Genomic DNA, 69788 nt, shown 5'->3' on the forward strand with positions numbered 1-69788 from the left:
TGGCATACACGGCCTTCTGGGAGCGCAATAGTTTTGGGCTTTTCGCAACATTCGTTCAAGCCGAAGCTAAACTCCGGACCGGTTTTCGACGGACGGAAAGCGCATCTTCTGTTTGGGCTGTAACGGGGAGCTTTGCCTTGTACGCGCGTGTATGTGTATGGGGAGCGGTGGCGCAGTGGTTAAGGTGCTGCGCTGCAAACCCGGCGAACCCGAGTTAAATTCCCGGCTCGCGGCCAACTACAATGACGACTATCTAAACCGGACCTGGGCCACCCCTAGGTCGACTCAGCCTCAAATGAGTACCTGGTGCGGTGTGTAAACATCGCACCAGGTACTCAGAGACAAAGGCCGTCGGGCGTGGTGTTGGCCATCCACCCCCTCGTGTGCCGTGCCGGCCTTCATAGGTGCTACTCGCTAACAGCACGTGCCCCAAAATGATGTAAAGGCTATACGGGGGGGTCTTTGTCTTGTACGTGAACTGTCTGCCTTCGTGGTATGTGCTTTCTTTAACATGCGGAGGGGTCTCCTGCTCTTCACTACTTTCCTCTCGGGGGGGATGAGCTCAGAGAGTCTCTCTGTTAACCATTGCGGAGTGTTTACCCTCACTGCCAATGCGATCAGTGGTCGGGTCATATAAAATATCTTAAGTGACACTTTCCCTTCACTTCGATTCCGGTGTAAAATCAGTGTGAATGAAGGGGTAATTTTACGCAACTTACCACGTGGCTTAATTTCAGCTGCATTGGTTTGTCCGGGTCAGCGGCCTGAAAAAAAAACTAAACCAGATCCGGCATACAACATCCAGTATACCTGTGGCTATGGCTATGGCTGGTCGTCACGTGCCACCTACACCAAACTAGCAGACAGCAGCAAAGTATTCAGTGACAAATTGAACCCCGCATGGGATCAGACAAGACTCGTTATTCGCTGGCATTGCCCGCATTGCCAAGGATGTCTGTATTAGAATCAGAATCTTCATTTACACTTGGAGGAATCCGATGAGCTTAGTTTCAGATATACCAATACAGGGCGGATCAGAAAGTAACACCAACAAACAATACGAATACACGATAGGAGTGCATAGTGTAGGAAAGGTGAGAAAATCACATTTAAAAAAATAAAATGTTTATTTCACCAGGTAAAGCCCACTGAGATATTAGCTTCTTTATCAGGGACGCATCTCTGGCCGATACTCAAGGCTGGTGCTGTTATGGCAGCCAAATGAGAGAAGATGCTTGAGAGGGTGGCCACCGTGGAGATGGAGCGACGAGATGGGTTCACGTGCAGGAGTGAGATTGTATTGTGGCAATCCTGTGAGGGGTGGTGACGGCACGGAAATGGTTTCATCCAGCAGTGGCTGCTGCTACTGATGATGAAGATGTACGCACGGTTGCGTGTATCCATGTCACTGTGTATGAGTGATGTTGCCGTCACACCGAGCCCGTTCGCTTGGCCCCCGAGGGTCGTGAGAACTTGGCAGCAGTGCAGAGGGACGCGTTAATGATTGCCGCATTCCAGGAGATGTCCAGACTGTGACACTTTGGAGGCTTGCGATTCATTCCGCCTGCATGCGGCTTATTAAAGTCGGCGGAGAGACCGAGAGAGGCACGGGGAGATCTGGAGACACGAGGAGACAGGAGAACGGCAAGCGAGAGACGCAAATGCGCCGTTAGATACAGCCCATTGTGCTGGAAAGCAGGAATACATTGCAATGGGATGGCAGACGTGAGTGCGAAGAGGAAGGGAGGGGCGCAAGGCTTGCGGGAGAACATGTTGCATGGTTTGTTATCGTAGCGTTCTGACCTGCCCCGACTGAACATCTGTGGAACAAAGAGCTCTATAACTCATCGGATTCCTCCCGTGTAAATATTCTGATTCGAATTACTGAAACACAATCGTGTTACGGCACGGGGTGCGAAAGCATTAGGTCCCTTAGTGAGACTTCTGAAAAGCTGAGAGAAGGACACACAGGGGGACGGGCTGTACGTGAAGACAGAGACAAGGCCGTGGAGGGAAGGGCTTGAAAACAGAGACAGGGCAGAGGCGTAGCTATCGAGTGTGCAGGCAGTGGAACTGCACCGGGAAACCCGTGGACCGGAGGAGCTCTCAGGTGGCCGTGCTACGAAGTGAGTGGTGGTGGGGGGGCATATGGACCGGGAGAGGCCTCATTCCCTTGCTTGCTCCAGGGCCGATGCCACCCACCTATGCTGGGCCACTGAGACGAACAGCGCCAGACGGAACAAATAGGTGGGGGGGTTGCTGAGTGTGAGGGGGGGCTGGAGGCAGGAAGGAGGTCGCTGTGGAGAAGATCGGAGAGGGTTTAGGGAAGTTGTTATGGCCTTTGGAGGAAATGTTCCAGCCCGGGCCGCGGCGTCTGATCCACAGGTTCGCATCCTGAGCCGGGTCCACCGTACTGTGCTGAGCAGGGAGTCTTCTTTGCGGGTAAGGGACCTCTCCTTATCACACTTATCATCATCATCGTCGTCGTTCTCATCATCGGCCGTGGTCAATCCACTGCTCATGTTCACTGCTGGCATTCTCATCGTGGCTCACACTCATTGTCTTCTGAAGCCAGCCAGCAGCTGAAATTAGACATCAATTTATCGTTGTTGCTCAAGTCAAAACGTAAGCCAACCGTGCTAATCGGAGGTGCGAGGCTGTGTTTGTATCACCTGATGACGGTTGTTTGTGTCGCGATCGAAACGTCGTGATCTGTTAATTTTTTATCTCCGTGACTTTACTGAAAGAACCAAAGAGTATGAATTCCTGCAGTCACGAAAGCTTCAAATCAAGATTGTACTAATTATTTTTGCTTTAATCAACCTTGTTCATCCCTTCACGTGTGTCCCGCTTTGTTTCTACCGCAGCCTCTCCCGAGCTACATGACCTTCGCGCAGAAGGCCACCCTGTGGGGTCAGGGTCCTTTCGCTACCACGGTGAGTGACGTACAGCGTGGAGCCCTCGCTTTCCAAAGTTTCGCGTCTGTGTTCCATAAAGTGTCTGTGAAACTCTTCGTAATGAAGGTTGTTTTTTGTTTATCTTTTTTTATTGGGGGGGGGGGGGGAGGAGTTATATCACGTAAATATAAATGCGTCGTTAGTCCACAACCACCCTGCAACTTCGGGCTGGCGCAGCCTTGACGCAGCGCTGTGTCACTTCATCATTATCACCACCACCACCACCATCAGCAGCAGCAGCAGCTACTGCTGGATGAAGGCCTCACCTCAAGCCGTCGCCTCCCTTCACGGTCTTGCGATGGCGTAAATTAATCTCTTATCTGTTTATTCGCCGGTCTCATTGCCCCAGCTCCACGGAGAGGGCTTGCCCCTAATTGCACATTTCACAATCTTGAGGCGTTCCAATAGCTCGAGGATCAGAGCGCTGAGATCCCGAGTTCGAATCCAGGTTTTAGCCGCCTGTCAGATAAACTAGAAATGTTTATTGTACCAGGTAAGGCCCACTGAGCTATAGGGAGGGCTCTTTTCCCAGAAGCGACCCTGGCCACACATGATGGCTGAACGAAGTGGCGTTATTCCAGCAGCCAAATATTCTAAAGCTCCAACTCTGAGAATGAGCGTTAGGGTCGCGCGACAGATTTCGCCCTGCAGCTGGGACGGGTGGTGAAGTGCTGCCCCCTCGTGTAGTGTGCATCAGAAGTCACTTGAAATTATCTCAAAGGTAGTTCTGAGATATCCGCTTCTGCGGGCTAATTATTTCACCCGGGGTACGGTGGGCGGGGGGTTAATAGGGCGGGCGTTGGGCTTGACATGGACCGAGATCAATCGGGATGAGAAGAGGTTGATTTAAAAGCCAACTCCACAGCCAAGTCAAGACTGACACGCAGCAGCATGCGTTACTGAAGCGAAGCGCTGCAGGGGGCGCTACGTGACAATAATGTGCTGTAGTTTTATTTACAAAAAATGCAGTCAACTGCAGCGAATGAAACATAAATTAACCGCGAGTGGATGATTGAAGAGGCTTAAGCGACGGTGGCTTGTCAAGTTGGCCACAAGATAGATGAGAGAAAATAAAAAAAATCATTTAGAACCGGTTCGCTAAACAAAATAAAATACAAGTTCTGCAGGAGACACGTCGGGAAGACAGCCGAGAGAGTGAGCGTTTGTTGAAGGTGGAGTGGCAATTAATAAACAAATTAAATAAAGTTTGCCGAGAAAATTGCAGGTGCGGAGTGTTTTTTGGGTAATTGAAGTTGCATACCAATGTGCCCAGAGAGGCAATATTTCAACAATGGGAACATTGTGTGTTATGACACGAATGTGGAACACGTGGTTCAGAGAACAGACACAATCCGGACACGTAACATTGCCAATTAAACTGCAAACTAAATATTGTTTATTTTACCAGGTAAAGCCCACTGAGCTATATAGATATATTTTTAAAAACGGCCTGTTCACAAATGATAGTCCAACGAAATGGCTTATCATATGCACATTTATAGCAGCTAAATAATCTAAACGCGTGTTCATTCTAAATGTGGAGTGGAAAATCGGAGGACCTGGAGAAAAATCCACGCGACCACAGAGAGAGAGAAAGACACGCAGGCTCCAAATATACAGCAGGCGTCAGGGTCGGGCTCGAACCCACGACCTGCTGTATACCTGGCGAAGTAGTTAACATCTCGCCACCGTGGCGCCTCTTACTTAAGCAAAGTAAGTGGGGCATGGGCGCTGGCAGGACACGTCGCTAGAACAAGGGCCTCGTGGCTGATGGCCGAGACTGGCGACTGAATGGCAGCCAATGGAGGGAACGCACCCGAGGGGACGACCGTGACCGAGATGCAGCGATAAGATTGGCGCACGTGTCAGAGCGAGATGTCCCTGTGACATCATCGTAAGAGCGTGAAGGGATGGATGATGACACTTTACGATGATGATGATGATGATAATGATGGATGAAAAGTGTCAATAATTTAAACCTTGGAACCCACTTGCAAAGCGAGATGTTCCTTCCATCTCGAGGGTTTTTTCCAGGTTAACATTTAATGACCCGTACAAAAGTCTAGAAAAATCTCTCCACCGGTGCGACCACCTTACCTACCCGTTCGGATTTCCCGCAATGCAACAGTGCACGTTTGTCAGCCTCGAATGCGAGTGGTGAACAACAACAACAAAACCAGTCACAGGGAATTGCTGCCCCCCGTTGAATGTCTCTGATTGATGTCTCTCTCTCTCTCTCTGTGTCGGGGCCACGCTCTTTGGCTTGATAAAAGCGAGCCATATTTTACGCGGCAATCGAGGCGCTGGCTGGCTGCTGGCTCGCTCGACAGTGACGCGTTGCCCGCGTTTCCGAGCCAGCGCACCTGTGCTTTATGGCCCAGGTGTGTGCTCAGGTGTCACGGACGTGTGCGGGGAGCGCACGTGCGGCGACGCTGCCAAAACCCGGGCCCCGCTCCGAATTCGATTCCGGCCCACGGCCACCAACACCAGTGACGAATATCTAAACCGGCCTCTCCTAGGTAGACTCAGCCTAAAATTTGTATAACTGGTGCGATGTGTGAACATCGTCACTTGGGAGACAAAGGCGGCCGGGCGTAGTGCTGCCCCCCCCCCCTCACTACCCCCCCCCCACCTCATGTGCCGTTCAAGCCTTCATAGATTGCTCGCGAACAGCACTTTCTCCTAAAGTCCGTAAAGGATATACGGGGAATTACGGGGGGGGGGGGGGGGGGTTTCGTCTTTGCGCTTGCGTACGTATTCCGCAAACTTACGGACAGCTACGGCAGCTGACCTTTGCACCCATTGTTGCCGGAGCGATTCCACGAATGCCCGGGAACTTCAGATGCTGCGGACCCATCGGGATGCTTCGCTGACTGGGGCAGCACCGTGCGCGCGGTGCTTGCTGCCTGGCTTTGGGGCCACATTTTGCGTCGTGGAAGCCACATACGTTCGAGGAAAACAAGTAAACCCGTAAAAACAAAGTTTTTCACTATAAATCCTTTATATGCGTGGCATCGGGGCGGCTAGAGTCATCTCGTCCTCTGGCTTGAGATGGCTGCCACCTATGGGTCAGATGATTGTCTGGCAGCATTAAACAATTGGTAATTAAATATGTAAAAAAAAATCCCTAAGCAGTGTAAAATTTTGGGATTTTTTTTTCACGAAAATGCATTGTCACGCACAACGAGTCTGTGTGCAAAATGTCAGCTCGATTGGATAACGGGAAATGGGTTAAAAAACGACCGAAAGATTTGCACGGTCCTAAGCAAGCAAGCGAACTTAATATAAAGGATTTAAAAACATGCACATCTTATGACTTCCACTTGGTGTCTCTCTTTGAGAGTGTTTAATTAGCAGTACGGTAACCCACGGGTAGCATGCGTATCTGCGAATAGGAATATTTTTAGATCTGTTTTTTTTGTCTCTTCGGAAGCGATCGAAAAACAGTGCACAAGCTGAACTAAAACTAAACTATTTTTTACTTTACCAGGTAAGGCCCACTGAGCTATATCGCTCTTTTTCAGAAGCGACCTGGCCACACATAATAACTCAACGAAGTTGGCTTATCATATTGAAATTTATAGCAGCCAAAAATGCTATCAACGCATTTTTATTCTAAATGTGGAGGGAGAACCCGGAGCACGGGGAAAATCATCCACGTGACCACGGGGATAACATGCAAACTCCAAATATACAGGCGTCAAGGATCGAAACCACGACCTATTGTATACCAGGCGAAGTAGTTAACAGCTCGCCACCATGGTGCCAAATTCAAACATGAGACCCTGCTGGATATGATTGTGGTATCATCATCATCATCATCACCAGCCATGATCTATCAACTGCTGTATGAAGGTTCCCCCCGAGCAGTAGTGTACGAGTTACACATGTACCTGCGTGCGTGCGTGTGTGTGTGCCTCTCTGTGTGCTGGGTGTTAGTGGGGAGCGGTCGTGTAGCGGTTAGCGCGCTGCGCTACGAACCTGGCGACCCGGGTTCGATTCCTGTCAACACCAGTGACGATTATTTGAACCGGTCCTGGGCCTCCCCTAAGTCGACTCAGCCTCAAGTGTGCTGTGCTGGCCTTTATAGGTGCTCGCTAACAGCACTTGCCCCTACAGTCTGTTAAGGCTATACGGGGGATCTTTGTCTTTTGTTGTTGCTGCAGCCTGCAGGTCGCTCAGCGGAGAGAGACGAGCCATGTCCACGCTACTTGGCTCACATGCTCCTGACCCCCAAGGCTCCCCCCTGCAGGTCGCACCGAGCACCCCACCGCCCCCGGTGTAGCGCCCCCAATCAGCCCCCGCGCGCTTCGAGGGGACCACCACGGACACGGGACCCCGGGTGCCCGGCTCCCTTCTGCAAGTGGCCCCCGCCCTGCGGTGAGTGACAGTGCAAGCATCTGGGAACCCTCGCCCGGTTACACGGTTGTGGTATCATCATCGTCATCGTCGTCATCAGCCGTGATCTATCTACTGCCGCACGAAGGCTCCCCTCTATCCGTCACAACCTCTCACGGCCTCGCGATGCAGCAACCCATCTCGGTTTTGCACGCAGCATAGGGAAGGCCTTCATCCAGCAGTGGATTGACAAAGGGATCTTCATTTTTGGAAATGATCATTCTCGGGTCGTGGTGTCTCGATGTTGGTGGGGGGAAGGGGGGTTATTCTTTTTTGCTATATATCTGCTTTTTTATCTCTCTCTCAATTCAACTTGCAGCATGGGCATCATGCCGTTCCGCACATTTTCGGCAATGTTTTTAAAATGCAGCGAGCGGTGCACCACCACGTGCCAGAGAGAACATCCCTCGGAAGACGACGTCACAGGGACTGCCTTCTGAGGTCACTTCAGTCGACCTCTTTGTCTAGAAGAGGGCATCCATTGTCAACGCCCTGTTCCTTGCGCGTCGGTCAAAAACTAAATGTTTAATTCTCAGAGCAGGAGTTTACTCAAATGAAGTGATACACCGTACGTAGTATGGTTGGCTACATACGGTGCAAAAGAAGTTCAACATAGATACAAATCAAATTTTATGTGATGGGTTTTTTTTGTGGCCAGTCATTGGTGACTGGCCGGCGACCCCCAATGTAATCACAGGGCGGCTGCCTGGATTCGAACCCAGGATTCTCAGCAGTGCCAGATCAGAGCTCAGACTCCTAACCCATCCGGCGAACTCTACGTTGGTGTTATTAAGGAAATGTTTTTTTTTACGATTTATTTACTGTTTTATGAGTTGACAAAGTGCCTTTATTGTTACAACTTGCAAGCCTACAAGCTTGTGTGGCGTTGCTTTAAAGGCTGTTAATTTTACAGGAGCCAGTGCGGAGAGATTTCTACTGAACATACTTTCCATCGGCAAATGGGAAAGTCATTCATTTGTATGTGTGTATGTGTGTATGTTGAACTTCTTTCGCACCGCACGTCGCTAACCGTACTAAACTAAGGTGCGGGGAAGGACAACAAACTACAGACAAAACAATTATTCACGTGAACAAATGTTCATGATTGTCATTTTTAAAATATGGAATTACCTTGACTTAAAGCTTTCGTGACTGCAGGAATTCATACTCTTTGGGTCTTTCGGTAAAGTCACGTAGATATAAAAATTATAAAATTATAAAAAAGTCACGACGTTTTGATCTGAAGACGATTGCTTGTGTTGTGATCGAAACGTCGTGATTTTGTTATTTTATTACTTTTCTATCTACGTGACTGATATTGCCTGATACGATGTGTAGGTTAGAAACTTCGACGAAGACACTAGAATGAAGGATGCATCGTGCGCAAAGAGCCGTGGAGAAGTGCACGCTTGCAATTACACCGAGGACGCGAAAGGGGAACACGTGGATCACGTAACGTGCATAAATGAGACGTAATTTTGATTGTTAAGAAAAGGAAGTGGACTTGAGCAGGACGTGTCGCGCGAAACGATGGCGGAAACTGGCAGAGATTACGACAAAATATCGGCCAAAGGAGAGAACACATCTCAGAATCTGAATTTTAAATAGTTATTTATACTGGCTGTCCTGTGTGGAGATGGAGCGACGAAATCAGTTCATGCGCTTGTACTCGGTGGTATTTTACATCTCGCGATTTGAAGATGGTGGCAGAATTGTATTAATGAATATCACCTGACCACGTGTAACAATACGAACGTAAATGCAACGTATGATGATTACATATTTTATATTTTAATTTAACGTGTCCTGCTCTCCCCCTTCATGAAGTTCACTGTTGCATCGTACATCCTGCCAAAAGCAATGGTGCAATACAAAACTATTATCATGTTTACGACCTCATGAATAGCATTCCTTCCAACTTTATGTGCAATTTGCCCACTAAAATATCATTTTAATGATTTCGTTGCCTAGAAAACACTGCGAATGTAAAAAAAAACACCTCAAAACTAAACTCTACATCGGATTGGTCGCCCCTATACAGTAGTTGTAGCTGTCGTTTAATAGGACCCCCCCGCCCCACCTCGCACCAAAACACCCCCCCCCCCACCACGATCTACCCAGCATGGCGAATTGATGCCAGTTGCAGTGTGAATTGATGCCATAGCCTCACTGAGTACCAGTTGCAGTGTGAATGGACGCCATGGCCTCACTGAGTACCAGAGGAAGTGTTAATGGATGCCATGGCCTCACTGAGTACCAGTGGCAGTGTTAATGGATGCCATGGCCTCACTAAGTGCCAGTGGCAGTGTTAATGGACGCCATGGCCTCACTGAGTACCAGTGGCAGTGTTAATGGATGCCATGGCCTCACTGAGTACCAGAGGAAGTGTTAATGGATGCCATGGCCTCACTGAGTACCAGTGGCAGTGTTAATGGATGCCATAGCCTCACTGAGTACCAGTGGCAGTGTTAATTGAGAACACCAGGGGTGCGCAACATGTCCAGTCCTCTGGGACCGCAGTGTCTTCTGACTCAATTACCAACCTAGCTCTGAATGACTTACTTTTACAAACAATTTGACATTAATTAGAATCCACTTTCATTGCTTTCAACTGCTAAGCAGATTATGATTTCAAGTTGTCTACCAAACCTCCACGCTCTGTTAATATGAAGAAGGGCCGTTGAATAATGCAGCATCTTTAGGCTAAGTGCAATTGACTAATGTGTTATGAAGCCTTCAAGATTGTAGTTCTCGAAGACTGGAATTCTCCCCCCCCCACCCCCCACCCCACTGGACTTATACAAACTTCTAAATCCAGAAGCATAAACTCTCGTATGTGAATACAGCCTGGCTGGGTGCCTGAGGTGGGTTATGGTGACCCCTGCATCTTGCTGCTAAAACATAACTTTACATAACCCAAGGGTCAAGGCCCAGGCAGGGGCTGTGATACAACGGGCCTCTTAAAAAACAAACGGCCTCTTTCCTCCCCGTGTCGCTCTGTTTGCCTGTGCGCTTTACGCCCTTTATTATGTTTGGAGACGGTGGCAAACCTCAGCCGTGCAGAACTTGTGCACGGTGATGTTATACACAGTAGCGCGATGCCGAGTTCGGATTTTGTTCCCATTCCTCTTCGTGTTATCCATTCGTTTAAACACCAAACCTGTTCTTTTTCTTTTTACATTTAAACAATTTCTCCGCCTATCGGTTGGGGGCTCAGTCGTGCTCACAGTTCACGGTGCCGCGCTAGAGGGATGCCACCTTCCGCGGCACAACAAAAACAAACTGGGGCATCACAGGAATAATAAGAATATCTCACGATACTGGGGGAGAAGGAGGAGCAAGGAGGGAGGGTCTTGCGTGGTGTCTCGCAAACTGACAAAAATCGGGGCTTTTCGTGTTCCAGAAAATCTTCATATTTCCCAGGACAGCCCACCTCGATAAGAGGACGATCCTTGGAAGACAACGAATGGCAGTTGGCAACCCTCGCTGACGTCGTACTTCTGACCCAAAAGACAAAGATGCCCCATATAGCCTCAACAGATTGTTGGGGCAAGTGCTGTTGTTATTGAGCGAGCACTTATGAAGGCCGTCACGGCACACGAGGGGGATGAGATGGGTGGCCAGCACCATGCCAGGTTGCTTTAGTCTTCTTCATGGTGACGATTACGCACCGCATTCAGGTTCTCATTTGAGGCTGAGTCGACCTAGGGGAGGCCCAAAAGCAGTTCAGATAATCGTCATTGTAGTTGGCCGTGTGCGGGAATCGAATTATGGATGCCGGGTTCGCCGGGCAGCGTGCTTACCACTGCGCCACCGCTTCCCAGATCGCATGCACACACCCACACACGACTTGTAGAACATCACTATTATACCATCATCGCCAGCCACCAGTTATCCACCACTGGATGAAGGCCTCTCGAAGCCGTTGCCACCATCCCACAGGGTCTTGCAATGCAGCAATCCATCAAACCCCTGCACACGAGCTGACTGTATCGCTGCATCTCTGCGGCAGACCTATTCTCGGACGCATTCCCTCCTTGTAGAATAATATTACATTCATTATTTCTTTGAGTCAATATATATTTTTTGTAAAAAATTCCAGACTGTGCTGCCTTTAAACGTAAAACATTAGTCCACGATTGCTCTGTATGTTTATAACTAATGACCCTCCTATAGCTAAACCTGAGCAAATTAAACACGGCATGAATTACTTGTATTCATAAGAGAATTTCTTTGCTGTGCATAGGCCATAAAGTACGGGTGCACCAGAGTTGCACTGAGGTTCTGACTTCAATGAGGGTCTGGGGTTTGAACCCAGGATCTCAGCGGTCCCAATTCAGTACCCTGAACACAGACACAGTGTTACCTGGTCGTTTGTTGCGGTTTTTTTGATGTTAGTTGTTTATATATCGCCGACCAGCGCAGGTGTTGAATGAGCCCAGGTGAAAGCTGTATAGTTTTGTGATCGTGTGTGTGTGTGTGCGCGTGCTTCGGAGATTCTCGTTTTGTCACAGCTCGTAGCGGGGTAAAGATAACGCGAAACAGACTTTTCTTGTTGCCCTCAAACGTCACCAAAAGCCACACTCGCACCTCCTCATCATCGACGCAAAACGCCCCTAGTCCCCACTGGCGTCAGCCGAGCCTGAGCCAGCGTGAGGCCCTCCAGGTACGGGTGCTTTTCCACCGGCTGTTTAGGGTGCCGAGCCAGAACCAAACCGTGACACCTCCGTCTGGCCTCACGACAACATCGGAGTCTGGCTCAAGGCTCGGGTTCTGCAGTGAGAATGACAAAAAACAACAACAACCTGGCCCCGGTGTGGCTCAGGTTTGAAGTGGAAAAAAGAGCAAAAGCGCGGAATGCTTTCGTTTGATTTTCATCGTCAAATTTGGTCAACATTTTACTACGACGATCACGGTGGATAGCGCTGGCACAGAAGTTCGCCGCGCTGTGCTTTGAACCCAGCGACCTGAGTTCAAATTCCTGGCCACAGCTCACATCAGTGGTGACTCATATATACGTGTATAGATATATGCATTTCAAAGGAGGAGATCTAGGCAGTAAAGAGAGGGTGAAATATTTCAAGAACAAATGTTATCTCTCATGAGCAATGGTAGATAAAGAGCAGTGGAGGGCTAAAGTAAGAGAGAACGCAGAGCGAAGAGGAGCAAATATTGTTACTGCGGAGAGATAACGGAGACAGATTGTCGCGCACGGAAAGGTAAAGAAAGACCGATAACGAGAGATAAGGAAGCCACTGTTAATGACAGATAAGAAAATAGTCGAGAGAAATTTTCCATTTACCACCCAAAATTGTAACCCGATTGTGTCATCAGCATCACGCCATGAGAGATGCCCATTTGGAGATCTGGCAGAACGGTGCGACCTGACGTTGTTAGAGAGCAGCAACACTAAAACGTGGATAAAGTAGAATGCAGGAGAGACAAAATAGGCGAATGTGTTTCTCGTGAGCAAGGGAGTGAGAGGTTGTAAATGAACGGGGACCTGGCAATGCCCTCCTAAACAAAGGTAACTGTCTCCGCAGCGACCCTGCCGAATGGGAACCTGTGGCCACGGCTCTGGGGCAAGCAGCGCGTCTCCCACCCTCCTGCTCCCTGCCCACCGCAGGCCGAGGGGCCTGGGAGGCGAGCGGAACAAAAGAAAGGGTGCAAGGCGGAGAAGAAGACGCCTGAGGCAACGGGGAGCTGGACATCTCGAGGAGATAGGAAGCGGGCTGAACCTCTCCTGGATGTCCCGGAGGCCACGGGCAGAGCCGGGGTGGGTGCAGGGGACAGCTGCGGTGGGGCACAGCGGGAGGAAGACCATCGGGATGACCCCGTGGGTATATGGGGCATGGTGGCAGAGGAGGAGGAGGAGGAAGAGGGGGAGAAAGAGGTTGGTGCTGGAATGGAGCAGATAATGGAGACGCGTAGCCTTACATCTGAAAGGGAGTCGCTTCTGGAATCTGGTGAGCCATGCCCCGGCACAAGTGTGCACGACCTCACTTCTAATTCACGTGCGCGCACCTCGCACGCACGCGAGTATTATCGATACCGCGTGTCCCATGCAGCACCACGCCCGCATGCACCGAGGTCAACTTTCTACGGAGGTCAATCTTTCTACGGAGGTCAATCTTGCTTCTTTGCTAAGCTCCTCCCTCCCCCAGCTGGCCTGGAATGACCCCCTTCCCCCCCAGCCATCCGTGCAGTCGACTTCCTACCCCCGTTCAAGTCTGTAACCTCAAGAACCTTCCTCTCCTCTTCTCGGTCTCTCCTCATCTTCTTTGTTGCCACGAACGCGCTCGACAATTCCGCAACAGCGTCTCGTTGTGGCAGTTGCAGCTCCATGCTCCAGCAATCCGCACTGTACACTTGAGGTTGGTCCAGATGTCTTGTGATCCCCCCCCCCCCCCGTTTAATTCTCTACAACTTACAAAAATGTGTAAGTAAGCTTTATTTAACACGCAAAAAATAATGTGCAAAGGTGAAAAAAATAATGTGCAAAGGTGAAAAAAATAATGCTAGGGGTCAATTAATTGGGGGTCACAAGACATCTGGAGCATGCTGTATTTTGTATAATATTGTGAGCTGTATACAGGGCCGGTGCTAAGGGGGTGCTGGGGTGGGCCCTGCACCACCAAATATCCCCTTTGGGCCACCCGAGGTCACTCTCCTTAGCGGTTCGTCACTGTTCTTGTGGCCCCCCACGAAACAGATCTACTGAGCCCCCCCCCGCCCCCCTATCTGGCCTGAGTTGGAGCCAGCCCTGGCTGGCTCCAACTTCAATTAAATGTCTTCCCAAAATATTTTCACGCATTTTTATGAAGATAAACAAAAAAGTGCGTCTCTCATCCGTCTCTGACATTTCTTATCAATCGTCCGTTCCTTAATCTTTCTGCATCACTTAATATATACGGTTGGATGTTATCACGGCGTTCATACATACGAGTTAAAGCATATTAGACCGGACTCCAGCTACAAGGTGCAGACATTTGCGTATCCTGTTCACTCCCCACGGACACCAAGGGCCATCGAAGCGTGACAACCGTAATTCGGATGCAGTTTCTTGCACAGCCAAACAACAGCCGCCACGGGTTTTAAGCAAATGTGTTTCGCTCAGGACTCCGAGTTGATGAACAGTCCTCATTGTTGAAGCCAAGCTGTGTTTCGACAATTGTCTCAGTTCCTCGAGGTTATTGTTTGGGGTTGGCAAGGTTTTTGTTTACCCAGAAATGTTCGAATGTCAGAGCCGCCTCGAGAAGGTAAATCGTGTCTCGTGGGAGAGGCGCTGTAGCCCAAGCCTGTGGCGTCGCGGTTAGCGCACCGCGCTACCAACCCCTTCACCCGAGCTCGATTCCCGCTCACGGCCAACACCAAGTGACGATTATCTGAACCGGTTATGGGCCTTCCCCTAAGTCGACTCAGCCTCAAATGAGTTCCTGGTGCGATGCGTAAACGTCGCCACTAGGGAGATAAAGGCGGCCGGGCGTGGTGCTGGCACAGCCACCCCCGCGTGTGCCGTGCCGTTTTTCATGAATTAGGTGTTACTCGCTCAGAGCACTTGCCCCAACAGTCTGTTCATAGACTATACGTGGGAGGGGGATCTTTGTCTTTGTAGCCGAGGCATAGACCACAAGGTGGCAGAGTTTGACACGTGGCCGAGGAACGTTGGTGCCACTCCCTGGCTCAGGTCACACGGTACGCACTGGCGATGCCAGTGGGGGGGTGGGGTGGCACGTGCCCCATAATTTCGATCGGATCATTGGGGTTTATTAGTAATACATCGGCATTTTGCCACCCCCACTGCCACGGCATGGGCCCCGGTTCAAGGAATTTAACGGGGAGTGGTGTCTTGTCCGCCTTCCCTACCTCTCGGAGTAGAAGGCGGATATAGGCACACACCTTGGCATCTAGGCGAGAGGGCCAGCATAGTGTTAGGGGTAGGCCCCGCCCGTGGTCTAATCCAACGTGAACACACGGAGCTTGCTGCATACAGCAAAGTTTAATCATGAGAACGTGAGATGGAAAATAGTTCGAGAGTAATAGCTACGCCGCTGCCCTCACCCCCTCTGCCCAGCATTGCTCCCCCATATTCCCAAACCCCGAATGCCCACGCCATCGTCTGCCACCACTTGCGTCCCCCCCCCCCCCAACTGCGATTCCTCGCCGCCCTCCGCAGATGATGACCTCTCGGGACGCGTGACGCCGCTGAGTGGGCTCTGCTCCTCGCTGGAGTCGAGCCCCGGCGCGGGGAGCTTCTCCGGCCGCTCCTCTCTCTCCTCTGGCGTCCCCAGCGCGCGCGACAAGTGCCGGAGGTTCCTCGACGACTTCCCTGACGAGGTGGTGGTGGTGAACCGGTGTGACGTTCAGGTGCAAGGCGCTCAAGATGTATCGGCGCTGACCAGGTGAGTCGTCGCTGGCGGGGGCGGGGTGGGTGAATGTTCTTTATTGCGCCTACGAGCAACTCCACAGGGACGTCGCGCGCCCGGGCGGACGTGCGGATCGTAGAAGCTGAGCAGAGTCGAGAGCGCGGTTTGGTGTTTTGGATGGGCCACTCGCCGTGCACGGGAGACTGCAGGTGAGCTGTGGGCGTTGAGGCAGAAGGAGAGGGCCCATGCGGCATTGCTTCACATTCAGCATCCCGCACTGACCCGTGCGGTGAGGTATGGTCAAAATAATCCTCTATAATACAGGTTTTTTTGGGTTAGATCGCGTGAATATATAATGTGTCGTAAAACCCGCCACCACCCGACACAGCCAGCTAGTAAGGGTTGACACGTAAACAGAACGTGGCCAATTCCTCATTAGTACAGCACAATTTGAGTACGACGTTTCGCCAGTAATTGCAACTAGCTTCATCAGGCGACAGCCAGATTTGTGGAGAAGTCCTCCTGTTTCGTTCCTTATATAGAGGCGTAGATGTGGTGACCACGCTTGTGCGCTCTTCTTGCGCGAAGTGGGGGGGGGGATTAAAGACCCTCACGGCCACGCAAGGTGTGGGGGAGGCCCTCACTCATCCAGCAGTGGATTGACAATAACGGACTTCATCACGCTTACACATTACACGTTGCATTTGGCTGATTAGGATGGGGCAGTAGCGCGATGGTAAGTGTACAGCAGTACTGTGAAATGAACCCGACGGCCTGAGTTTGGTTCCCAGCGACGGCCAATGCCAGTGGTGAGTCAAATCTGGACGTCTGTGATATTGGGCATCTGTGATATTGGACATCTGCAATACTGACATCTGTGATACTGACATCTGTGATACTGACATCTGTGATACTGACATCTGTGATACTGACATCTGTGATATTGGACATCTGCAATACTGACATCTGTGATACTGACATCTGTGATACTGACATCTGTGATACTGACATCTGTGATACTGACATCTGTGATATTGGACATCTGCAATACTGACATCTGCGATACTGACATCTGTGATACTGACATCTGTGATACTGACATCTGTGATACTGACATCTGTGATACTGACATCTGTGATACTGACATCTGTGATACTGACATCTGTGATACTGACATCTGTGATATTGGACATCTGCAATACTGACATCTGTGATACTGACATCTGTGATACTGACATCTGTGATACTGACATCTGTGATAGTGGACATCTGTGATACTGGGCATCTGTGAAAAAGAGTTTCGTATCTAATCGGATTTATCCAGGATGAATACAGATTCTTATTCTTAAATCTCAACCGGTCCTCCGCCCTTCACCAGCCCACACTGCACGGGCGCCTTATCTGCCATTCTACCACTCATCGCATCCAGTCCACCCATACTGCCAGGCGCTGTCCCATTCACCACTCCACCGACATGATGGAGCAGTCAGCCTGGCACGAGCACCTGTTGGAGCATCACCGTCCCTTGGGAGTGATTAGCGGCTGTTATATGTTGTTGACACTTATGTGTGTGTGTGTGGATGCGCCATGTGTGTGTTTATATCAGCAGGAGCAGCTCAAACGGGATTGAGTGCGGATGTGGCACCTTGAGCCGGCGGAGATCTGGTGAAGCCAATCTGGGTGGTAGGGGAGCAGTGGCGTAGCGGTTAGCGCGCTGCGCTATGCACCCGGTGACCCAAATTTGATTCCCGGTCACGGCCAACACCAGTGACGATTACCTGAACCGGTTCTGGGCCTCCCCTAGGTCGACTCAGCCTCAAATGAGCACCTGGTGCGGTGTGTAAACATCGCCACTAGGGAGACAAAGGCGTGCGGGCGTGGTGCTGGCCACCCACCCCCTCGTGTGCCGTGCCGGCCTTCGTAGGTGCTCGCTAACAGCACTTGCCCCTACATTCTGTTATGGCTACACCGGAGATCATTGCATTTGCCTTTGTGTCTGCATCAGCAGGAGCAGCTCCAACTGGATTGAGTGCGGATCTGGCCCTTTGAGCCGGCGGAGATCTGGTGAAGCCGATGCGGTTGGATGCCCCTACCCTGTCTTACCACCCATCTCCCCGCGTGTCGGTGGGTCGACGGCCGCGCGCTTTCGAGACTGGTCGTCCAGTGCTCGAGGATGCACAGTCCCAGCTGCCGTGCTTGACCTTGACCTTGGCATTGCGGTGGGGGGGGGGGTGTGGCCTTGGTCCAGGAACTCGGCTCGTGTGTAAACCCCCATTACTGTTATAGCCACAGCCGGGAATTGAACTCGTCCGTAATGGAGTTTTATTTATTTAATTAGGGTTACCCGACACAGCCGATTAGTAAGGTTTGTCACATAAACGGAACGTGCCAATTACTTTCTAATTGCTAATGGGTTACTAATTGGCATGTGCTGTTTACGTGACAAAACTTGCTAATTGGCTCTGTTGAGTGTTGCCGGGTTTAACGACACATTTATATTCACGCGATCTTACACACAAAAAGCAACAACTCTATTATGGATAATATTGGTCGCGAAAGAGCTCGGCTCGCCAGGTCTAAAACGCAGTGCGATCACCACCACTGCGCCACCACGCTGGGCATGTGTTTTCGCGTCGCTGCGTGTCTCGGACAGGCTCAGCGTTTGCGTGTGTCAGCGACACGGTGGGGGACGAAGCAGCGGAGCGAGCATGCAAGGAGGAAGGCGACTCTGAGACTCCTCCTGATCCCGCAGCCCTGAGCCAGGAAGCAGGTAACACATGTTCACCCGGACGTTGACCGAAAACGTCAATATCTGCAACACGAATTCCAAAGGAAATGAGCGCGAACGTTTCCATTCTCTTGCACAGCAGTGGAGCCCTTCATGTTGGACAACAACCGAAAGAAGTGGATGTCACGGAGAATTCTCTTAGATCCTTTCAATTGACCTCTGGTCCGCAGAGCAGGGGGCAGCGCTACCCACTCACCCCACTCCCCCGTCGGCAAAGCGCTCCCCCTGGGCACATGCAAAGTCACACCTCTGCCTTGTTTCAGGAGACACCGCGGGCGAACTCCCAGCTGATTGCCAGGGGTCACCGGAGAAAACGAAACGCGCAGAGGGGCCACGAGCGGGAGAAACCGCAAACCCCGGGCAGGAGGGGTGGGGCATCCTCCTCGACCTGCTCCCGTCGGGGGACACGATGGACTTCTGGTTGGCGAGAGCCGACGAGTCCTGGGGCGAGACGCGGGAGCGGGAAGACGACGACGACGACGACGATGGGGAGGTGGTGATGGAAGAAGAGGAAGGGGAGAGGATGCCCGCTCGCAACGAGCGACACGACGAGGAGGGTGAGGCCCGGTTTGCGAACGACGTCCGTGACGCGAGTTGGGTGAGCGCACGCCCCCATATCCATCTCGTAGACAATCAGAATCTCAACGTAGACTGGGGAAATCCGATGAGCTGTGAAGCTCTTTTTCACAGATGTTCGGCGGGGAGGGGGGGAGTCAGTAAGTCACAGATAGGGCAAGAGGAGTTTGGCTGTTGGGTTCAACGCGGTGATGTCTGGGTCTCTGCTAGTCGCTCCCCCAATGTTTCACACGGCAATGTTGTTGTCCAATATCGACAACAACAGTGGTGAAGATAAAGGCTCAGCCCGGCAATTTCTTACTCGCGCTACTGCCGGCGGAAGGGCCTCCTCTAGACTGGACTCCCGATGATGATTTTAGCCTGGCTGTGGTGGATATGCACGCCTCTAATCCAGCACCACGTGGAGGTTAGGGTTGGTGGATCACGCAAATGTGGCAGAACTTCCTTCCTGTGGACATCGAGGTGTCACGCCCTGGGTTGCCAGAAGGCAGTTGAGCAAAAATGTGAACCCCACCTGTTCCGTCTGCATGGGATCAAGTGTTTCCCCCTCGCACACGTGGGGTTTTCTCGAGGGGCCCCGGTTTCCTTCCACGTGTAAACACTCATTAATTGGCCGATAACACCTTAATTCACAGAGGACTGCAGAGCCTGGGCAATTGTTGGCACGGGCTCATCACGTCGCTGCCTTGCCGCTGGCTCCTCCTGCTTCTTAAGCGTTCTCTCTCTCCTCTCCGAGAGTGAGCGGATACTGTGCTGCGAGTTACAGGTTGAAATTATTGTTTTTGTTAGTCTTATATTTTGCCCTACCTTTCCACACTGGCCAGACGTCTTGCAAGAGGTTAGAAGGTCACCCACGATTTACCCCACCACACGCGACCTTACACAGCTGGCTGGACCACACTGGCGGCCTCTGGATCGCAAGTCCAGCGAGCTGCCTGTTGCAGCCACGGCATCCGGAGTGAAAGGTGGCAGGCAGCCTTCACATGGCGCCAAGACGGAATTGCCATCCGCGCGGCGACCGAACATCCGATCGTCGATCTCCCCGTCCGCAGAGAAAGAGCGCGGTCTGAACTTACCCTGAAACGGGCGGTTTTTTGCTTCCGCAGCGAATGCACGTGATGGCGTGAAAACAACAACAACCACTCCTGACATGTGCCACTCATCACCACCGGCAACTCTCGTGCGGGCAAGTTTGTGCTCCTCATTATCCCTCGGGTCACCTTGGTGTCGCAGTCACGTGGTCAACACCCGCACGGTCATTTAGCCTCACCGAGCCCCATGACACTCACGTGATTGTTGTGCCTATTGAAAGGGCGGTAATTTGTCGGCTGAGTTTTAAAATGTGGCTTATGACGCCCGCACACAACGGCCTACCTACCTACTCTTGCGAATGACGTTGCGGGGTCTTAAACCTCCACCGTGCAGCAGGCAGCACGTAGAACAGTTAATACGCCTGCAGTATGAAACAAATCTGCGGTATTAACCAGGACGGTCGTTGGAGTCGAACCGTGAACCTCTGCAGCGAGCGGTGTGCCACGCCTTTGCTGGGCCACACCAATGACCCCACATCACGGCGTGGCCCCTGCATGCATTGTGTTGCGTCGTGCTGTGTTGTGCTGTGGTGTGCTGTGTTGTGCTGTGCTGTGTTGTGCTGTGGTGTGCTGTGTTGTTCTGCATCGTGTTGTGCTGTGCTGCGTCGTGCTGCGTCGTGCTGTGTTGTGCTGCGTCGTGCTGTGTTGTGCTGTGGTGTGCTGTGTTGTGCTGCGTCGCGCTGTGTTGTGCTGCGTTGTGTTGTGTTGTACTGCATCGTGCTGTATTGTGCTGTGCTGCGTCGTGCTGTGTTGTTCTGCATCGTGCTGTGGTGTGCTGTGGTGTGCTGTGTTGTGCTGCGGTGTGCTGCGTTGTGTTGTGTTGTGTTGTTCTGCATCGTGCTGTATTGTGCTGTGGTGTGCTGTGTTGTGCTGTGGTGTGCTGTGTTGTGTTGTGTTGTGTTGTGTTGTTCTGCATCGTGCTGTGTTGTGCTGTGGTGTGCTGTGTTGTGCTGTGGTGTGCTGTGTTGTGCTGCGTTGTGTTGTGTTGTTCTGCATCGTGCTGTGTTGTTCTGCATCGTGCTGTGTTGTGCTGTGGTGTGCTGTGTTGTGCTGTGGTGTGCTGTGTTGTTCTGCATCGTGCTGTGTTGTTCTGCATCGTGCTGTGTTGTGCTGTATTGTGCCGCGTTGTGCCGCGTTGTGCTGCGTCGTCCAGGCTGCATCCTCTGACGAGCGTGGAGACGTCCAGGCCTGCGACGTCCCCTGCCACTCCACGCGTCGCCCCTGCCGTGCCGCGACGTTCCGCTCGCACGGCACAGGTGCCCCTTGCGTGCGCGTAGCGGCTCTGTTCCGTCACATTCTGCCAGCGAGCACTCGACAGTTCACGTGACCCCACAGTGCACCGAGCGTGGCACAAGCGCTGCGGTCACGTCGCCGTCACTCGGCGGCGAACGTTGTCGTCATTGTGTAGCGAGCAGCGACGGTGGCGTCGTCGTAGTCGTCGTAGCGGCAGTTAGCGGACAAAAGCGATCGGATCCTGCTGACCCTGGTGCCTTGTCAGCGTGCGTCCGTGTGCGACTACTTACGAACGAGTTAGGTTCCAGATGTCTGTTCGTAAAGTCGATTTGTTCGTAGGTCGAACTTTACTCCTGTCGATTCCAAACACGTTGTACGGCGTGTACGCTAAACACGGGGAATGGCTTTAGAAGTCGTATAATCTCCTGTAGACGTAGGTGCCACTGGTTCTTCACGTTCTGCGGATGTAGATGCCACCACCGCCGTCTATTGCTCCGGCGGTTGAACTTACGACTCTCGGTCCGAACAGGCGATTAGATGTTCGTAAGTCGAATGTTCGTAAGTAGAGGAGTCCCTGAGTGTAGCAGCTGAACGCTGGATTGTGAATCGCAGTCCAGGTCCTCGGCGACCCACGCTCGCATTGTTGCACGATGCCAAACAAATTGTTAACGTTGGTATTGGTAGGTGTTGTACTGGATCTCCTTTAGGTGAACTCAGCCTAAAATGGCAACACGATGAGGAACCTTCTCACCCTGTTTTGCTTCCGTGCCTCAACGTCCGGTTCTCGTACCGTCCCCGCGTTGTCTCCCCGTTGCGTCACGTCGCCCTGAATGCCTTCATCCAGCAGCGGATCGATCCTGACTGATGATGATGCCGCCCCAACATTCCAGGTGATGTGACGTCCAACGCGTCGTTAGTTCCCGCCGCTGAAGCCTCCGCCAGTGGCGAGGGACTCTCTCCCGGTGAGTGTCAGCACCTCGGCGAGCGCTCAGGTGATGTCGATCTGATTCTGCGGGTCTCCATGCGAGTCTGTGGGTCTCGATGCGAGTCTGCGGGTCTCTGTGCGAGTCTGTGGGTCTCTATGCGAGTCTGCGGGTCTCTATGCGAGTCTGCGGGTCTCCATGCGAGTCTCCGTGCGAGTCTGCGGGTCTCTATGCGAGTCTGCGGGTCTCTGTGCGAGTCTGCGGGTCTCCATGCGAGTCTGTGGGTCTCGATGCGAGTCTGCGAGTCTCCGTGCGAGTCTGCGGGTCTCTGTGCGAGTCTGCGGGTCTCCATGCGAGTCTGCGGGTCTCCATGCGAGTCTGCGAGTCTCTGTGCGAGTCTGCGGGTCTCTGTGCGAGTCTGCGGGTCTCCATGCGAGTCTGCGGGTCTCCATGCGAGTCTGCGGGTCTCCATGCGAGTCTGCGGGTCTCTGTGCGAGTCTGCGGGTCTCCATGCGAGTCTGCGGGTCTCCATGCGAGTCTGCGGGTCTCCGTGCGAGTCTGTGGGTCTCCGTGCGAGTCTGTGGGTCTCCGTGCGAGTCTGCGGGTCTCTGTGCGAGTCTGCGGGTCTCCATGCGAGTCTGCAAGTCTCCGTGCGAGTCTGCGGGTCTCCGTGCGAGTCTGTGGGTCTCCGTGCGAGTCTGTGGGTCTCCATGCGAGTCTGCGGGTCTCCGTGCGAGTCTGTGGGTCTCTGTGCGAGTCTGCGGGTCTCTGTGCGAGTCTGCGAGTCTCCGTGCGAGTCTGCGGGTCTCCGTGCGAGTCTGTGGGTCTCCGTGCGAGTCTGTGGGTCTCCGTGCGAGTCTGCGGGTCTCCGTGCGAGTCTGTGGGTCTCCATGCGAGTCTGCGGGTCTCTGTGCGAGTCTGCGGGTCTCTGTGCGAGTCTGCGGGTCTCCGTGCGAGTCTGCGGGTCTCCATGCGAGTCTGTGGGTCTCCGTGCGAGTCTGCGGGTCTCCGTGCGAGTCTGCGGGTCTCTATGCGAGTCTGCGGGTCTCCGTGCGAGTCTGTGGGTCTCCGTGCGAGTCTGCGGGTCTCCGTGCGAGTCTGCGGGTCTCTGTGCGAGTCTGCGGGTCTCCGTGCGAGTCTGTGGGTCTCCGTGCGAGTCTGCGGGTCTCCGTGCGAGTCTGTGGGTCTCTATGCGAGTCTGCGGGTCTCCGTGCGAGTCTGTGGGTCTCTATGCGAGTCTGCGGGTCTCTATGCGAGTCTGCGGGTCTCCGTGCGAGTCTGTGGGTCTCTATGCGAGTCTGCGGGTCTATATGCGAGTCTGTAGGTCTCTGTGCGAGTCTGCGGGTCTCCGTGCGAGTCTGCGGGTCTCTATGCGAGTCTGCGGGTCTCCGTGCGAGTCTGCAGTTCTCTGTGCGAGTCTGCGGGTCTCCGTGCGAGTCTGCGGGTCTCCGTGCGAGTCTGCAGGTCTCTGTGCGAGTCTGCGGGTCTCCGTGCGAGTCTGCGGGTCTCTGTGCGAGTCTGCGGGTCTCTGTGCGAGTCTGCAGGTCTCTGTGCGAGTCTGCGGGTCTCCGTGCGAGTCTGCGGGTCTCTATGCGAGTCTGCGGGTCTCTATGCGAGTCTGCGGGTCTCCGTGCGAGTCTGCGGGTCTCTATGCGAGTCTGCGGGTCTCCGTGCGAGTCTGCGGGTCTCTGTGCGAGTCTGTGTGTCTCCGTGCGAGTCTGTGGGTCTCCGTGCGAGTCTGCGGATCTCGATGCGAGTCTGCGGGTCTCCGTGCGAGTCTGTGTGTCTCCGTGCGAGTCTGTGGGTCTCCGTGCGAGTCTGCGGGTCTCCGTGCGAGTCTGCGGGTCTCTGTGCGAGTCTGCGGGTCTCCGTGCGAGCCAGCGGGTCTCCATGCGAGTCTGCGGGTCTCCGTGCGAGTCTGTGGGTCTCCGTGCGAGTCTGCGGGTCTCCGTGCGAGTCTGTGGGTCTCCGTGCGAGTCTGCGGGTCTCCGTGCGAGTCTGCGGGTCTCCATGCGAGTCTGCGGGTCTCCGTGCGAGTCTGTGGGTCTCCGTGCGAGTCTCTGTGCGAGTCTGCGGGTCTCCGTGCGAGTCTGCGGGTCTCTATGCGAGTCTGCGGGTCTCCGTGCGAGTCTCTGTGCGAGTCTGCGGGTCTCCGTGCGAGTCTGCGGGTCTCCGTGCGAGTCTGCGGGTCTCTATGCGAGTCTGTGGGTCTCCGTGCGAGTTTCTGTGCGAGTCTGCGGGTCTCCGTGCGAGTCTGCGGGTCTCTATGCGAGTCTGCGGGTCTCCGTGCGAGTCTGTGGTCCTCGCATCCAGGTCACCCAAAATCCTTTGTCACGTGAACGAAATCTGGTGGAGCCCAACACTGGTGCGGCATCCTCCCCATCCCACACTGCCTTTGGGACCCGTTGATCAGTGAATCCAGTTGCATTCTCAACCCGGAAGGCACGAACCGCCACGAAACAACAACAACAACAACATCCACTCTTAAATCTCAAAAATGTCAACGTTAAATCTCTCTTACCCTTCCACCACCACCCCACACCTTCCCCCTTCCACGCCTCAGGTGGGGAGAAGGCCTGCGCAGGGGAAAAGGTGCCCGAGGAGCGAGAGCGGCACGGGAGCGGGGAGAGGGCCGGGGTCGTGATGGAGGAAGGCCCCGAGCGGGGACGCGAGGAGTCGAGGGAGGCCCGGGAGCGACGGTTGGAGCGGGCCGAGGGCGTCGCGCGGGCCCAGGCGCTGCTGCAGCGACTGCGTGATGCCGAGCGGCCGGCGGTGGCCTCGATCCGTGGCGGCGGCGGGAACCCCAACGTCTCCAACTTCGATGACTGTGCGACGACTTTTGATTGATTTGCCTCACTTCCCGTGGTCGCGTGGATTTTTCTCGAGGGTCCTCGGGGGGTTTTTCCCCGCCCTCCACGCTTAGAATCAACATCACGCCTTTAGAGTATTTGGCTGCTATGAATACCATCAACCATGATCTGTCCATTGCTAGATGAAGGCCTCCAAACCGCATTATTTAGGTTATTTGGCTGTATTAAATTTCCCACGTGATAGGCAACACCGTTGTGCTATCGTTTGTGGCCAGGTCGCTTCTGAAGAAGAGCTACTATAGCTCTGCGGGCATTACCTAGTAAAATACTAAAAACAGTTTTATTTTTAGTTTATGTTTTGGACTTTTCAGTGAAATATGCTGGCGGAGTAGAAAGCGGATATGGGCACACACCTTGGCATCTAGGCGAGAGGGCCGGCATAGTGTTAGGATAGGCCCCGTGGTCTATCCAACGTGAACACACGGAGCTTGCTGCAGACAGCAAGGTTTTCTAATGGGAACGTGAGATGGAAAATCCAAGTTGACTGTTGTTTTGAGAAACTGGCAGCGTGAGTTACTGCTGCTGACCAAAGGACCAATTACCCTGGAGGACTTGTTTTAATTCTAGATTTGAAGCTTTCGTGACTGCAAGGATTCTTATTCTTAGGTTTTTTCGGTAAAGTCACGTAGGTAAAAAATTTTAAATTAATAAAAGTAAAATCAAATAAAAAATAAAATAAAAATCACGACGTTTCGGAGGCAACACAAGCTTCCGTCTTCAGGTGGAACCGTCACAGCACGCTTGCTGTATCAAGTAAATGAGAGATATATACGGGGTAGTATCTCTTGGAATCTCTCATTTACTTGATACAGCAAGCGTGCTGTGACGGTTCCACCTGAAGACGGAAGCTTGTGTTGCCTCCGAAACGTGCTTTTTATTTTATTTTTATTTTATTTTACTTTTATTAATTTAAATAAAAAATTTTTTACCTACGTGACTTGTTTTAATGTTTATTCTGTACGTGGGCTGGCTGGCTGGGCGGCTCAAAACTCATAAGGCAACTGTCTCCTGGTGTTCTCAATTTCAGTCGATTTTCTGGCCAAGTACTGCATCTTCAACCAGCAGGCCCTGGGAGAATACCAGCGTGCGTTCTCTGCTGTGAGTACAAGGACACGCGCACGCGTGCGCACTACGGTTGTGACGATGGATTGATTCACCGACGATTAAAATTGCTTCTCGCACTCGCAATACACGAAGGTGTATGAATCATTTAGAAGGCTTCTTTTTGTATATATATGAAATTGATTCAATCCCTATCACAATTCTAAACATTCAGGATCAAACCGAGGGCCCTACATCAATACCAATGTTTGGGGTCACGATGGGGGATGGGGGGGGCGATCGGCCCTATTGCCCCGCCCCTCGGCTCCTCCAGTAGATTCAGGATTCCATTCAAGAGTCAATTGTTTAACATCGTTAGTGGAGCGGCCTCTAGTGGTTGGCGAGGTCATCCGCCGTTCGGCGAGGTGAAATGTGCAACATTACGCGAGGGTCTACGGCGGCCCTCTTCTGTCGTGTGGTACCGCTGGTGTCGGTGCAGAGCAACGGCTTTTACAACTTCACATTTCACGTTGTTCAAGCCAGACAACCGCGTCGGGAGCAGTAGCGGAGTGGTATCGCTGTGGTGTCTCCTCCGTATTTGTGGATCGGGCATTGCGTCGTTACGCGTCGTTCCGGATTACCACAGTCGCACGCTGGAGAGTTTTAACATCTTCCATTTGTGCATCAGGTATCCGCATCTGCTGCCATGGTTTGTGTGGATGCGGCTTAGGGTGGATCTATGGCAGCTATGAAGCCATTCCACAGCCTCTGTGGAGGCTTGGTGGATCTCGGTGATATTGCCCGTGAATCGGTGGTGCGTCGGGGCGGTGTTGGCTTCTACGATCGATCGTCTGGCTGTGGTGGCCGCAGTCACATTCACATGCGGACCCACGACGTGCAACAAGCATGAATAGACCAAATGTTAACTCTCACATGCGTGCAAATCCACGCGAGGATCACAAAGCTCGGAGGTTCAATGAGGATCGATCGATGAATCGGTGCGTCGTTGCACCGCTCATGCTGCACGCGCACGTGTGTGCGTGTGTGCGTGTGTGGTAGTGTGTGCGTGTGTGGTAGTGTGTGCGTGTGTGGTAGTGTGTGCGTGTGTGGTAGTGTGTGCGTGTGTGGTAGTGTGTGCGTGTGTGCATGTGTGGTAGTGTGTGCGTGTGTGGTAGTGTGTGCGTGTGTGGTAGTGTAGCGGTTAAGCGCACTCCGCTACGAAACCGGCGACCTGAGTTCGATTCCCACTCACGAACGACATCAGTGGCGATTGTCTGAACCGGTTCTGGACCTCCCCTAGGTCGACTCAGCCTCAAATTAGTACCTGATGCGGTGTGTAGTAAACATCGCCACTGGCAAGACAAAGGCGGCCGGGCATTGAGCTGGCCCCTCACTCCCCTCGTGCGCTGTGCCGGCCTTCATAGATGCCCGCTCGCTAACAGCACTTGCCCCAACAGTGGGTTAAGGCTACACGGGGGGACCTTTGCCTTTGTGCGTGCAGGTGGATGAGGACGAGGACGGGTACCTGTCGGGAGCCGAGGTGTGTGTCGCCCTCAAGGCGGTGCTGCCCCCCGGCTCGCTGTCCGACGCCGAGGAGATGTACGTCTACCGTGTACGTCTCCCACCACGTGCGCGCGCGCTCACGTGCATGTACGCGCACGTCACACCAGCCGGTGGCCCAGCTGTCGAGTGCGTAAACATGTTCGCGTGCACGGCAGTATTTCTATTCGCCTCGTTGGGCCCCTGCGTTGAACGCGCCCCCCACTGTTGGATGCAGCATCTTGAAAGTGAGGGCCACCAGATTTCAAGTGTAAGTCGTTTGCAGCCCAATGTCAATCCGATACCGGACGAAGACCTTGCCAATAACGGCTGTGAGGAGTCGTTTCGCCACACTTCACCGCGCTTGCCAGCGCTCGCTAGTGGATGGGTCCAGACGTTCTCGCGCCCCTCTGCGCACCGATGCGCGGTGTGTCGCCGCAGGTTTTGGAGATCGTGGATTACCGCGTCGCCGACGGGCTCACCGACTTCCGCCTGTTCGCCGTCATCGCCAGCCTCGCTCGCCGCATAGCTGCTCTCGAGTGAGTGGGTGACGAGTGGGTGACGAGTGGGTGACGAGTGGGTGACGAGTGGGTGACGAGTGGGTGACGAGTGGGTGACGAGTGGGTGACGAGTGGGTGACGAGTGGGTGACGAGTGGCTCCGCTTACACGGACTCGCTCGCGCACACCTCTGTATTGGTTCTTGAAGTGATTCCAGTCGTGTTTTGTTTGCGACGCGTTACGAGATGATGAAGTGTCCATTCGGAAATCTCCTGGAGCAGCGAGTTCCACGTGTAAGAGGGTAGGTGCCTCCCTGAAACATATTCACCGGTCACACCTCTTTAGGATTTGTTTTTGTCCTTCCCCAAAATGTACGACTCGTGGAAGGGATTTGTCGCGGGGTTTGTCCAGGAAAATCTGTCAAGTGGATGTTTTTGTTTATCCTTCACACATTGAGGTGCCCAATTTCTCGTGCACTTTGCAATGATCGCATGACAGTCAATGCGATATTTTTTCAATTGTCAAGGTAGGAAATCGGCCAAATCAAGTGCAAAATCAAACGTAATATTACGTTTTTTTTTTAATACAGCCATTGATGACAGCTAAAACCGTGGCCCAGAATCAAACTCAGATTGTCAGGTTTGTAGCGCCGTGTGCTAACCACTGCACTGCTGCTCCACACATACACATACAATGATTGCCCGTGTCGCCTTAAACAGATTGTTGGGGCAAGTGCTGTTAGCGAGCACCTATGAAGGCCGGCACGGCACACAAGGGGGGTGGGTGGCCAGCACTACGCCCGGCCGATTTTCTCTCCCTAGTTGAAATGTTTACACACCGCTCCAGGTACTCATTTGAGGCTGAGTCGACCGAGGTCCAGGACCGGTTCAGATGATCGTCACCGGTGTTGGCCGTGAGCCGGGAAACCGAACTCGTGTCGCCGGGTTCGTAGCGCGGCGTAGCGCTAACCGCTGCACCACCGCTCCCCGCCGCACAAGACAATACCCTCACACACAACCCCGCCCGCTTCTGACGCTCATGCTCTGATCATTATTTGTGTCAATATTAGTGATGAACGCCACCCACCACCCCCCCTTACGCCCGCCGTTATCCACACAAACGCGCAGGTGTCCGCCCACACCCCACCCGAGTTGTAAAACAGGTGAGAGGCGCGTGGCCGCGCACCTGTGCTTGCCGATCAGCACGCGCCTCCAGCTCTCGCATCGCACCTGCGCCGTAAGCGCTGTGGCAGGGCGGGCTGTAACTCACGAGAGAGAGAGAGAGAGAGGGACACACACACAGTGGTTTCAGTGTTTCTCGAGAGAGAGAGGAGAGAGAAAAAAACCCGCACACACCTCCAGGGTCGTGAGGTGGGCCTCCGGTGAGCTCGCCTGGGCTCGCGGTTGTTTTAGACTTTCGCTGGTTGACATCCCGTTCATGAATCAATCTAAGCTCTCCGGCTCGTTACTGTGATTCGGTAAGTAAATTTGAGAAAATTCCCGTTGGAGTGTTCGGGACTGCGTCGACCGATCGCAATGCGCACGTCGAGTGGCGGTTGTCTGGGCCACGTTCACCGTCGCGCCGCGTGTCGCTGAATAAGGGAAGGGATAGACACTGGAGCATAGATGCACACAGGACAATCATTTACTTTTCCGCCGTCTGTTAACATCGTACACTCGCAGCAGCTTCTCACACTTTTTTGTTTAATGAAGAATGGCCTACCCATCAAAGCACTATGCAGGTCAAAAACCTGCTTGGGTTCATAATAGCGCTGTTTTGGGTTAGATCGCGTCATTATAAAGGTGTCGTTAAAACCGCCACCACCCGACACAGCCAATTAGTCAGATTTGCCACGTAAACAGAACTTACCAATTAGTAACTAATTAGCAATTAGTAAGTAATTGCCATGTTCTCTTTATGAGTACAGGACATCGGTGTGTTGGAAAGGAATTTTCAATTTCACGAGAATTCTAAATGTTGCGGGCACACCTCTGTTCAGGTTCCCAGATCGGATGAGACCACGTGCACTGTGGAGATTTGTTCACGTGACCAAATTAATTAGAGCACAAAGAAGGTCGGAATTGTAACGCTCCAGTGCCAGGGACCGGCAACCAAAATACCAAGAAAAGCCATTTGTTTGGAATTCTGTTGTAAAAAAAACAACAACCCTCAATATTGTTCATAATCAACGATTTTTGGGTTTAGATCGCGTTATTTATAAATGTGTCGTAACCCTCCACCACCCGACACGGCCAATCAGTAAAAAAGTGTCACGTTGACAAAAGACAAATAGTTCACTGCTTTAGCCCACCGGTGTGTTGAAGCGTGAAACCACAACATTTACAATTTGAGGTTTCACGCTTCAACACACCGGTGGGCTAAAGCAGTGAACTATTTGTCTTTTGTCAACGTGACACTTTTTTACTGATTGGCCGTGTCGGGTGGTGGAGGGTTACGACACATTTATAAATAACGCGATCTAAACCCAAAAATCGTTGATTATGAACAATATTGGTCGCGAAAGCCTACGTGTTAAACTAACCATCAATATATTAAGAGGCACAATGCACTGTGTGGTGAATACGAGACCCCTGGTCCAGTGAGTTGATGAGTGGCTCGTGGCCAGACATGTTCTCCTGGGAGGCTGTATCGATTTCTGGGCAGACGGAGCTCGCTGCTTAACCTAAAGCCACACATCACGCCAGCGGAATCAATACCCGTCAACCCCTTATCAGTGCCCTACCTTATTACAGACCAATTCAGACCGTATATTGGTCACCTCGTGCCCTTATGAATATCAACGTTCATCCTACAAAGCCCCATCTCAAGGGAGAAACACAAACAAATAGGCAAAAAATTATGTTTGACAAAACACAATAGCTGTTTTGTGTATTCATTTAGAAAATGTGTGTCAATGATGCGACGAATCATGCTACTGTCTGTGGTCGTGCATGCTGATGCTGCTGCTTGCTTGAAATGTGGATGCACACATTCGTGTTGTAATTCCGGATCAAATTTGGCCGCTCCTATGTGGATCGCTGCTCTCCAGAGTAAACAAAAGAAGATGTCCCGTGACTATTTTTTTATTTGGCCGTATGATTATTATTTTTTTGCCTGTATTGAAACGGCTGTACGCCGTATGGACCTCAATTTCCCTCTACGAGAATACGGGGTCAATCGTATGGGTTGACTTGCATGGGAATCCCTGAATGATGCCACAGGAGAGACTTTGTTATGTTGTGTTTATATAACGCCGCTCAGAAATCGCAAGATCTCGTTGGTTTCTGGGCAGCGCCGTGCCGCGGTCAGAGAGCTAGACTCAACAATTGCGAGTTTTGTTGAGTTTATTTTGGGTTTACTCAGCTTATCAGCCCCCCGCCGCCGTGGGACTGATAAGATGAATAACGCTTTTTGTGCAGTCGACGGTGGCGATGACCACCCCGGTAGACGGCTACCACTGGGACCTTCCAACGGAGATGGACGCTGTTCAATTTGCTTCTTTGAGCAGTGGAGACGCTTTGAAGAACGCGCGCAGACTGCGTTGAGTGGTCGTGGTTGAGCGGTGAAGGCGATGGACTAGAAATCCGAGTGGGGAGGGTCTCCCCGTGCAAGTTCGAATCCTGCCGACTATGCAAGAATCTTTTCTTTTAACAATCATTCATTTATACTCTGTAAACATTGGGGGTGAGAGCCGTATACACCAGGAGTCGGTGCACTGTGCCATGAACCCATTGACTTGAGGTTGATTCCCGGCCGTGACTTGCATGAGTGGCGAGGCATATCTGAATTGGCTCTTGATAGACTTTTCACAACTTACACTACCCAGTCAAGTGAAGTATGGTCAAAAAAACCCCCATGGGGGAAATGGTGTGCGGAGGCATTCATCAAGCATTGCAATGACGACACGCTATAAGTTCCGTTTTATAAAACCTGCAACATCACGGCCATCGATGAGAATAATGCCCCCTAGGTTTAGGTCTTGTAGCTCCTGTTTCTAAATGAGTGATGCTCTAAGTTGCATCACCTGGGTAGTCGTGGCCGAGCGGTTAAGGCGATGGACTAGAAATCCATTGGGGACTCCCCGCGCAGGTTCGAATCCTGCCGACTACGCAAGAAGCATTTCGTTTAACAATCATTCATTTAACATTTGTAAACATTGAGCGTTCGAGCCGTTATGCTCCAGGAGTTGGTGCACTGTGCTATGAGGTTGAATCCCGGCCATGGATTGTATAAGTAGCGAGGCATATCTGAATTGGGTCTTGATCGACTTTTTACAACTTACATCACCCATTCAGACGCTGTCTTTCCGACGGACCTGTTCTTCACCTGAGGACGGCTGCTTGCGTTGTGGCCGAAACGTCGTGAGAATTGTATTTTATAAAGTTATTTCTTTTATATTTTATGATTTCCCTTCTACGTGACTTACCGAAAGAACCACGAAGATTGCATCACCCAGTCGAGTGAAGTATGGGCAAATCAATCCCCATGGGTGCCATCGTGTGTGGAGGCATTAATCCAGCAGTGGATTGACAACAAGCTGGGAAGGATGCCCCCTCGGTTTAGGTCTTGCAGCCCATTTTTATAAAAGAGTGTGACGCTCTAAGCTGCATCACCTGGGTAGTCGTGGCCGAGCGGTTAAGGCGATGGACTAGAAATCCATTGGGGTCTCCCCGCGCAGGTTCGAATCCTGCCGACTACGCAAGAAACAATTGGTGATCCTGCTGAAATGTTTGCATCCTTTGTGAACAATGAGAGCCGTATGCTCCTAGAGATTGGTGCACTGTGCCATGAAACCATTGACTTGAGGTTGATTCCCGGCCATGCCTTTCATGAGTGGCGAGGCATATCTGAATTGGTTCTTGCTCTACTTTTCACGACTCGCACTGCACAGCAGAGTGAAGGATGGTCTAAACAACCTCCATGGGTACACATTGTGTTCATCAAGCAGTGGATTGACAACACGCTGTAAGTTCTGTTTTCTAAAACCTGTAACGTCACGGCCATCAATGAGAGTCATGTCCCCTCGGTTTAGGTCTTGCAGCTCCTCTTTCTAAACGAGTGTGATGCTCTTACGTTACACAGCGTTTTGTATTCATGGTATTTAGAAAGATAAGTTAATGTGTTTTGTCACCAGGGGTTGGGGGGGCTGGTGATCCTGCTGAAATGTTTGCATCAGCTGAGTGATCCGCGGGCCAATAAAGTTCGCGACACACCGCACCATGATGATGTCGCCACAGTAGCAACGGTGGCGTTGTTTGTATATCTGCCAGTCATCTCAGCCAGTCAACCCACGGCACCTGCTGGGTTGCGTCCCGTGACCTCCTTGCCTGCGGGCGTTCGACACTTCACGTGGCTTTAAAGTGAATGGCGGCTGTTGTTGTTGTTTGTGTGTTGTCTGTGCGCAGTGACTTTATGCGAAATCTCATCAACCACATGGACTTCAAGGCCCTGGAGATGCGCATGAGTAAAGCCAGGGTGAGTGAGCCACCATCCTTCGCAATCGATGGGGGATGCCAATAAACACATCCCACACTCAAGCGAAGCTTTTAACAAATAATGCTAACCTCAGAAAGTGATGATTTGGTTTTTAAAAGGTTCCCCCAGTGGCAGCTGTCCCTGTGTGGCACAAAGTGTCTGTCACACCACCTCGCCCGCAGAAGGGCACCAGTCTGCCAGTAGGGGGAGGCTATGAATGCCGCGTATCATCAAAATGTTAGTAGTTTAGCAGACAAGTGAAACAAGGAGACACGCGTTTGCCAACGTTATTCACAGCCACATTAGAAGATGTTTTCCCATATTGAATTGGAGAAACCAAAGGTTACAACTCCACCGCAGCTTCAGGATTCAGGCTACAAAGAAAGGGGGGAGGGGGGGGGCGGGCGCCCAAGAACTTCTTTCGCACCGTACACAACCAACCGTGCTAATCGGGGGTGAGCGCGGGGGTGAGGACAACCAAACCAAACCTCCCACGTTACGCCACTGACGGCGACGCCACGGGTAAGGAGGGTTTCATCTACCTGCTGCCTCTCTACCTCCCCGTGGTCGCGTGGACTTTGCTGCTCCGGGTCCTCCTCCTCCTCCTCCAGGTTTTATTCCCCCCCCACCACCCCCTCCACAATCAGAATCAACGTCACCGTTGCGTTTATTTGGTATTCGGCCGCTGCTATAAATTCCCACGCGGCGATGGGAAGCCGACCTCGTTGAAGCTGTCATTTGTGGTGGCCAGGTCGCTTCTGGAAACAACAAAACCGAGCTGTTTTAGCGGCTCAGTTTCGGGCCCCTTATCTGGTCAAATACAAAAAAATTGGTCAGTTTCGTTGACGAATTGCCATGTTCTGTTAACGCGACAACCCTTACTAGTTGGCTGTTGAGTCGGGTGGTGGCGGGTTCTAACGACACATTTATATATTTACGCGATCTAACCCAAAAAAAACGCCTCTATTATGGGTATTCTTTGGGTCGTTCGGTAAAGTCACGTAGAACAAAACAATTAACAAAAAACTACGACGATTGCTTGTGTTGCGATCGTAACGTGACTTTACCGAAAGACCCAAAAGAATATGGATTCCTGCGGTCACGAAAGCTCTAAGTCTATTGTGGCTGTCTAATAATTGTTTTCTACCCTTTTATCTGGCAACAAAACTGACACCTTATTTGTTGCTAAATAAAAGGGTAAAAAAAACAATTATCATATTTCTTACTGGCAAATAAGGTTCCAATGGTGTGGCTGTCTAGTTTCGTTTCGTTGTCGAAGATCACTACGACGACGAAGACGACAACGACCACGATTCGCTGCGCACGCTCGCCGCTATCCCGTGCGTCACGCAGGCCCTGTTCGAGTGCAACGTGGAGACGCACACGCGGCGCATCCAGCCGGCCCAACTCGCGCTGGAGCTCCGCGCGGGCGGCGTGAGCCCGCGGCACGAGCGCGCCGTGCGAGGCTACGGCGGCGGCGGCGGTCACCAGGATCGGTCGCTCGACCTCCTCGACTTCCTCTCCTTCCTGCCGCTCTTCGTGCGCATCCACGGCAGCGTGCTCGCTCGCCCGCTCGCCTCGCCGTGAACAGCCGGCGGTGGTGGCGTGGGCGCCGCCTCTACACCCACCCCCCTCCTCCTCCTCTACACCCACCCACCCCCCACCCCCTCCTCTACACCCACCCACCCCCCACCCCCTCCTCCTCCTCAACACCCACCCACCCCCCACCCCCTCCTCCTCCTCAACACCCACCCACCCCCCACCCCCTCCTCCTCCTCAACACCCACCCACCCCCCACCCCCTCCTCCTCCTGGGGCCCCAACCTCGGAGCTGAACCGTTTTGGGGAAAATCTCAAAACTCTTCGGTAAAGTCACGTAGGTATAAAATACATGTACCCACGTGACTTTACCAAAAGAAGCAAAGAGTATGGATTCCTGCAGTCACGAAAGCTTCAAATCAAGGAAAATCTGTAATTGCGATTTTTCTGACAGATATTGCCAATGCGATTTGATTTGCGATGACATTTTTTTAAAGTCAAGCTTCAGTTCAATATTCACTGTGTAATAGATTTACAACACGTGATGGAGCATTACCACCTGATGGCATCAAAATATGAACTGCTCTATATATTCTAATCTAATGCAAGGGTGAGAACTTAAAATATATGAATTGCTTACATGTATTTTTTCAAACGTTGTAATTGAAATAGAACAATCAAACATAGAACAATTGTTAAGTTAAATAAATAAAGTTATAATAATACTTTTTTTTTAACAATTCCAATAAGAAAGTAATAGGACTTTTCAAATCGCAGCTTTTGCGATTTGCTAATCGCATTATTTTAAATTGCGATATTGATTTAAAATCGATTAATCGTTCAGCCCTACCCCAACCTACGGACGTCTCCAGGGGTCTAACAGAGTTGGTCGAGGAGCGGCGGCAGCGGCGGCAAATTCGGAGCGGCCGCATCATTAAACGAGACCCCCCAAACCACCCCTCCGCCACCCACCGTGTTGGTTTTACAGCAACGACAAACGCGAGTTTTAAAATTTACGTCCATCCGCCCGTGGTCAGAGGCAGGGTCAAGGCTCTCTCTCTCTCTGCTCCAGGGATACTCAGCAGAAAGAGGAAAAGACACCACTCCCACCGCCCACCGCCCCCACCACACCCCCACACCCCCTTCTTGGACTTACAAAGACAAAGATCACACATTGAAGCCTGTAACAGACCGTTGGGATACGTGCTGTTAACGAGCACCTATGAAGGCCGGTACAGCACACGAGATTGGTGGCCAGCACCATGCCCGGCCGCCTTTGTCTCCCTAGTGACGATGTTTACACATCGCACCAGGTACTCATTTGAGGCTGAGTGGACCTAGGGGAGGCCCAGGACCGGTACAGAATAGTCACCGGTGTTAGCCGTGAGATGCCCTTTCTGGGAGTGCGAGACGTGGCCGGATTTTTTTAGAAGGTAAACCATCGAAAACACAAATTAAGTACGGGCACGTCAGTAACAACTACTTTGTTGTCATCAAACCCGATGTATCTGTTAACATTACACGTGTTTTTACGATTGAGAACCAAATGGATGCAAGTCTGCAGTAAAAAGGTGAAGAACCGCTGGTCGAGTCTGTGTCCTGCTCAGTGTTGGGTTAGAGAGGCCGATTGAAAGGGCGTTATGTGATGCCATCTTCCGTGGCTGTGCTGTCATGTTTAAAAAGTCCCGGGCTAACGTGAGAGGTAAAACTAAAACGATATCTGAGAAGTTTCTGGCACTCCCCGTTATAACCCGCATTGACCAGCGTTATGAAGAATGGTGAAACTAATCCCGTGACTTGAAACGGAGTGACAACGCCTTCATCCGGCAGCGGAGTGATAAAGGCCCGCGAATGATTGTAGACATGCAGAGGGTGTGACCATATTGTATCTCCCTGCAAAACTATTTTACGAATTATTGTGAATTCTCAGGATGAGGGCGCTCATCCAGCAGTGGATCGCCAAAAGAGGGCCGCACAATGTGCATGTGCGCATCAGAGAGGTGGCAAAACGCATTATCTGGAAACGGCTACCCCCCCCCCCACATCGCTACAGATAAGATGCACTCCACTGCAGATTTATTGACGGTGCACTCCGTCTTATCCGTCGATGTTTAATCTGGAACCTCTCCTAAACAGCAGGTGCTGGTCATTTTATGGCTCTTGTGAATTGTGAGGACCCGAACGAGATCCGGGTCGACATTGTGCCACCGCTGTAATCTAAACCCTAGCGGGTGGCTTTTAGCAAACGAGGGAAGTTGAATTGTGGGGGAGAGTGGGGTGGGGGTGGGGGGCATTGTTGCCCAATTATCGCCTGTCGTCCGGCGCGTGGATTTATTTGCCATTCAAAGCGACAGTGGCTGTGGCTTTGGCGAACAGGTGCGAAGCGGGTGGGTGGGGGATGACGGGGTGGAGGCAGGTGCGGTGGCGCGTGGCGGTCACACTGGCGTTTTTGTATTTCCCCTCCGGCTGAGAGGCGGTGGTGTAACGGTACCCCCAAGTGTAAACACGCGACAGCGTTAAGGGCACACGCGCGCCTGCGTAGACACAATAAACACCCCAGCCTATCAGATAAGCCCGATAGCCAATGAATTGATTGGTCTGTAAAGGTATCTCTTGTAATACATGGTATTGTGGCGGTGTTTCAACAAATAAGAGATGTTTAATCCTCAACCCTCCGGGGTATTGCCGGTTTCAGTAAAAACAAAATAAATTGGTTCAGAGCACGGAGCGCCGAGCTGGCAAACGCGGAGAGCCTGGGTTTGAATCCAGGCAGGCAAGCTGCCTGTGATTGAACTGGGCTCTCAATGTGAAGCAGGTTTGGGAGGGTGCAGGGCTATCTGAGAGATCCAAATGGATTGTTGGCTGGGCACCAAAAGCACAATTAATATAAGATTGGCAGAAAAGACAAAATATATATTTTAAAATAATAAAACATCGAAATAAGTGGTCACAACAATGTTTAGTAATTGGGGCATTGCCCTGGTGCTGAGTTGATATTGTTGATCAACTCAGTGATAAACAATATCAACTGATATTGTTCATCAACTCAGTAATAGAAATGCCTGCTTTGGCATCTTGATTCAGGCATTCTTCGGAGGAGCTGTCCAGCCTGCTGAATCAAGGCCGAGAACAGGGGTGGGTGGGTGGGTATGAGACCTTTCTACGGCCCGCGATATCGTTTCATAGGGCCTGTGATTTCATTTGACACGGCCCAACCCTTGCTCTTGAAGGATGGATATTCGGAACACAAGTTAAGCGAGAAAAAGTAAAGTGCTGATTCATATTCTCAGGTTTTTTTTCTGATGACGGAGACTTGTGTTGCCTCCGAAACGTCGTGAATTTTATTTTTATTTTTGTTTTGTTTTATTTTACTTTCATTACTTTTAATGTTTTACCTACGTGACTTTACCGAAAAAAACCTGAGAATATGAATCATTGCAGTCACGAAAGCTTCAAATCTAGAATTAAAGTGCTGATTGACAACGTGAGGATTGGAGGCCTAGATGATGGAGTGAAGCGTTAAGGCGCAAGCGTGGATAGGATGGTCTCATATCATGGGACCTTTTTGCCAGTGTCTATTCGGTTTTTGAACATCTCAACACTTGTTTTATTGCCAGAAAGGGTAAGACTCGTATTCTTTTTTTCATAAGATGGAGGATATTTGAGATAACGAGGTACTCTCGCTTAGGCAGAGAACGCGACCAAGAGAATGAACTGTTTGGTTGTAATAAATGGCAATGTTTGTTCTATGAGTCAATGACAGTACGTTATAGGGGCCTGGGTGGTGTAACCTCCCTATGTGAGGCTCGCATTAGGAAGGTTGTGAGTTCAATCCCTTGTCGCCGGTTGACTCGGCCTCTCATTTCTCCGGGGCACAATGAAACGAGTACAATTGTGCGTGGAAGTCGACATTATTTGTCCTCTTGAGAGAATTGCCCCAGTCATGGGAATGAGGAATGTCCACCACTGGCTGCAGGCTGGAAACGTTTGGCCAGTGGGGAGAAATGTGGCCAACAGACCCTCAAGTTTGGGGCCCTTCTCCCAGGTGTGGCGTGGACCATAAATGGTGATTAAAGACCAAATGTACAGAGCCTGGGACTGAACACAACCCGTGCCCATTTCTGACCGGAAAACAAAACAGAGGTTGGTCGTGTGAATCAAGAACAAATGTGGGGGGTGATTTATCTCCCCCAAAAATTATGTTATTTCTGCATTAAACTTGCGATAAACCCTAAACTGAAACGATTTGTATTTTGATAATAGGTTTTTCCACTGTTTTAACATCTTAACAGGTGTTAAAATGTTAAAACACCAAACTGAAAACCTTTACAAGGAATGATGTCTGCATTAACCACAATGCTTGTGGTCAGAATGCAAACAAAAAACATACTCTGATAATATATGCATTGTCCTTGAAATTGATTGGTCCACACCAGAGACACATTTCTTTTGAGCCTCATATTAAACCAGAGGACGCCAAAAGGCGTACATCTTAACACCTGTTTTGCCAGAAAAAAGGGGAAAACCCTATTATATTTTGGTACTGGCAAAGGAGGTCCTATTATTTTTTTTATTTCACCAGGTAAGGCCCACTGACCTATATTAGTTTTATCAGAAGCGACCTGGCTATCACAAATGATAGCTCAACGAAGTGGCTTTTTATCGTGTGGACATTTACAGCAGCCAAAGACTCTAAACGCGTGACGTTGATTCTAAATGCGGAGGGGAAAACCGGAGTACCCGCAGAAAAAATCCATGCGAGCACGGGGAGAGAACGAACATGCAAACTCCAAATAATACACAACAGGCATCGTTAGGGTCGGGCTCGAACCCAAGACCTCCTGTATACCAGGCGATGTTGTTAACATCTCCCCACCGCGTATTGACGCGGACAGGAGCACGTGGCAAGGCGTGATGATCGTCAGTGGTCGAAATTGGGACAAGACTACAACCACCACGACTGTCACTTTCTCCTCCTTCAGTCGCCCCCTCCCCCACACACACCGACAACGTTGCCCGCACAGATATTCGGGTCACTTCAAAGCCTGCCGATTCTTTACAATATCAGCGCACCTGTGCACACCTGGGTCGTGAGTTGGAGAGGAGGAGATTGGGTGTGGAGGGGTTAGATAGCTGGGGGGGGGGGAGCTTGGTGATTTGAGTGGATGCCTGGTGATGGTGGGGAGTGTGTGTATGGGGTATAGGGGGTGGCTTGTGGTCCGTGCTGAATCGTGCGATAGTGTGAGTGCACCTGTGTTTACCTGCACGGGGCGGGCGGTCTACTCCCTCGGGCAGGTGTGCTATGAGCTGAGCAAATAAAGGGTGTGTGGATTTGGGGGGGGAGGGAATTGCATGAGTCTGTGTTTGTTTGTGTCCGTGTATATGTTCGTTTCGTTGTATTTAATTTACAGCCCCTGCACGCCCTCGTCGGTCATGGAGGTTGTTTGGCCATACTTCACCACGCTGGTCACTGTGGCTTTGCGGCCAGAATTGGTCTTACGTGTAACTTGCCGCTGATGTTATCCGTGGCCGGAATTGAGCTCATGATACCCATAGCACTAACATGGCAACCTAAATGTGACACTCCGGTATACGTTGACTACGTATGTATGTTGAACTTTGTTTGCACCATACGTAGCGCCCCGTGCTAACCGGAGGCGTGGTTGTCTACTGGACATCTGTGAAGACTACTGGACATCTGTGAAAAATGAGCTTTATAGTTCATCGGATTCCTCCAGTGTAAATTAGTGTTCTGATTATGATATTCGCATACATTGAAAACGATTTATTCTAAAGCTCGCAATTCGGTATCGTGACCCTTAAGAGTCCAAATTAATTTGTGCATCCATGCATCGTTGCGCCCCCAGTTGATTGTAGATAATACGAATCCTGTCCTGATGCCTCCCCAGATTACAGCGCCCCACTTAGAGCCCGCAGGCTGCTTGCTGTCTGTCGTCGATGAGGATTGATACATCTCACTGATTTTACTTTGCTGTTTTGCAACAATTAAAGGCGTTTTCAGGCAAAATTAGATCATAATAATCATACAATGACTTCGCTTTTCCACCCAGGGAAAGCCTTGTTGAGTCTCACAACTCCTTTTCGGAAGGGCGCTGCCGAGGTTTCGCAGTAGGGGGCGATGTTGCTACGGATGTATGGTTGTATGTCGAACTTCTTTCGCACCGTACGTACCCAACCGTGCAAATCGGAGGTGCGGGGGAAGGCCGACAAACTAAACACAAAAAGCGGTCCTAAACAAATGAGTTTTCAATCTTGATGATTTGAAAGTGCATAGCTCCAGTGGCTTCCTAATATAGGAAGGAAGAACGTTCCAGACGGCCGCAGAAGCGCATCTGAAAGGGCCGCGATGCGGTGACCGTCTTTGCTCGATGGGCAGCAGCCAAAATCCGCTGCTGTGAGGATAACTGGAGTTCGCGTGATGATGTATGCTCCTTGACGAGATCAGCGAGGTGATTGTGGTTTATTCCACTTGAAGAAATGTGTGGGTAATATTAACTCTTGCGAATGATGTCAGAGGATTGTTAACGTCCACTGTAAAACAGAAGGCACGTGCTTTTTTCCGGTTAATACAACCGCAGTATTAATTAGGGTGGCCGATGGTTAGAACCGTGAACCAGTTGCAACAAGCGACGAAGGCGCTGCCAATTAGGCCTCGTCACCACTATGAAACTATAAACTAAAACTATTATTTTTATTTTACCGGTAAGGGCCACTGAGCTATACACAGCTCTTTTTCAGAAGCGGCCTGGCCACAAATGATAGCTCAACGAAGTGGCTTATCATCAACGTGGACATTTATTTATACTCTAAACGCATGTAGATTCTAAACGTGGAGGGGAAGATCCGGACGAGCTGGAGAAACATCCACACGACCAAGGGGAGAGAGACCATGAAAACTCCAAATATTCAGGCGTCGGGATCGGGATCGGGATCGAACCCACGACCTCCTGTATACAAGGCGAGGTAGTAAACATCTCATAGCCACCGTGGCACCCACGGCGAGTGCTCCACCCGGCTGTGAGCCGTGAGCGAGGCTGAACGTAGAAATGAATAGGACGGATCAACGTGTGACAGCGACCTTATCATTCCACGAAGATGTCGTAAACGTTTTATTATTGATTTGTTTGTTACATCTTTATCTTATAAACTCGCGAAATAAAGCTACTTGCAACAATTGCTGAACAAGGGGTCATATATACGAGGGTCATGGAGAAGGTGAAACCTGCACTCTCAGTTAGAATTCTGAACGTGAATTGAAGTGAACGAAACTCGCCCAATATCCTCTCCCCCCCCCTCGAAACGCGTTCACATTTGTCACGTGGGGTGCTGTGATGTCTTCATGGCAGAGCCATGGAGTTGGGTTTTTTTTAGAGCACACGCGCGCACAGCCATTTCAGGACATCTGCCTGTGTTCAGTTCATTGTCCTTTCCCAGACATCTGATAAGCGCGGCTGGCCACGTGCGGTGCGACATGAGTTCAATATGCAACACGCATACAACTCGTCCATTTGTTTCGCTCTTTGCATCGCTCCAACACGCGAGAGGCACGCGGACCACCCAAACTGCTTCGATATCCTCCCGTACATTTCAGCTTCCTTGGGCATTTTTCTTCTCCGGAGACCTCGTCAAACGACGCTGATGCTGTCTCACAGCGCAGGGCACAATTAATTATGCCCCCCATAAATTGTGAATACCCAGGCTGCGTTGCGCCGCTGTGTGTACGTTGAACTTCTTTCACACCGTACGTAGCCAACCGTGCTAAAAATAAAAGGCGGTCGGGCGTGGTGCGGGCCTCGTGTACCGTTCCGGCCTTCATAGGTGCACGCTAACAGCACTTGTCCCTACAGCATGTTAAGGCTATACGGGGAATCTTTGTCTTTGTTGTGTTGAACTTCTTTCGCACCGTACGTAGCCCACCGCGCAGAGTTGCCGGATTGTGCCACTGCCACCCCACAAAGTTGCAGCAGAGGTCTGCCATTGTTTTGACAAATTAAACGAGAATCATGCAAAGTGCAAGGAACCATCGAAGGGTTCCTCATGCGAGAGCAATTTCATAACGGTCGTGAAATAATGGGCACATGCGGGCGTTATATCGGCGAATGCATATACTGCAACACAAGTCTGGCAGTGTCATTTTAATACCATCGTTATTAACATCAACACAGCTGTTACCAACAGAGTTATTCATCTTCCTCCTACATCACATGCAAGTGAATACAAATAGTGGGTTGTCCAGGACACACATATATATACACAACTGTTAACCAAGTTAGAGTCCAATTGGTGATATATTTAAAAGTTGCAATGTTTTTTTGTACATTACCAGTCACGAATATTGAAAAAACTAAAATTAACACCAGGGCACATTGGTCTATACTCGTTGGTTCTTTCGGTAAAGTCACGTAGGTGAAAATAATAAAATAAAATAAAAAAGTGAAAACAACTAAATTAAATCACGACGTTTCGGGCGCAACACAAGCGTCCGTCATCGGGTGGGGACAACCACAGCCCGTGTAGCCTTTCACCTACGTGACTTTACCGAAAGAACCAAAGAGTATGGATCCTTGCAGTCACGAAAACTTCACGTTGGGTCTACTCTCGACTCGAATGACGCCAGAAGGACCGTTAGAAGATATTTAAACGAGGAAGCCGCGGATGGCTCGCGAGTTCAGAGCACTGAGTCGGCATCGGTTCGAATCCGGGGATTTTCACGTCCGTAATCTCAGCCCAAGCCACCAACGGCTCGCACACAGAAAGAGAAAAAGAAAACTCCCGATGTAAAATCCACTCCGTGAAGCGGGACCAATGATCATCAGAACCTCGAATGCATGAAATAAATAACCCTGCTTTCGTTCCATATGTGCACATAAATATATATATATTTTTTTTAACCATATCTGTTTGTCTTCTCATGGGAAATGCATTTCCTATGAATATGCTAAATTCCTCTTGATATGCACATTCTTTTGTTAAGGCGCTCTTCTTCCACCTCCAACCCAGCTTATATATAAGCTCCTAGCTTGGCAGTGTCTCATTCTTCACCTGAAAACGGCTGCTTGCGTTGTAGCCGAAACGTCGTGAGAATGATTTTATTGTGTTTAATTTTTATTCTTTTATTATTTCCCTTCTACGTGACTTTACCGAAAGAACCAAGAAGATGAATCCCTGCAGTCACGAAAGCTTTAAATCGAAACATATCTGTTTGCTGACTTAAACAAAAAAATCTCACGATAGCCAGCGTATATTTATGCAAGCAAACTCTCGACTGGTTTCGACATTTTTGGTCTCATCAGCAGTCAGACTCGCTAAACAAATCGTGGTTATCCAAGGCTTTATTTATTTTTGTCCAAGGAATTCAGTTTTTGTTCATTGTTCACCTCGGCTCTTTCCCATTACAAACAAGCACAATCATTTTAAAGTAACTTAGACAACATTGTAGAAATGTGGCCATTTGGCTCGCTGATGAGTTCAAAGTGTATTGCATTCCACAGTTACCCGTGACAACACATTTGATCTTTGACGGATACCAACAGCAACGATGATAACTCCTTTCAGAGAGGACATATTTCGTAAAATAAAGTCATTATTCACAAATTCACATGAACATTAGGCAGTTAAAACGGCGTGTTTCTGTTAATATTCCTAAGGCAGTGGTGGAAATTCCACATTCTACTGACGGGGACCAGTTCATCAATGCAACACGAATCGAACACGATGTGCCTTTCGTGCTGCGTGCTAAACCATTGCGTAATCATCATCATCATCGGATGCATTTATCAATGCAAAGCCACGCACGTCGTGCAGCCTAGATAACTGGAGGAGATGTAATTCAATTTAAAACTGCATTTTACGATAACTGATGACTGAGAACACACGCAAGTCAGGTGCGTCGTAGCGACTGCCAAGTGAAGAAAGTGAGGCTTGGGCAGCACGCGTCGCTGGCAGGGATGGGGGACCCGTGGTCGAGACTAACGACGGAGTGGCAGTCAATGGAGGAGAAACACCGCCCCGATGGAACGCCCTCCGTGCAGTTGTAGCGATGTACGGCGGCCAGATGAGTTACTGCATCGCGAGAGGGCGATCGATGGCGGTGACCCCGAGGGGAGTGGGGTGTGGGGGGGGGGTGGTTCGTCATCATCCCTCGCAGCAAGAGGACGGTGACCGGCGGTAGAGATCCGACGCCTTGGCGCCTCGTTACGCACGGAAGCGCAAGGTCAGAGACAACGGAGGAACCTCGCGCCACGGAACCCGTGCCCTCAGTACGAGTAGGAAGACGACGCCGACGATATTGAAAGTCCGAACGTGCGCTGGCTTCCCCAAGTGTCCATGGCGAGGGGGGGCGCAGGAACTGCCCCGTGCCCGACGGAACGGGGCTCTGCGGGGGCCCAGCCCAGACCCGGCTCCTGGGAGGTTTGAAGAAAGGAGTCTCCCCCGCTCTCCGCGTGGCCCGCTCCCGTCCAGAACTCGTGGCCCGTCCAAGCTGGAGAGGCTTCGTGCGGCTGCTCGTGCGTGTCGAACAACGGATGGCACTTCGCGTCCAAGCCAAACCAGCTGGCCAGATGGCAGGGCTCGGCTGCTCTACTACCAGCGCAGCCCGTCGTGGAGGAGGTGATGGTGGATGGGGAGGAGGAGGCGGCGGCGGCGGTGGTGGTGCTGATGTTGACGGGGCTGGCGGTGACCTCTGGAAAATAACGGGGCGACTCGGAGAGCATCAGCAGACGCTGGAGAGCGCGGATGTATTCGGCGGCGGCTCGGAGTGTCTCCACCTTGCTGAGCCGAGTCGGCCCCGATGACCCGGCGCCTTCGCCCGACGACCCCGGCGAGAGCGGCCCCCCGGGGCAGGGGTCTTGCTGCGGGGTCCAACTGGGGCCCAGGGCCGCGGGGACGCGGTCTCGCAGCGCGGCGAAGCCTCTGTTCACCAGCGCCACGCGGTTGCGTTCTCGCGCGTTGCGGCGCGCCGTGCCGGGTCTCCTGCTGCTGCTGCTGCTGCTGATGCCGCCCGTGGCTCCAGCCGAGGTCCCCTTCCCTGGTCGCTCTCGCGCCGGGAGCAGTAGCCGGGCCCCCGCACCGCGACGTTGGGTCCCCACTTTTTGACGAAACGCAAGGCGCCTCTCGCAGCTTCGCAAAAGGCCACAACCGTCGTCATCGTCGTCATCGCCGCCACCGTCGCCACGATCATCGTCACCATCATCATCATCTTCTGCGGCGCCGGTGTCTTCTCGGGTCGCGGGCGGAGGTCGACGGCGAGTAGCGGCGGTGCAGCGAGGGACTTGCGGGCTGGTTTTGGGGGCCTCCCACGGATGGGGGCGCGTGCCGGGTGCAGCCCCCCCAGGCGACATCGCCGTCCCGCGAGAGTTGTCGTGCGCGCTCGGCGCGCTGGTCTGTAGCATCATCATCATCGTCGTCGTCTTAGTCGTCGTGGTCGCTTGCGCGCGCGTGCCCGCGTGCTTCTCTCTTGACGGTGGAAGTCGCGTCCGGGCTATTTGGTAGCAAAGTCGCGAGGTAGACGCTGTCCGGGACTATTCTTCCTCGCTGCAAGCGCACGGGTTTGACTCCCAGCAGCGACGGCAGACGCGGCCTTTTGAGAGGTGGGGACGCGCGGTCGAGGGGGTAGTAGAGACTCGTGGTGGGTGGGGGGTGCGGAGAGGAATTACCTGCAGGGTCAAGGGTTCTGCGGTTGTAAATAAACTTCAGGCAGCGGGTGTCGATATTTGAGTGCGCAGGCGGTGCAACTGCGTGGCCCATGCCAACCGTGGCTGAGCCACGGTTATCTTCCCCAGCCAGGCAGCGATGTACAACATCTTTATTATTTCAGAATCGGAATCTTTATTGTCCTGAAGAAATCCGATGGGCTATGAAGCTCATTTCTTTGTTTCAAAGATGTCCGGTACAACGCACGTCCCATCACACTCAGTGGCGTAGCTTTCGAGTGCGCAGGCGGTGCAACTGCGTCGGGGCTTACGGGGTGCTGGTCGAGGTGGCCCATGCCAGCGTGGTGAAGTATGGTCCAGCAACCTCCAGGACCAACACGGTGTGTTCAAGACTTCATCTCGCAGTGGATTGACAATACAATTTGATACATTTCATTGCATGAATCGTCTGTGTGAATTAAAGCTTCAACTTTCTTTAACGCTATTAAAAGTAATAACCGTAAAAAAATATTACGCATTCATATTTAATTGGTTAAAAGTATACACTGTGCATACCGCACCTCCGATTAGCACGGTTGGCTACGTACGGTGCGAAAGAAGTTCAACATGCTTGCAATATTAAACTAAAAGGACTTCTTCTGATGTCACTCGCCACTGACATTAGCGACGGTCGGGACTTGAGCTCAGAGAGGGTCCGGGGTTCGCACGTTAGCGCGCAAACCACTGCGCCACCGCTCCACCGCAGGGGTTGAAAAACAACCAGCCCACACATTTTTCCCAAATGCAAACACATAACAGATTTATAGGCTGTTGGGCAACTTTCTGCAGGATGTATGTTGGGGTCAAGATTGCCACACGAGGTGCGCTGTGGAGGCCTTTGTCTCGCCGGTGTTGCGGTGCACTGACTGCCAATCACCGAAGAATCGAGAGAAAATCCACGTGGAACAGGGAGAGAACATGCAAACTCCACTCACTCTCAGTCACACTCTGTAGAACAGGGAGAGATCATACAAACTCCACTCACTCACACTCTGTAGAACATGGAGAGAACATGCAAACTCCACTCACTCACACTCTGTAGAACATGGAGAGAACATACAAACTCCACTCACTCACACTCTGTAGAACAGGGAGAGAACATACAAACTCCACTCACTCACACTCTGTAGAACAGGGAGAGAACATTCAAACTCCACTCACTCACACTCTGTAGAACAGGGAGAGAACATTCAAACTCCACTCACTCACACTCTGTAGAACACAGGGAGAGAACATTCAAACTCCACTCACTCACACTCTGTAGAACAGGGAGAGAACATTCAAACTCCACTCACTCACACTCTGTAGAACAGGGAGAGAACATGCAAACTCCACTCACTCACACTCTGTAGAACACAGGGAGAGAACATTCAAACTCCACTCACTCACACTCTGTAGAACAGGGAGAGAACATTCAAACTCCACTCACTCACACTCTGTAGAACACAGGGAGAGAACATGCAAACTCCACTCACTCACACTCTGTAGAACAGGGAGAGAACATTCAAACTCCACTCACTCACACTCTGTAGAACAGGGAGAGAACATTCAAACTCCACTCACTCACACTCTGTAGAACAGGGAGAGAACATTCAAACTCCACTCACTCACACTCTGTAGAACAGGGAGAGAACATTCAAACTCCACTCACTCACACTCTGTAGAACAGGGAGAGAACATACAAACTCCACTCACTCACACTCTGTAGAACAGGGAGAGAACATTCAAACTCCACTCACTCACACTCTGTAGAACAGGGAGAGAACATTCAAACTCCACTCACTCACACTCTGTAGAACAGGGAGAGAACATACAAACTCCACTCACTCACACTCTGTAGAACAGGGAGAGAACATTCAAACTCCACTCACTCTCACACTATGGAGGACAGGGAGAGAACATTCAAACTCCACTCACTCTCACACTATGGAGGACAGGGAGAGAACATTCAAACTCCACTCACTCACACTCTGTAGAACAGGGAGAGAACATGCAAACTCCACTCACTCTCACACTATGGAGGACAGGGAGAGAACATTCAAACTCCACTCACTCACACTCTGTAGAACACGGAGAGAACATACAAACTCCACTCACTCTCACACTCTGTAGAACAGGGAGAGAACATATCAACTCCACCCAGATAGGCGTTCGAGTCAGGAATTGAACCATTGGCAGAGTTTGACTTCAATATTTGGATGGGCAGGCGTTCGCTTTGTCCCTCACATTAAGAATCACGGGTGCATATAATTTCATATTTTTTTTTCCTTAATTGTAGACTCCTGAAAATAAATTAATACAGGCGTCCAGTTTGGAGGAGCGTTGCTTCCCCTCCCTCGTGCCCCCCTCCCCTAAATTCCGCCCATGACATTGAACCGATGGCCCCTCTTGCTGAAAGGCCGCACGGTTTCCACTGCGCCACGCTAATTGGGTGGAGCTCAGCTCGGAGTGATTTTGCTCAGGAGGAGGCGGCACGGACCCAGTGGCCGGATTAAGCGCGTGCGGGGCCTGTACAATATGTTATAAAGGGGCCCTAAATAAAAAAAAACACGTAAATATTAAAACACAAAATTTTCACTTGCATAGTAAAATAATTGTATTTCTTTTCATTTGCTATACAGCCAGATATTACGACAAATCGCTAACCTTAAACACCCAGTCGTTCATAAACGTTGAAGGCAGTATAGTACTATAGTAATAGAGCAAGTGCAGAATCACTGAACCTGAATTGATAGCTTACACGCATTTAGCGCGGGGCCCTTGAGAGTGCGGGGCCCGTAGCACGTGTAGCTACTTTTGCTACGAGGATCATCCGGCACTGCACGGATCGCTCCACACGGCTGTGGAAAGCGGCCCCGAGCCGTACTGCTGAGGACGCCTTCACAGGTGGTGGTTCGTGAGCCCCGCGCCGGACATTTCACTTTGTCGGCACCAGGCGAGCGTGGGGGGGAGGGTAGCGGTATCGTTCCCCCACTCGCTCTGCGTGAGGCCAATAACGGCGAATTACGTGATAGCCATTTGCAATGAGCGGGCTAATCAATACGTTCACTCGTATGAGCCGTACAATAAATACATTTGCACCTCAACTGCGAAATATGGACGGCACCACCCGGTGGGCTCGATCGGCGCGCTCATTCATTCATTTCCAGCATTCCGCAGGAAACTTTTTGCTTTTGCGGGTCCTAACTTTCTGGCAACGGCACACCGATGTAATTAATACGAACGGTGACCGGTTAACCGATTGCCGTTTGGCCGGGCTTGCTTTTTTTTTAATAGGGCACCTATACGTTCAATCTTGATTTGAAGCTTTCGTGACTGCAGGAATCCATAATCTTTGGTTCTTTCGGGCGCAACACAAGCATCCGTCATCAGGTGGGAAGCATGATGACGGACGCTTGTGTTGCGCCCGAAACGTCGTGATTTATTTTATTTTATACCTACGTGACTTTACCGAAAGAACCAAAGAGTATACACCTATACGTTATGCTGTATACATATGACATTAAATGTCCTGCATCACCTTTGATCTACCACTAGATCGAGCACAACGCTTGGACGCTATCGCGTCTAATAACAATCATCCATGGGCCAGAGCAGGGCAGGAATCAGTGCCCTACCAAAGATGGAAAAAACAAAACTTGATCAGGAACCGATTTATATCCACGGCCAATCAGGGTCAATTACTCGATAACCACGCTCATGTTCAAGTGATTGTCACTAAAAGGCCACTGGCGTTGGCCACGTAAAGACATTGGAACCGGTAAAGTTACTCCACCTCAGGCGCTACCAACAAGTGGATTGTCAGGTCAAGGCTCAATGCCAACAGAAAGAGTGTGGGAAGAGCTCACCTTCGTTATCTTAATCGAGCCTTGTGCTAATCAGGAAAACGCATCTCCGATTAGCACGGTTGGATACGTACGGTGCGAAAGAAGTTCAACATACATATATACACACAATGTGGTTGAGAAACGTTGACTACCACGATACTCCAAATGCCGCGCGCGAGTTTGAGTTCACTGAGCTCCCAGTGCCCTCTTGTGGGCGACTCGTCAAGACACTCCCGATCGGTTTGACGGTGGAAAAGAATAAAAAATGCCGTGCACACGGGGGAGGCTTTATCTGTAACGACGGAAGCGGTGGTATCGTGGTTAGTGCACTGCGCTATTAACGTTAAGTTCGATTCCCGGCCACGGCTATCATCGGTGCCAGGTGATATCTAAACCAGGCCCGGGTCCACCTTGCACCATCCCAGTGGGTACACACACACACACATCTATATAAAATGGCAACATTTCACAGCTGAGATTTCATGGAGACAGTGGCAACATACCAAGCGTAAGGAGGAGTCAAACAAGGAGATACATACTCTGAACAAAGTCACTCGTGGCAACTTTATACTACGTAACATATCTTACACATGGCGAATCACGAGAACGTGGAGTCGAGCGAATGATATTAATGTATGGAAAGAAAAAGATGATCGAGAAGAGAGAAGATACGTGCACAGCCAGGACGAGGGGACAGGAAAGGGGAAATTATTCCGGGACGGAAATCCCTAAAGCACTCATTCATTGTAATGATTTACTCTTTTTACCAAGCAAGGCCCACTGAGCTACATAGCTCTTTCGCAAAAGCGACCTGCTCACAACTAAAAGCTAAAATTAAGAGGCTCATCGTGTGGAAATGTTTAGTCGCCAAACACTCTAAACGCATGATTCTAAATGTGGAGGTAAAAGTCGGAGGACCAGAAGAAACAATCCACGTGACCACGGGGAGAACATGCAAACTCCAAGTATACAGCAGGCGTCAGGGTGAGGATGGAACCCACAACAACCTGTATACCAGGCGAGGTAGTTAACATCTCGCCACCGTGGAGCCCCAGACAAAGAGGGCACGGCTCAAGATGAGCAGCAGAAACGAGGAGGAGCGCCGGGCAGGAAGGGGAGGAGGGGGGGAAGGAATAACCGGGCCAAGATGCTGGGGAATGAGAGGTGATGCTGAGAGGGGGTGGGGGAGGGGGAGGAAAGAGCGAGGTTGAGAGAGAAGGAAGGAGCGAGCAGAAATGAGCTGCGCGGAGCAGCTTCCGTTTTCGCAGTGGGCGGGGAGAGGGGAGGGACTCACAGTGGGGGGTGGCCACGTGTGAGTCACGTGACTTACGGGAGGCTGAGCCGATTTAGAGATTTACTCTTAAAGATAGATTCTCGAAACTGGATTGGAGAAACAGAGGCATGAATACAGACGGTGGTAGTGTTAACCAGCTCAGATTTTCTGATTACGTAAATATGTTTAAAATTACGGATATACATTCACCTGGATACTGTAATCTTTTGAGATGGAACTTCTTTTTTGCAAGGGGGGGGGGGGGGGGGGTCCAGATATATTAAGCTCATGAAAATAAACTACAGGACAATGCGAGAAGGTCTGATGAAGACTGCAGCGTTGGACTTCAGATAAATACGAGAACAAAGCGACACATCTGCCCAAGCGAAGAGAGTTGTTATTGGGGGGACGCAACAGCAAAGAACGCAACAGAAACATCGGACAATTATTGAGACGCTCACATGGATCAATTGTGAATTCAGAACCTTGTACTCGCACACACGTTTACAGACTAAGGTATAGAGCGTACTTGTACTGCATCAGCAGATCTTGCTGTGTGCCTGCGTTTAGTTTTTTTGTGAATTCCCTCAAGTGACCTCCTGTAGCTGGCAGTCTGAGTAACGGCCACGAATTTCGGCTGAAACTGAGGAAAATAAATCACGGCCGATTGCATCAAAGGCGACGCATCTCGCGGGCAAGAGCAGCAGCAGCAGCAGCAGCAGCACGCTCTGTCAGTCGGACCTGACAATTTTCTGGAGCGGAAATGCTTTTAAAGAATTAATAAATAAATTAATTAATTAATAAACCCCACAATCACCACGCTGCAATTAACGGGCAAATGTCCACGCCACGTGGCTGGCGCGTGCTCTTAGTGCCAGCTGCTCACGCGCGCGCGTGCACAGACGGAATTTCAGCATTGACGACATATGCCGATGAGCCCCCGACAAAGGAAAGCGAAAACCGGTCCAGAGTTTGCGTTTTTATGAAGCTGACGATGCTGGTTTAACACACGTCCAATAAATGCATAGGCTAAACTCGAATTTATTTTCTATGCGGAGGTACAGCAACGGATTATTTAATCGCACCGTCTCCACGGTGCAGGAGGGAGATGGATTGTCAATCCGCAAAGACCGTGAGAGATTGCTACGGCTTAGGGAGGACTTCAGCCAGCAGTGGATAGACCATGGCCGACGATGCTCAACCGAAGATGATTTTGTTTAATCATCGCTGATGCGTAATGCAATGGGGAGGTGGTGGATTGAAAACCGTGAAGTACCCAGTTTAAATCGCTGGGTGGACAGAGAGGCAAGGACAATGTAGGAAACTTGCCCCATTATTCCAAACTGCCGCGCCTGGAGGTCTAACGGACGGGCGAGCTGCGGATGGCAAGTCCAGTAGTGCTGACCATCGGGTCACGATACATGGGGCCCAATGGAAGTCAACCGAGACATGGCCACGCCACGTCAACCCAATACGTGCACACACAGAGATGCCAATGAAAGTGCTCGCACTCTCGCGGTGACTCGTCCACTGTGAGTGTGCCAGATCTCGTCTAACCTCGTAAGCTTAGCAGGGTATTTTTATTGGCAGCCTGCTCAGCGCTTAGATGGGTGTCCACTCGAGCTTGACGGGTGTTGTAGGTGTGCCGCCTAGGCAAAGTGTGGACAGGAGTATGGTAGTGATGAGTGTCATCATCATCAGCAGCAGCAGCAGCTATTTTCTATCCACTGCTGGATGGAGGCATCAGCAAGCAGTCGACATCACTCGCGTTCCAGCGATCATCTCACCGCTGCACGCGAGCTGAACTCACGAAGCGCCGCTCCCTCGTGTAGCGCCACGTGCATTGTTTTTATTCTCCGCCGGGTTCTTCGTTTTTTCTAATCACACGAAGCCAAACACTCATTGATACATTCGGCCCAGCATCCCGATATAAGCAGGACCCCTCCTGACAAAGAGGGTTGAGACTCAGCGAAGCTTTCCTGGAAAATGTATCGGCCGAAGACGTGAGGATTGACCAATAACACACCAGGTATTTTATCTTGCGTGCAAGTCGACCTCCAAAGAGCGCGTAGAGCATCACCGTCTTCAATACACCGATTGAGCCATTGATGCTGGCGAGCTGTGGAGTGTGCAGGCGGTTCAACTGCACCGGGACCCACAGGCAGGCCGAATGGGGCTAGGACATCGGTCTATGAAGGAGGGGGACAGGTGACGGATGGAATCTTGACACGGGGCCCAATTTAAATCCTTGCCCCAGGGCCCATACCAACCATGCTCCGCCATTAACTTCAGGTATAAGGGGCACGCACATGGCGCATGGAGCCAATTTTCATCATCGGTGACGATGGTAACCTGACCGGCACCTGAGGTTCAAAACAAGTTCATTTGCTTGCGCGTGACCAGGTGTACCTGGGCCGCTGGGATCGCTAACCGCTCGCCCACTAACAAGCACACACAAACAAACACACAAACGCACCCCGCGTGCGAGGCCATACAGACGATGTTGGTCAAAGTGTTGTTAGCGAGGGCCTATTAAGGCCGGTGTGGTACGCGAGGAGGTGATGTGAACACTAACAACACCATCCCGGGACTCCTCCGTCTCCCACCGCGGCTGATGGGCACGCACGGCACACACGCGCATGCACTGCACCCACACCTGTCCATCCCTGCACATGGTATAGACAACACTTTAACGCTCTACCAACTCCCATTTGCCAAGCGCTTGCTAATGGCAATCGAGCAATTAGGCTAAAAGCAGTGGACACCACTCGCGTTTGGCTTCGAGTTGAGAATGTTCCGTGGCACGCGGCGAGCGCGTGCGGCTAACGGCTGATCCGTGATCGTAATTCTGACAACGACTGCAAAAAAACATTTTTTTGAGCGAAAAAAAAAAGTTGGGTGGACGCTCCGAACGGGGTATATAAGCAGGTGCGAAGATCTCCATCAGCCGCACAACTTTGTCAGTCGACCAGGACAGAAGTTTCACCTCCCAACAGCTTCCGTCAGCACCCACCGGCCTCTCCGTCTCTACGCAGGTAAGGTGACAGGTAGCCCCACCGCGTGGTCGCTCGGCCACACTCGCTCTGGTGCAAGCCTCACCTGGGTCGTGTGCCCCATGGCAGTGTCTTTATCTCGAACGCCCTCAAATCCTCTCCGATCTTGAGCTCTCTTCTTCGTTTCGCTCTCGTCGCAACGTTCTTCAAGTTACCGAGCAGCATTTGCCGAATTCGTATCGTTTTCACTTTCTTGTATTGTTTCTAAGTGGGGGTTTATCTCCTCCTCGTCTGCTCTAGAACTCTCTCATTACTCGTTTTCTCCAACTTCATGTCTCCATCGGACGCCACAATCCATAACTCTGACACAGGTCTTGTCTCCCATTCCGGGAGTGCAACCTTCTGCACTTTACACTCGGCTCTTCTTAAACCATCTGTTGAAACTCTCTGCCGCGGTAGCGAGGGGCATCACGGTGTCGAGGAGATGTTAACTACCTCGCCTGGTGTACAGGAGGTCGTGGGTTCGATGCCGACCCTGACTATGCCTGCTGTATAGGTGTATGGGTGTTTGGGTCTCTCTATGTCTATGGGTCTCTGTGGGTTTATGGGTCTGTATGAGATGTTAACTACCTCGCCTGGTATACAGGAGGTCGTGGGTTCGATGCCGACTCTGACTATGCCTGCTGTATAGGTGTATAGGTGTTTGGGTCTCTGTAGGTCCATAGGTCTCTGTGGATTTATAGGTCTGTATGAGATGTTAACTACCTCGCCTAGTATACAGGAGGTCGTGGGTTGGATCCCGAGCCTGCTGTATATTTGGAGTTTGCACGTTCTCCCCGTGGCCACATGGATTTTTCTATGGGTCTTCCGGCTAATCCCTCCATATTAATGCGACTGCAATAAATTTCCACGCGACAATCCACTTCGCTGAGCTATCATTTGTGGTCAGGTCGCTTCTGAAAAAAAAGAGCTCTGAAGCTCAGTGGGTCTTACCTGGTAAAATAAAAAAAGTGTATAGTTTCATTCGTCTTTGTCAGCAGCATCCTTCCGAAATGCCGCTATTACTTCCCCCATGGCGATCCTGACTCCAATCTCCGTCGAGTTGCCGCGATCTGTTTCTTCAATCCACTGCTAGATGAGGGCCCTTCCCCCCCCCTTCCCCCCGAGCCCGCTCATCGACACCGTTTGACCGAACGTCACTCGTTGCTTGGCGGGGCAGCCAAGTGGAGAGCCCAGGACCGGTTCGGAGACGCCACTCGCCGCACTGGCGTCGGTGTTTTCCGACCGCGTCAAACGTTCTCCGGGCTCGTCGTGCCCGCCGCGTTCGTCAAACCCTCCCTTGGGGAAACGTGGTGCCGGTGCGAAAAGACCTGCAATTGTGACGTCATATACAATTCTTATTACGGCCTGTAGCATATGTTATACAGGGGCGCTAAAAAAATAAAAATAAACACAAATACTAAAACACAGATTTTTAACTTGCATAGTAAAGTAATTGTATTTTTTCATTTGCAATAGAGCCAGATAATACGACAAATCGCTCACCTTAAATACCCAGTCGTTCATACAAGTTGAAGGCGGTATAGTACTATAGTAATAGAGCAAGTGCAGAATCACTGAACCGGAATATGATAGCTTGAAAGCATTTAGCGCGGGGCCCGTAGCTTCTACACATGTAGCTACTACACATGTAGCTACTACACATGTAGCTACTACACATGTAGCTACTACACATGCAGCTACTACACATGTAGCTACTACACATGTAGCTACTACACATGCAGCTACTACACATGCAGCTACTACACATACAGCTACTACACATGTAGCTACTACACATGCAGCTACTACACATGCAGCTACTACACATGCAGCTACTACACATGCAGCTACTACACATGTAGCTACTACACATGTAGCTACTACACATGCAGCTACTACACATGTAGCTACTACACATGTAGCTACTACACATGTAGCTACTACACATGCAGCTACTACACATGCAGCTACTACACATACAGCTACTACACATGTAGCTACTACACATGTAGCTACTACACATGCAGCTACTACACATGTAGCTACTACACATGCAGCTACTACACATGCAGCTACTACACATGCAGCTACTACACATGCAGCTACTACACATGTAGCTTCTACACATGTAGCTACTACACATGTAGCTACTACACATGCAGCTACTACACATGCAGCTACTACACATGCAGCTACTACACATGCAGCTACTACACATGTAGCAGCTACATATGTGGCTGATGTCTGAAGGGGTCTTGGGCCACCTTTTTTTTTGTTTCACCAACACGCACTGACCATCGCCCCTCCCGCCCCCCACGACCAACTCGGCGTGGGGGAGGTCTTCATGCAGCAGTGGGAATGGTCAAAAGAAAAGGCTGACGTGCGAATGGCTCTGCATCTTATCCCTCGGTGGAAACCCGCTCAACGCGACAGCGTGACAAACGACGTCGTGATGCTTTTATCGATTTATTCGTTTGCGATGTTGCCCTGCACGGATCTGTTCCGACGATGCTCTTGGCGAAAGTGTAAATGTCTCGCGTTAAGGAACGGCCCGCAGAAATAGCTACCACAGAGCTACCTCCGAGATCCCCTTCCCAAGTGCGCCGCTCTTTCGCACAGTAGGCGATACCGCGATCCAAAGGACGTGAAGAACCGAATCGACGTTGGGTGACGATCGGACTCGGAACCATCGACGCACTTGCACTCTGCGCGCTCGTGATGACCGAAGCTCGTGGGTTTTCCCGTTCAGGAATCATCTTGCGCCGGACAAACCCCGGTTTAAGTCACGGGCGGCGGCTGAATCCCGCGTTCGGAATCAGAAGCTGTATCTACACTGGAGGAATCCGAAGAGCGATAAAGCTCTTTACCACACAATGCCCAATGTATCTCTGCGATGCCGGCTGCGAGCCACCCACATGGGCGACCTCTCTAACGCCGCAATATCCCCCCACGCCTGTCCTCTGCAGCCTCTCCACCACCAACCACCACCCACGATGTCACCACGTTCTCCGAGGGCGCCGTCGGCCATGCTCTCTCTGCTGCTGCTGCCCGCGCTGCTCCTGCTGCTGCTCTCGCTGATGAGTCCGGTGCCCGCCCACGCGTCGGCGCTGACAGGCGCCGGCGGTACCCATCTGTGCGGATCGCACCTCGTGGAGGCGCTCTACGTGGTGTGCGGCGACCGCGGCTTCTTCTACACGCCCAGCAAGACGCGCAGGGAGCTGCCTGACGGTGCGCGACCCCCCCCCTCCCCGAGTGCCTCTGCGCCGATTGTGTGTGTGTGCGTGTCTACCTGTGTGTGTCTACCTGTGTGTGTCTACCTGTGTGTGTGTGTCTACCTGTGTGTGTCTACCTGTGTGTGTGTCTACCTGTGTGTGTCTACCTGTGTGTGTCTACCTGTGTGTGTGTGTCTACCTGTGTGTGTCTACCTGTGTGTGTGTCTACCTGTGTGTGTCTACCTGTGTGTGTGTGTCTACCTGTGTGTGTGTGTCTACCTGTGTGTGTCTACCTGTGTGTGTCTACCTGTGTATGTGTGTCTACCTGTGTGTGTCTACCTGTGTGTGTGTGTCTACCTGTGTGTGTCTACCTGTGTGTGTCTACCTGTGTGTGTGTCTACCTGTGTGTGTCTACCTGTGTGTGTCGACCTGTGTGTGTGTCTACCTGTGTGTCGGTGTACCTGTGTGTGTGTCTACCTGTGTGTGTCTACCTGTGTGTGTCTACCTGTGTGTGCTTCATCAGGCAACAGCTGTTGTGGCTTTGCTCTCTCGGCACGTTCTGTTAACGTTACAAAACTTAACAAATTGGCCGTGTTTGGTGGTGGCGGGTTTAACAACACTTTTATACATTTACGCGATCTCACCCCTAAACAACAAAAAACCCCTCTATTATGGATGATACTTGGGTCTCGAAAGCCTTACCACGTGTTAAACCGACCAACGTGTTGCCTTTATTTTTTTTACCTTGCACCCAGTGCCGAATTAAGCGAGTGCGGGGCCTGTAGCATATGTTATAAAGAGCCCCTAAATAAATAAAACACACAAATATTAAAACACTAATTTTTCACTTGCATGGTAAAGTAGTTGTATTTTTTCATTTGCTATACAGCCAGATAATACGACAAATCGCTAACCTTAATACACCCAATTGTCCGTAAAAGTTAAAGGCGGTATAGTACTATAGTAATAGAGCAAGTGCAGAATCACTTATCCGGAATTGATAGTTATAGATTTGAAGCTTTCGTGATTGCAAGGATTCATATTCTTAGGTTTTTTTGGGAAAGTCACGTAGGTAAAAAATTAAAATTAATAAAAGTAAAATAAAAATAAAATTAAAATCACGGAATTGATAGCTTGAAAGCATTTAGCGCGGGGCCCTTGAAAGTGCGGGGCCCGTAGCATATATAGCTACTACATATGTTGCTAATTTTCATAGGTGGGACAAAGTCATTGTTATGCAAGTCCAAGTCGAGTCGCAAGTCATCAAATTCATGACTCGAGTCTGACTCGAGTCCAAGTCACATGACTCGAGTCCACACCTCTGGTAATTTTGATAGCAGGATAATCAGGTAATGCGTGCTGACCCCCCTCACCCAACCCCCTCGTTCGCTCGCAGTCATCCGGACCGAGACCGACGCCGGCGAGCAGCAGGGGGGGGTGGTGTCGGAGGGCGAGGGCGAGCTGCGGGGAGGAGTCGCTGCTCCGGGCGCCCGAGGAGAGAGCCCGAGAACGCGACGCGGCATCGTGGAGCAGTGCTGCCACCGCAAGTGCTCCATCTACGACATGGAGAACTACTGCAACTGACCGAGAACGTCGAACGCCCGGCCACAAATCCACACCCCTAACCTCCCCCCCCTAACCTCCCCCCCTAACTTCTTAGTACCTAACACCCCCCCCACCAACCTCCTTACTACCCCAAAAGCTGTGATCACCCAATAAAAGAAGATGGTTAATTGATTTCGCTCGGCTTGTTGTCACGTGTGTGTGTATGTGTGGGGAGCGGTGGTGTAGCAGTTAGCGCACAGCGCTATGAACCCGGCGACCCGAGTTCGATTCCCGCTCACGGCCAACACCCAGTGACGATTATCAGAACCGGTCCTGGGCCTCCCCTAGGTCGACTCAGCCTCAAATGAATACCTGGTGCGATGTGTAAACATCACCACTGGGAGACAAAGGCGGTCGGGCGTGGTGCTGGCCAACCACCCCCTCGTGTACCGTTCCGGCCTTCATAGGTGCTCGCTAACAGCACTTGCCCCTTCAGTCTGTTAAGTCTATACGGGAGGGTATTTGTCTTTGCGTTTGTTTACGTTTGCTGAGTACAGCTCTAAAGACCCAAATCGCGAATCGAATTGAAGTTTGGGAATAGATGACAATGTATACGTTTCTGAAATTGGGGGGAAGGTTGTGAGATCTTGGTGGGGGCGGGGAATTCCGGAGTGGAACAGTGCGAGGGAAGAAGCAGAACGAGAAGCGAGGTAACCGGGTGGGTGTGAGGGTGGCTGAGTGCGTGAGTGAGTGGGCAAGTGAGTGGCTGATTGGGTTATTGGATGGGTGAGCGGGTGAGCGGGTGGGTGTGAGGGTGGCTGAGTGCGTGAGTGAGTGGGCAAGTGAGTGGCTGATTGGGTTATTGGATGGGTGAGCGGATGAGTGGATGGGTGAGCGGGTGGGTGTGAGGGTGGCTGAGTGCGTGAGTGAGTGGGCAAGTGAGTGGCTGATTGGGTTATTGGATGGGTGAGCGGATGAGCGGATGGGTGAGCGGGTGGGTGTGAGGGTGGCTGAGTGCGTGAGTGAGTGGGCAAGTGAGTGGGCAAGTGAGTGGCTGATTGGGTTATTGGATGGGTGAGTGGATGAGTGGCTGAGTGGGCAAGTGAGTGGCTGATTGGGTTAGTGGATGGGTTAGTGGGTGGATGGGTGAGCGGGTGGGTGTGAGGGTGGCTGAGTGCGTGAGTGAGTGGGCAAGTGAGTGGCTGATTGGGTTATTGGATGGGTGAGCGGGTGGGTGTGAGGGTGGCTGAGTGCGTGAGTGAGTGGGCAAGTGAGTGGCTGATTGGGTTATTGGATGGGTGAGCGGATGAGTGGATGGGTGAGCGGGTGGGTGTGAGGGTGGTTGAGTGCGTGAGTGAGTGGGCAAGTGAGTGGCTGATTGGGTTATTGGATGGGTGAGCGGATGAGTGGATGGGTGGATGGGTGAGCGGGTGGGTGTGAGAGTGGCTGAGTGGGCAAGTGAGTGGCTGATTGGGTTAGTGGATGGGTGAGCGGGTGGGTGGGTGGATGGGTGAGCGGGTGAGCGGGTGGGTGTGAGGGTGGCTGAGTGCGTGAGTGAGTGGGCAAGTGAGTGGCTGATTGGGTTATTGGATGGGTGAGCGGGTGGGTGTGAGGGTGGCTGAGTGCGTGAGTGAGTGGGCAAGTGAGTGGCTGATTGGGTTAGTGGATGGGTGAGCGGGTGGGTGGATGGGTGAGCGGGTGAGCGGGTGAGCGGGTGGGTGTGAGGGTGGCTGAGTGCGTGAGTGAGTGGGCAAGTGAGTGGCTGATTGGGTTATTGGATGGGTGAGCGGGTGGGTGTGAGGGTGGCTGAGTGCGTGAGTGAGTGGGCAAGTGAGTGGCTGATTGGGTTATTGGATGGGTGAGCGGATGAGTGGATGGGTGAGCGGGTGGGTGTGAGGGTGGTTGAGTGCGTGAGTGAGTGGGCAAGTGAGTGGCTGATTGGGTTATTGGATGGGTGAGCGGATGAGTGGATGGGTGGATGGGTGAGCGGGTGGGTGTGAGAGTGGCTGAGTGGGCAAGTGAGTGGCTGATTGGGTTAGTGGATGGGTGAGCGGGTGGGTGGATGGGTGAGCGGGTGAGCGGGTGGGTGGATGGATGAGCGGGTGGGTGGATGGGTGAGCGGGTGGGTGTGAGAGTGGTTGAGTGCGTGAGTGAGTGGGCAAGTGAGTGGCTGATTGGGTTATTGGATGAGTGAGCGGGTGGGTGGGTGAGTGAGTGAGTGGGTGTGAGTGTTTTTGTGATCTGCAGTATGGTGGTTGAACAGTCAGTCTGTGAGATCGAGTTCTCAAGCTGGGAGAAGGAATAATTTGAGTAAAGTGTTCACGGGAACTGCAAACTATGGTAGCAGCCATAGGAAAGTTACAGTGTTTGCGCTTTATCATGAATCGACCTCTGGCTGCCTTACAGGTTGCATGAGTTAGTGTAAAAAATGCCGAGTTTCTGGGAGGCTCAACTCGGTCACACGTGTCAGTTGGAAGCAGCTCCCATTTGAGAGTTCAGCCCGCCTTTATCCATGAGCAGCTCTTCCTCCCTTACGTTGGTAAATCAAATTGTAATATGGCAATCCACTATTGCACGAGGGCCATCCGATGAAAGGGGATCGTGAGGTTAGCGGACCCCACCTCACCACGCTCATCGATCCGGTTGCTCAAGGTAGAGAGAGGGCTCAGGATTCAGGAGACTCACGATTTTACTCACGGCTGATGGAAAACCTCACTGAGTTCCAATATTTATTTCCTTCTTTGCAAGAGGGTCCTGCATTGGAACGTTGGACCAAATAGTTGCGTGATCAAAACGTCTCATCAGATGGCGCATGGACGGATGAGGGCCGACTGTGTGGCGGCCAAAAGGTGGATGAAACGCCAGAGAGTACGTCCACCGTGGAGATGGAGCGATTAAATCAACTCGTAGGCAGCAGCTAGGAGAGATCGTCGCCTCGCGTGACAGTGTGGCGACGGCTCGGGGAGGGATTCATCCAGCGGTAGACAGATCATGGCTGACGTTGATGATGATGACGATGATGATCCCATTCACAGTTTTGCTAAACAACAACAATCACTCCCGAAGTCTGTGTGGCCTAATGAGATGAGTTAACAACAACAACAAGATAATGCCTCTTCCCTTTGTTACGTCGAGGCACAGAGCGTGGAATTGAGTCCGCCTGCTCATTTATTTACATTCCTTGGGGTGGCAGGGTGGGGAAGCCTTCATGGAGCAGTGGATAGATCATGGCTGCCGATGATGACGACGATGATGACAACGTGAACACAACGCGGTGACAGCCGCAGCCGCTGCAGGTCGACTGCGCCCCGCGCCACGCCCTCCACCACCCAGCATTGCGATCACTACCCAGGGGCTCGGCCAATCAGACGGCGTGCAGACCCCCACCCCCACCACCCCCCATCCCTTTAATTACACGCGGGTGACCCGGCCTCTCACCTGTGCTCAGACGTCAGGTGAGCTGAGGCGTCAGGTGTGCGCGTGCGGTCGGCTCGTCAGGATCGGGGGTTGTAGATAGCCGGCAAGGGCTAGCGGGCTGTGTATAAGAAGTTAGAGGTTATCTGTAGAGTACACGACTAGTGTGTGTGTGTAATGATACTCTAGTACAGGTGTGTGTGTGTGTTCAAGACTAGAGGAGTGTGTGCAAAGAGCAAGGTGTGTACAGAGCTAGAGTGTGTGTGCGTGTGTGTAGGGCGAGCAGTCTATTGGTGTGTGTGTGAGTACGCTTCTTCCAAGTCTGTAAACGGTTGTTAGCTCAGTACCTACACACACGCGCGCGATCTTACCTACAGCAGACGCGTGTAGACTGGACTCCAGGTGTGCGTTCGGGACTCCAGGTGTGGTGTTGTTGAGGAACCCAGGTGTCCGCCTGTAAAGCGACGACTGAAGCAGCTGCAGAAATGGCCCTGAGTGACGCGGACGTGCAGAAGCAGGTAAGCGCAGCACGTCGCGACAAACACACACACAAGAACAGCGGCTCAGGTGCGGCCGGGTGGTATAGAGTTCATAGTTCTATTGCCCTTACCTGCAGCGTCATCATTCTCATCATCGGCAGCCGTATCCCGCTAAGCACCGATGTCATGACTAAGCTACACACGAGATGATTTCATGTCGTCACCTTTCACCCCGGTGGACGTAAAGTCATCCCGGGTGCGTTCCGTCCTTTGGCTGATAGCTAGTCCGTCCTTATTCTCGACCGTCGGACATCATGTATGGGTGGCCACGTATGCACGTTGAACTTCTTTCGCACCGCACGTAGCCAACCGCGCTAGTCGGAGGTGCGTGAAGAATGACAACGAACTAAACACAGAAAATCAGCTCTAATGAAATGCGGTTTCACTCGAGGTGGTTTAAAGTGCCATAGCCCCGCGGCGGATTCCTAAAATCGGAAGGAAGAACATTCCAGACGGCCGCAGAAGCGCGTCTGAAAGCGCCGAGCGATGCCGGTGACCGCCGCCTTTGCTCGATGGCATAGCAGCCGAAAGCCGCCGCTGCGAGGGTAACCGGAGTTGTCGTGATGGTTTATACTCCTTGACGAGATCGGCGAGGTGATTGTGGATCATTTGTGGCGAGCTCTTCGTTGTGCAATGAGCCGTGACCTGCCCAAGCCCACTGACTTTGCTTAACAGTTTGGATGATGTCCCCAGCCTGCACGATGTCTTCTAGTTCACGGGTCGATGTGAGGAAGCCATTGGGAGCTGTGCACTTTGAAATCTAAATTGATAACGAATTTCTCTTAGAACTGCTTTTTTTGCTGTCCTTCCCCCGCACCTCCGATTGACACGGTCGCTTACGTACGGCGCGAACGAAGTTCAACATCCATTGACCTCCCCGCGCTTCATCCTTAGCCTGCGCTCCCCACCCTCACCGGCCCCGCAGCGACCGAGCGAATGGCCCAAATCAGCCCAAGCGTGGCGAGGAGGCCCTCGTCCAGCAGTGGAGTGGCAAAAAACGGGGGTCCGTCGCATGTGCAACGCGTGGTGACTTCTCTCTATCGCGTAGCCGAGGGGGGGGGGGGGGGCGCTGTTGTCGTTGTCGCGGACTGGCCCCAGCCGGTGCCATCAGACGGCAGCCAGCAAAGTCAGAGAGGAGGAGAGGAGACGCGCTGACTCCGCGCGGTGTTGACACAACACGGCGGCGTTGTGCCAGCACCCAGCCAAGCAACGTTACCGCAGCGATAGTCATCATCGGGTGAATTACGTTGAAGGTTTCAGACCTTTGAAAATTGCTTGCCACGCTGAGACTGCTGGAGGAAGGGCCCCCTGCACCTGATGAAGCTGTTAGAGGGCCAATGTCGAGGATCTTGTCGGCCTGTGCTGCTTTCACGCTGGCCAAGACGTCTTGGAAGAGGGGTTGGAGTTACCCACGCCTTTACCCCACCAGCGCACGTGACCTCGCGATAAGCAAACTGCGGTGCACTGCCCATTAATACTGCTGGGTGGATAAGAGGCGTTTTGAGTGATTTCAAATAAACTGCCCCATTACTTCGGACGCCGCGTGCCGGGAGATCGAACCGACGACCTGCGTGCAATTGAATAATTCGTGAAACGTCGCGTGTTTAGGAGTCATCAACCACGAGGTGTCATGGGCGTCGGTAAGGCACGTTTAGGATTCAGTGACAATGCCAATGACTCAACGCCAAAGTTGATGCCACCAAACCGAGAGTCTTTTGGGCCAGTGTCAGGTTAGTGCGAGACGGCTGCCAATAATGAGAATGATGACGATGCAGGTAACGGGAGTCGAACTATGAACTCTGCACCACCCGGCCCCACGTAATGCGCTGTTCTTTCTTTGTGTGCTCGACTGAAAGGCCCCCACGGGTGCCACTGGCGGCCCCCGGTGGCCTCTAGTGCCCCCCCCCCCCCCAACAAATACACACCACGTGACAACACTCACTCCCAGCGTGCAGCCAAACCCCTCCAACGGTGTCAAATGTAAAGTAGGCCGGCCCCCCTCCCCCTCTCTCTGAAGATGAGTGAAGAACAACTGCCCTGGGCTCGCGAGGGCAATGCTGGGGCTGTCGAGGTGCTGCTCACGAGCTCAGCGACCTCCTTGTTCAGGCCAACGCGCAAGTGGACGCGTTGTTAGAGGCCAGCGGACCGCTCTCTCCATGCCATTTTTTAAAATTGAAATTCAACAAGAGCCCGGTGCAGAGCATAACCCGTAGCAAAGGGAGGGAGGGGGGAGCCACAAAATCTCCACCTGACAAGAATCCTCGCTAGCTCAGTGCTCCTGGGTTTAGAGGGGGGGGGGGTGGGGGTAAACGGTGGGGGCTTACTGCCCTCCCACACAGGTGGGAGGGCTGAGCGGAAGCATGGATTTTTTTTTGTATATGGGGAAGGAAAGATGAGGGGAGGAAGGAGGGCAAAAGTAAGGGGAATAGAAGGGACGGGGATGGTGGGAGGAGTGGGGGGGGGGGGCTCTCCAGGCCATTTAACAAATGTTCACTGCCAGAGTTGTTTTTGTTTGAGAGGACGTTACATGGCAGGCCCCCAGGTGTTTTGCGTGCAGTGGCGAGGACCCAATGATCGGAGGTCATGGGACGGTGCTCTGGAGTGATTAAGGTGCAATGATAGGTCAGGTGACGTTGCTGTCGAGTGGTGAAGGCCCAGTGACAGGAGGTCATGTGGCAGTGCTGTCGAGTGGTGAAGGCCCAGTGAAAGGTCATGTGGCAGTGCTGTCGAGTGGTGAAGGCCCAGTGAAAGGTCATGTGGCAGTGCTGTCGAGTGGTGAAGGCCCACTGGTAGTAGGTCACGGGGCAGCTGTTTCGAGTAGAGGTGATTTCTTTCTGAGGAGGAGGAGGATGCGAGACAGATCCAGGTGTTTCGAGCAGAAAGATCGAAGGCTCGACGTGAGGTCATGGGACTGAAGTGACGAAGGCTCTCAATGAAGGGGGAGGTCAACGGTAGAACGTCGTCTCGACGGAGACGTCACGGGAACCGGGATTGGGCTGATCCATTCGGCGTCCGTCAGATTGTCTCTGCAAAAGCCGTCGAGTGTTTTGGCGTTCGCTGTTTACACGACAACTACCGCGGCGATAGCATCACCCGGCCTCTCTCAGGGCTCAATAGACCCACCCTTGTCCCTCCCGTGCCCCCCCAACCCCCCCTCTATCTACACCATCGCTTGTAACATTACACGTCGCTTTACGATGCATGTATGTACGTACGTGTACGTTGAACTTCTTTCGCACCGCACGTAGCCAACAGTGCTAATCGGAGGTGCGGGGGAAGGACAACGAACTAAATACAAAATAAATCAGACTTAAAGCTTTCGTGGCTGCAGGAATTCATATTCTTGGGGTCTTTCGGTAAAGTCACGTAGATAGGTTAAAAGAAAGTGACAAAAACTACGACGTTTCGATCGCAATACCAGCGGTCGTCATCAGGAAAGGGGGGGGGGGCATAGCTCCGGTGGCTTCTTAAAATCTGATGGAAGAGCGTTCCAGACGGCCGCAGGAGCCACATCTGAAAGCGCGGCGCGATGGTTATAGCCACAAGCCGCTGCCGTTGCAAGGAGGAACGCAGGTCGCGCGGTGGTTTATGCTCCTGGACACATGTGATGACACGTGGACTTGTGCAGCTCTTTTCGTCGATGCACCGCAGGATGACAGAGCCTCCCCACACCGAGCAGATCGTGGGAGTTGTTTGACCATACTTCACCCACATTGATCAGTGCAGGCTGGTGAAGGGCCCCTCCCGCCAGGACCAGCTGTGACATCTCTCATCAACGATGTCAGATTCATGGCCGGGCTATTTGATTATTACCCGACTTATAATTGTTTTTTTACCCTTCTATCTGGCAACAAAACTGACACATTTTTTTTGTGTCAGTTTTGTTGCCAGATAGAAGGGTTAAAAAACAATTATCATATTTTTTACTGGCAAATGAGGTTCCAATGGTATTACCCGACTGTTTATCCGTTCCATCAACTAATCGGATCATACGAAGATAGCGGATGATTATAAAACTGTCACCTCTCTTCCCACGTGTACCCCTGCACGGGAGGCAATGGGTGGGGCTTAGTGACGCCATCAGCACCATCGGCCACAGCACGCTAGGGGTGGCTTTTATAGGGGGTTTCCCGCCTTCCAGAGATCCAAAAAATATTATTATAAAAAAAGTATTCCATTACAAATGTAAGCCGATTCATTGACTAATCGTCCCAGCACCCGTTACGCGTGGCCGGGGTTTGAAGCAGGCCACCGGGTTCAGAGCGTGGTGGCGCCACCACTCCACCGCGGATGCCGACGAGCGGAGTGCCATCGTCATTGTGGTGTTTTATTGCTCTGCTCGCAGATAAAGCAGATGATGGCATTCATCGAACAAGAGGCGAATGAGAAGGCCGAGGAAGTCGAGGCCAAGGTAAGGGGTACAGCACTGACCGCTGTCCCAGCACAACCATTTACTCATCATCATCATCAGCTGTGATCAATCCACTACTGGATGACGGCTTCCCCAAGCCACTGCCACCTCTCACGATCCGGCGACGCAACAATCGACCCAGCACCCGCACACGAACCAATCTCATCGCTCCATCTCCTCGGTGGAGATCCTCTCGGATGCATCTGTTCCTTGGCTGCCACTCTGATATTATTTTTGACCTTCGTCCATCATATCCCTTCTAGCGACGTGCGCTGCCTAACGCCCACTGCTCTAAAACCTCTCTTAACACATTCCTGCGGAGGGAGCTGGTAGGAACGTTGGGGTGCTCGGTCAATGGCCAGGGTCAACGGTGGCGTGGTGTATTCCGCAAATATGCCCGACTGTAAGGGCGGGCACAAGCCGGCGTGAGTAGGTTAAACGTTGAGTTTTATAAGGGCACCACGGGGTGACCAGCCCCTCCCCACCAGCCCCACCCAACCCCACCGTCCCCACCCAGCCCCTCTCCACCCAACCCCTCCCCACCCAGCCCCTCCTCACCCATGAGGTGGCGAGATGTTAACTACCTCGCCTGGTATACAGGAGGCTGTGGGTTCGTGGGTTCAATCCCCGACCCTAACAAATATTCGAAACATACGTTTCGAATATTTGGCTGCTCTAAATTTTCCACGCGATAAGCCACTTCGTTGAGCTATCATTTGTGGCCAAGTCGCTTCTCAAAAAAAGAGATATGTAGCTCAATGGGCCTTACCTGGTAAAATAACAAAAACATTATTTAATAGTTTAGGCTGCGTGGGCTGAGGTGTGCACAACGCGATCCGGTGAATAGCGAGGGAACGATGCCAAGTCAGCCCCAACCACCACCCACCCACCGCCTATGATGTAACAGCGGTCTCTGAAGCATACCATCTCTTTATTACGTGTTGTTTACCCAGCAACTATTGCACATTCAAACTACCACCAATCACTTTTCTAATATCCACTACCAGCCACCCGCCTTTGGGACGTTTGCAAAGTTCAAAGGTCACTCCTGCAGGGCCAATCAAATAAGTGACTGGTCCCTGTCATGGGAACGCGGAATTACCATCACTAGCTCAACATTTTTCGATTTAAAGCTTGCGTGACTGCAGAGATTCATATTCTTGGTTCTTTCGGTAAAGTCACGTAGAAGGGAAATCATAAAATAAAAAAAAAATGTTTTTAAATAAAGCAATACAATTTTTATTGTGACATTTTTATTATTTTATTATTTCCCTTCTACGTAGCTCAGCATTGACAATTAGGACAATGTACCCAACGCGTATTTCAGCATGGGGATGGACTCTTGCCACACCGCCTAAAGACAAACCAAACTAAACTTGTTTTCATTCTACCAGATAAAGCCCACTCAGTTGTAAAGCTCTTTCAGAAGCGACCTTGCCACAAATTATTGCTCAACGAAAGTGGCTTATCGCGTGCAAATTTATAGCAGCCAAATACTCTAAACGCGTGATGTGGATTCTAAATGCG

At 51.6% G+C, this 69788-nt stretch overlaps 5 protein-coding genes and 2 non-coding genes across 8 annotated transcripts in view; 6 read left to right on the forward strand and 1 right to left on the reverse strand.

The window, feature by feature from the left end:
• Positions 1 to 1531: 1531 nt before the first annotated feature.
• LOC144718713 (uncharacterized) lies at positions 1532 to 20947 on the forward strand. 2 transcript variants are annotated; one of them, XM_078594187.1, is made up of 9 exons: positions 1532 to 2442; positions 2868 to 2936; positions 7124 to 7337; positions 12899 to 13321; positions 15532 to 15757; positions 17730 to 17845; positions 18375 to 18491; positions 18773 to 19066; positions 20192 to 20947. In XM_078594187.1, the coding sequence occupies exons 1-9, from the start codon at positions 2335 to 2337 to the stop codon at positions 20347 to 20349; spliced, it is 1725 nt and encodes a 574-aa protein (XP_078450313.1). In that variant the 5' UTR covers positions 1532 to 2334; the 3' UTR covers positions 20350 to 20947. The 2 variants fall into 2 exon arrangements, with proteins under 2 accessions (XP_078450313.1, XP_078450312.1); XM_078594186.1 differs by having other exon boundaries at positions 17727 to 17845; positions 20192 to 20946.
• Positions 20948 to 21041: 94 nt separating this feature from the next.
• Positions 21042 to 35407, forward strand: LOC144718715 (uncharacterized). Its single transcript, XM_078594188.1, has 8 exons — positions 21042 to 21432; positions 22300 to 22371; positions 24896 to 25159; positions 26230 to 26300; positions 27745 to 27855; positions 28224 to 28321; positions 33687 to 33756; positions 35110 to 35407. Exons 3-8 carry the CDS (start codon positions 24976 to 24978, stop codon positions 35341 to 35343), a joined length of 768 nt encoding a protein of 255 aa, XP_078450314.1. The 5' UTR covers positions 21042 to 21432; positions 22300 to 22371; positions 24896 to 24975; the 3' UTR covers positions 35344 to 35407.
• On the forward strand, positions 32310 to 32391 carry TRNAS-AGA (transfer RNA serine (anticodon AGA)). The gene has a single exon. It is a non-coding gene; the product is annotated as a tRNA-Ser (tRNA).
• TRNAS-AGA (transfer RNA serine (anticodon AGA)) lies at positions 32899 to 32980 on the forward strand. The gene has a single exon. It is a non-coding gene; the product is annotated as a tRNA-Ser (tRNA).
• A 10164-nt stretch (positions 35408 to 45571) lies between the features above and the next one.
• LOC144718560 (uncharacterized) lies at positions 45572 to 47301 on the reverse strand. The gene is made up of 2 exons (XM_078593930.1): positions 47214 to 47301; positions 45572 to 46341 (listed from the first exon to the last, which is right to left on the reverse strand). The coding sequence occupies exons 1-2, from the start codon at positions 47299 to 47301 to the stop codon at positions 45572 to 45574; spliced, it is 858 nt and encodes a 285-aa protein (XP_078450056.1).
• Positions 47302 to 55015: 7714 nt separating this feature from the next.
• INS (insulin) lies at positions 55016 to 60089 on the forward strand. The gene is made up of 3 exons (XM_078595088.1): positions 55016 to 55140; positions 58107 to 58368; positions 59749 to 60089. The coding sequence occupies exons 2-3, from the start codon at positions 58134 to 58136 to the stop codon at positions 59934 to 59936; spliced, it is 423 nt and encodes a 140-aa protein (XP_078451214.1). The 5' UTR covers positions 55016 to 55140; positions 58107 to 58133; the 3' UTR covers positions 59937 to 60089.
• Positions 60090 to 63332: 3243 nt separating this feature from the next.
• LOC144718718 (V-type proton ATPase subunit E 1-like) overlaps positions 63333 to 69788 on the forward strand; it is a 14649-nt gene continuing 8193 nt past the window's right edge. The window contains exons 1-2 of the mRNA XM_078594194.1: positions 63333 to 63829; positions 68196 to 68261. Of these exons, the coding sequence (XP_078450320.1) occupies positions 63797 to 63829; positions 68196 to 68261 (99 nt within the window). The 5' untranslated portion in view covers positions 63333 to 63796. The remainder of the gene's footprint in view (positions 63830 to 68195; positions 68262 to 69788) is intronic.

Source organism: Lampetra planeri, chromosome 5, assembly GCF_965212315.1.
Source record: "Lampetra planeri chromosome 5, kcLamPlan1.2.h2, whole genome shotgun sequence".
Classification (NCBI taxonomy): Eukaryota; Metazoa; Chordata; class Hyperoartia; order Petromyzontiformes; family Petromyzontidae; genus Lampetra; species Lampetra planeri.

Excerpts from the sequence above, each read along its gene's own strand:
- LOC144718715 (XM_078594188.1), top strand. The coding sequence starts at position 24,976 with ATGGAGGAAGGCCCCGAGCGGGGACGCGAGGAGTCGAGGGAGGCCCGG. Across the intron at positions 26,301-27,744 it reads ACCAGCGTGCGTTCTCTGCT|GTGGATGAGGACGAGGACGG; the intron begins GTGAGTACAAGG and ends TTGTGCGTGCAG. Across the intron at positions 33,757-35,109 it reads TGCGCATGAGTAAAGCCAGG|GCCCTGTTCGAGTGCAACGT; the intron begins GTGAGTGAGCCA and ends TGCGTCACGCAG.
- INS (XM_078595088.1), top strand. The coding sequence starts at position 58,134 with ATGTCACCACGTTCTCCGAGGGCGCCGTCGGCCATGCTCTCTCTGCTG. Across the intron at positions 58,369-59,748 it reads GCGCAGGGAGCTGCCTGACG|TCATCCGGACCGAGACCGAC; the intron begins GTGCGCGACCCC and ends GTTCGCTCGCAG.
- LOC144718560 (XM_078593930.1), bottom strand. The coding sequence starts at position 47,301 with ATGGGCCACCTCGACCAGCACCCCGTAAGCCCCGACGCAGTTGCACCG. Across the intron at positions 46,342-47,213 it reads GCCACTGAGTGTGATGGGAC|GGAAGGGGACCTCGGCTGGA; the intron begins GTGCGTTGTACC and ends GAGAGCGACCAG.
- LOC144718713 (XM_078594186.1), top strand. The coding sequence starts at position 2,335 with ATGGCCTTTGGAGGAAATGTTCCAGCCCGGGCCGCGGCGTCTGATCCA. Across the intron at positions 15,758-17,726 it reads GATGTATCGGCGCTGACCAG|CAGGAGCAGCTCCAACTGGA; the intron begins GTGAGTCGTCGC and ends TGTCTGCATCAG. Across the intron at positions 17,846-18,374 it reads ACCCATCTCCCCGCGTGTCG|GCTCAGCGTTTGCGTGTGTC; the intron begins GTGGGTCGACGG and ends TGTCTCGGACAG.